Genomic DNA, 71,681 nt, shown 5'->3' on the forward strand with positions numbered 1-71,681 from the left:
CTAAATTAAGAGCCAGAATATGACCTACAAGCATCCCTCCTCTATACTCAGGGGTAACCATTACCTGAGTTTAGTATTTTTAATTCCAGTGTATTTTTAATGTTTACTATATATGTAAATAAACACAAACATTATATAGAATTACTGTGAATTTTTAAGATTTTATTTACATGATATCCTTCCAAAATTTGCTCTTCATCTCACCTGATGTGTTTGAGCTTTATCCGTGTTGATACACATAGGAATATTGCAATATATTTTATTGTGTAATTATACCATTAGTTATTCATTTCCCTGTTAACTTTTGTTAGTACAAACAGTACATCAATGCATATTTTCTGTCCATGTTTCTTCATGCACATTTGCCAGAACTTTTCTGTGGAAAGCACCGAAAAGTGCGACTACTGGGCCGAAGGGTGGGTGTGTTTTCTGTGTTGATTGCTGCGTGGTTCTCCAGTGTGGTGACGCCCACTTAAACTGCCACCAGCGGGAGATGAGAGTTCCCCATATCTTATATTCTCACCCACACTTGGGATTGGTAAAACTTTCCAACCTACTAGCGGTAAAATGGTAGCTCATTTTAACGTATAGTTTTCTGATTCTTAGAAGTGAATGTTAATCTTCAATTGAGCAGGCCTGTTTCTTCTTCTGTGGCTGTTTTGGTCTTGTTAGGTGTCCATTTTCATATTGAATTGTTTGTCTTTTTCTTATTGGCTTGGAACTCTGGATCCCAACCTTTAGGCGGTTACATGTGTTGAAAATATATTCATTCCTCCAGTGTATGACTTATCTTTTCGCCTTTTTAATGATGTCTTTAATGGTATAGAAATTTTAAATTTTGGAGTGCTTGGGAGACTCAGTCGGTTGAGTGTCCAACTCTTGATTTCAGCTCAGGTCATGATCTCACAGTTCCTGGGATCGAGCCCTGTGTCAGGCCCCGTGCTGACAGCAAGGAGCCTGCTTGGGATTCTCTCTCTCCCTCTCTCTCTCTGCCCCTCCCCCTGCTCTCTCTCTCTCTCTCTCTCAAAATAAATAAATCAACTTAAAAAATATTTTTTGAATCTCAATGTACTTAATTTGGTAAATTTTAAATATATTAATCTTTTTTTAGGATAGTAATAATAATTATTTCATTATTTTTTTCTTCAAATTTTTATTTAAATTCTAGTTAGTTAACATATAAGTGTGGGACGCCTGGGTGGTTCAGTCGGTTGAGCATCCGACTTCGGCTCAGGTCAGGATCTCACGGTCTGTGGGTTGGAGCCCGGCATTGGTCTCTGTGCTGACAGCTCAGAGCCTGGAGCCTGAATTCTGTGTCTCCCTCTCTCTCTGCCCCTCCCCTGCTCATGCTCTGTCTCTCTCTGTCTCAAAAATAAATAAACATTAAAAAATTTTTAAAACAAAAAACTTAGAAGTGGAACAGTGGTTTCAGGAGTAGAATTTAGTGATCCATCACTTACATATGATACCCCGTACTCATCCCAACAAGTGCCCTCCTCAAGGCCCACCACCATTTAGCCCACCCCCCCGCCTCTCTCCTTCAACCCTCAATTTGTTCTCTATCATTAAGAGCCTCTTATAGTTTGCTTCCCTCTCCTTTTTTTCCCCTTTCCCATATGTTCATCTGTTTTGTTTCTCAGATTCCACATAAATATATTAATATTTTACCTGAAAGACAATACATACATACAGCTTAAAATTCAAGAAGTACAAAGGGCCTATAGTTACAAGCCTCCTCTTGCTTTCTTAGTCACCCTGTTTCCCTTGGCATCCTTCCAAAATTATTTATGCACATAAAAACAAAGTATAAACATTTTCACCTTTGAACCCTAATATCAACATACTGTATACACTGTTGTATGTGGTGGTTTTAAGGTTTTTTCACCCTTTATCTATACCTTGAAGATTATTCTGTATCAGCACTAAAGAGTTTACACTTTACAGCTCCAGTATTCCATAGAAAGAATGTACTATAATTAACATTTAACCAGTTCCTGATGAATATTTGGTAGTTTGCCAACTTTTGTGAATACAAACAATGTTGCACTGAGTAACCTTGTTCTTTTATCACTATTCACATGTGTGTATATATGTCTAGGGAACAAATCCTTAGATATGGAAATGCATGGTCGAAGGGTATATGCAACTGTACTTTTGACAGATTATTGCCAAATTCCTTCTATAGGGTTGTAAAAATTTGCTCTCCACAGCCCTGTAAGAGGGTCTGTTTTCTAGACCACAGATGATATCATAAATCAGACTTCTGGATTTTTACCAACCTGATAGGTACAAAATAGGATCTCAGTGTAGTAATGAAAATGTTGCCATTTACATTTCCATTGCTATTAGTGAGGTTGACATTTAAAAGTGTAGATTTTTTAAAGACCACTTGTAAAAATTTTTCTGTGATCTGTTTGTTCATATCAAATTATTGGTACCGTATTGATTTGCAAGAAGGCTTATATTTCTTAGTGAAATTAGCTCTTTGTGATGTAAGCTGTAAATTTTTTTTCCAGAGGGTTCCTTAATTTTTTGACTATGGTCATGGTTTTTGTCAGTTTGTTTGCTTTTAAGTAATCTATACACCCAACATGGAGCTTGGGCTTGAATTTAAAACCCAGACATCAAGAGATCAAGAGTCACACACTCTGCTGACTGAGCCAGCCGGTGTGTGTATATATACACACGTATCACTTATTGAATAATCCTTTCTGTCCCAATAGATTAGAATGGCACTCTTGAAGATAATAAAATTTCCATGTATATGAGGATCTATTTTGAGGTCTTTCTAGTCTGCTTGTCTATTCCAGTGCTTCATAACCTTTTCACAACATGAATACATAAAAAAAGGTCATCTTTGATTTGCACATTGGTGGTCCCTCTCAGGGCTTCAGCAGCTCCAGGCCACCCCAGGCTTCCCCAGACCACCCCAAGAGTTGAGAGGATCAATATCCCAGGGCATTTTTAACACCATGGAAGAGAGTCAAGTCTATTTATCTCATAGTCAAGCTGCTTTATGTCTATAATTACAGTTGACTCTTAACACAGGTTTGAACGGTGCAAGTCCACTTATACATGGATTTTTTTTGATACAGTAGAGTATTGTAAATGTATTTTCTCTTCGTTATGATTTTCTTAATAACATTTTCTTTTCTGTAGATTTTTTCTTCAAAATTTCTTAAGTGACCCATTTCTGTCCCTTGCTTTTCTAAAAGAATTTTTAAAGGAGGTAATTTACAGATTGGAGATGTTGAAATTTTGGAGACTTGAAATGGAGACTCGAAATACAAATTTATGCCAGTCAGTCTCCCTATCCATGAACATGGTATACATCATTTATTCATTATGATCTGCCTTTCAATGAAGGTTTATAATTTTTATTCAAAAGGTTTAGCAAATCTTTTGTTAGATCTCTTCTTTGGTATATTATTGTTTTGTGGATATTGTGTGTAAATTGTGCCTTTTTTCTCTTGCTTAAAGTATGAGGAGAATATGATAATGATAACAATAATATTACTACTACTACTACTTATACAGTAGTATATACCTCCTATATAGACAAGCATTATTCTAAGGACTTTACATATTTTAACTTACTCGGTCTTCAGAAAAGCCCTATTAAGTACTTTTACTATTATTCCCATTTTATAAATGAAGGGGCCGAGGCATTGACAAATTATTTAACTTGCCCAAAGTCATCCAGTTGGTGGATGGCAGTCTTGCTTTGGGGGATGAATTTTTAAAGATTTGAAGACACCACACATTTACTTAAAACAAAGCCTCTGAGAGAGGTCAGGAGGGAAGGAGACATTTAAAAAACAAATGGTCTGAGACAGAGATTGGGGCACATGTTTTCCATCTCCCAGTAATCCTGTAAAATGCAGACACCAAGACCCAGATAGATGAATAATTCACCCCAGATCATCTCATCTTTCAGGTTGGACACAGAGCATAATGTAAGTGTGCATCTGCCCACCTCCAGACCCCCTGTTGTGTGGTTGCTGTTTTCACATACTAGAGAGCCAATAGTGTCATGAGCTTTCAAGAGTAGGAGGCTTCATAACCCCAAGTCAGTGCCGGCTCCCTAATGCCAAGTATGAATATAAACGAAGCATAAAGAAAGAAAATGCTTCATCTTTATGAGTGTTTTCAAAGTATCGTCAGACCTTCACTACTTGAAGCAGTTAATAAAAGTGGGGAGGTTATCAATAGATCTCCTTCCTGGTTATCAGAGGGACCTCTAAAGGGGGTCAAGATGCTCTGTCAATGAACAAACATATAATAAATGGGAATTCTGTGCAAGGCACTAGATCCTTCCTACACTCACTGAGATGGCTGATACCTGCTCTTTAGCTACTTAGGGGACATACCAACCACAAGAGCCTGATTCCATAGCAGGTAGCAGTCCTCAGAAAAGGAGTGTCACAGCCAGAATACCATCTGCCCTCAGCTATCTAGACTGATCAGTGAGAGAGACTAAATATATATTTTTTAATTTTTTTTAACGTTTATTTATTTTTGAGACAGAGAGAGACAGAGCATGAACGGGGAGGGGCAGAGAGAGAGGGAGACACAGAATCGGAAGCAGGCTCCAGGCTCTGAGCCATCAGCCCAGAGCCCGACGCGGGGCTCGAACTCACGGACCGTGAGATCGTGACCCTAGCTGAAGTTGGAGGCTTAACCGACTGAGCTACCCAGGCGCCCCTAGACTAAATATATTTTTAAAATCACAAGTCTCATCCTCTGGAAAGCAAATTCTATTAGAGTAATGAGATCTTATGTTTTTCTCCAAACAAAGCTCTGAGATTCTGGCTCTATTTTAATTTTTGTTTAAATATATATTTTTTGGACCAATTACAAAAGTAACATGTAAACTACAAAAAAAAATCTGGAGAATATGAGAAAGTACAAAAATCTCCATAATTTCCTTAGCTGAGGACTCCCATTGTTAATAGGGCTTATACTTCGAGGCTTTGGAGGTAGATCGATGACAGCTAGATTAGCAGTCAGTACCGCTTTGTAAACGTTTTTGACTTAATTCTTGTTTTCACTTAACAAGGCATTATTTTTCTTTACCATATTTTTAATAGCTGAATTGTATTACATTACATGGATATATTGTATTTGGCTTATCCAATGCTGCCATATGGGATATTTAGGTTATCTCTGATTTTTGGTTATTACAAAAATTCTGAGAAAAAAAGCCTTGTAGTCAAATCTGTAGTTTCCATACTAATTTACTTGGGGAAAAGTCACAGAAGTAGAATTGTTAGATCATTGAGTGTATACAGTTTAAAACTTGCTGTCTACATCTGTCTCTGTTCGGCATCTCAGGTTGGGGCTGGCATGACCACTCTGCTTAAGATGTTTGGATTTCCAGCAGGAGTCACAGCAACTCTAGCCTCCGGGGGTAAAGCTCCACTGGAGAGCTCAGCAGCTGGCTTCTCACTGCTGGCCTGCTGTACTGGGACCCTTGGTAACCACTCTTCCCCCTGTGGTTCTTGCCCTGAAGAATTAACATCAGAAGCACTCATGGTACCCTCTGAACTCTAGAGGTTCAGAACCTAAAACTTGGTAGAATCTAGAACTTCTAGAACTTGGAGTGAGAACTGTCAGCTCAAGGTTAGAAACAGCTCTGAAAATCTCTTGGGGATCTGGTCAGGGTTAGAAGGAAGATAAAACTGCCTTTTGACCTTGATTTTATTTTATTTTATTTTATTTTTTAAAATTTTTTTAACGTTTATTTATTTTTGAGACAGAGCATGAATGGGGGAGGGTCAGAGAGAGAGGGAGACACAGAATCTGAAACAGGCTCCAGGCTCCCAGTTGTCAGCACAGAGCCCGACGCGGGGCTCAAACTCACGGAGTGCGAGATCATGACCTGAGCCGAAGTCGGACACCCAACCGACTGAGCCACCCAGGCGCCCCTTGACCTTGATTTTAGATAAAGGAGTCAAGTGACTCTCCAACAAGCGCTGAAATTCTATAAAATAGAGTTCTGCTATAGTTTACTAAAGGCCCATGTGATATTTCAGTTCCAGTGGCTAAAACATACGGAGGCAAACGAAGCTCCAGCTTATATTAATTGAGTCATTTTTAACTTGTTTTTATTTTTCATTGCAATTGAATTAAACTTTGTTTCCACCCTTTTTTTTTTTTTAACGTTTTTTATTTATTTTGGGACAGAGAGAGACAGAGCATGAACGGGGGAGGGGCAGAGAGAGAGGGAGACACAGCCATCAGCCCAGAGCCTGACACGGGGCTCGAACTCACGGACCGCGAGATCGTGACCTGGCTGAAGTCAGACGCTTAACCGACTGCGCCACCCAGGCGCCCCTGTTTCCACTCTTTAAAAGAGAGTGTGTGGACTTTGAAGCCGGATGATCTGGGCTAAAATCCTGGCTTTTACATTTCTTAGAGATCTGCCTTGAGCAAGAGACCTAATTTCTTTTTGCCTCAGTTTTCACATTTGTAAAATGGGCATCAGAATAGCTACTTCATAGGCTATCGCAAGGATTAAATGAGAAGGCAAAGGTTGTGCGCATGAGTGCACTAGCATACAGAAAATACTTAGGAAACATGAATCCTATTTCCTTCTAAATTCCACAGGAGATCTGGTGTGGCATATACATTATAAATATGGAGTCCTTCCTTAGTGGTTTTATTTACAATTTCACATTCATTGACTATCACAAATCAGAAGGAGGTCTTATTTCAGTCAAGCATTCGCTTACAATAACCAAGAGGTAGAAACAGCCCAAATCTCCATTGGTGGAGGAAAGGGTAAGCAATTTGTGGTATGTACATACAGTGGAGGGTTATTCAGTCATAAGAAGGTAGTGGTACATATCACAATGTGGATGAACCTTGAAAACATGATACTAAGTGAAAAAAGTCAGCAACAAAAAGTCACATATTCCCCAAAGTTGTGGGAATGTTCCGGAACTAGATCGAGGCAGGTATTAAATGCCACTGAATTGTTCACTTTAAAATGGTTAATTTTATGTGATGGGAATTTCACCTGAATGAATTATTTTTAAAAAATCACGAGAAGACCAAAGCCATTCTTTAATGGACAAAGGAACAATCCAGCAGGAATAAAGAGCACACTCTCTAGAGGAGGTGGGCACCTCTTCTTGTTTGTAAGGTAAGGATGACAGTAGTCTCTAACTCACAGGGACTGGTGGGTAAGTAGATGAGGTAGTCCATGCAAAGAACTTAGAACAGGTCCATGCACACAGTGAATGCTCCATGTATGTTTTCCATCACCATTATTATTAATTCTTGCCCAAGAACCCACTAGAAAGCTTCCTCAAAAAGTCCTAACACAAGCCACTTTCTCCCTCATTCCTATTAAGATGACAAAAAATAAACTATGGACTCCACAGCTGAAGACACTCACAGGTCTTGATGCCCGACCCAGCTTCTTTCAAAATGCTGTTCATGAAATTCGCTGCAAGCTCAGCTTTGACAGTGATCATTCCACGCTCCCAAGTGCATACAGGGTGGTCAAAGTAAACACCAATTTTGATGCTGTGATGCTCCGAACATTGAAATGGCCGTCAAGACCAAAGGTATGGATGAGATCACCATTGTCAACATTTTGACCAGCTGCAGCAGTTAACAGAGATAGGATACTACCTTCACCTACCAGAGAAGGACCAAAAAGGAACTTGCATTTGCACTGAAGTCAGCCTTGTCTGGCCACCTGGAGACCATGATTTGAGGCCTATTGAAAACACCTGCTCAGTATGATGCTTCTGACTTGAAAGCCTCCACGTAGGGGCTGGGGACTGAGGAGGCCTCCTTTATTGAGATCATCTGCTCAAGGACCAACCAAGAGCTTCCAAAAATTAGCAAAGTCTACAAGGAAACCTACAAGACTGATCTGGAGAAGGACATCATTTCTGACACATCTGGTGACTTCCGCAAGCTGATGGTTGCCCTGCAAAAGGATGAAGAGCAGAGGATGGCTCTGTCATCGACTATGAACTGATTGACCAAGATGCCCAGGATCGCTATGATGCTGGAGTGAAGAGGAAAGGAACTGATGTGCCCAAGTGGATCAGTGTCATGATGGAGCAGAGTGTGTCCTCTCCAGAAAGTATTTGACAGGTACAGGAGCTACAGCCTTATGACACGTTGGAGAGCCTCAAGAAGGAGGTCAAAGGAGAAACCTGGAAACTGCTTTCCTGAATCTGGTCCAGCGTATTCAGAACAAGCCCCTCTATTTTGCTGACCGACTGTACGACTCCATGAAGGGCAAGGGAACTCGCGAGAGAGTCCTGACTGGAATCATGGTCTCTCGAAGTGAAGTGGACGGTGTTGAAAACCAGGTCCTGTTTCAAGAAGTATGGCAAGTCCCTGTACTACTGCAACCAGCAAGACACAAAAGGCAACTACCAGAAAGTGCTGCTGTCCCTGTGTGGTAGGGATGACTGAGCCCCAGGAGGGGTGCGACTTTGTTTCCAGCTAACAGTTCTAGAAAATAGCTTGTGACTAACAGTCCCCTTATGCCCATCCCTGAGAGGATGACGTTAGCATTGTCCCCTCCCATCCTTATTTCAGTTGCCAAACATTGCCTGCCTCTCGTGTCTAGTCTCTCCTTTTAGCCAAAGAAATGAACATTCCAAGGAGTTGGAAGTGAAATCTGTGATGTGAAACACTTTGCCTCTTATTCATACCCAGATGAGTAAACTGAATATTTGCTTTATAAACAAAAAATAAATAAATAAGCTGTGGCTCATTTGAAAAAAAAAAAAGTGAGACAGAATTAACTTGAGTGTAACAAGTATCAGTGGAATCTACCATCAGGTGCTTTGCAAACACTAACACATTTATCCTCGCATCTTCTGGATACGTCGACAGGGTCCCCACGTTGCAGCTGGGGAAACTGAGACTCAAAGAGGTTAAGTGACTTGACCAATACCTCATAGATGATCAGTGGTAAATCCAGAATTCAAACCCAGTCTAGCATTTCCCCCAAGCTCATAAGCTCCTAGTCTACTGCGTAGCTTTCCTTCTGCAAAGTCACTCTCTGGGCCAAGCTCTTGAGAGGGACAAGGGTGAGAGGTAAAAGTTGTTGGTCAGTTGGTGGGGGGAGGGAGAAGAAGAGCCTCAGGGCAGATAGAAAGTCCTTGGGGTGTGAAATCCCTGCCGACTATTATCCCCACCACCACTGACTTTCTAATTGGTCTCTGGCCACATTCTTGATTTCTTTCATGATACATTAATCCCAAGCACCAGTCTGGGACCAGCCTGATGTGGCCTCGCTGTGCTACATTAACCCGCTGATTTGAAAGGAGTTCTAAAATACTGGCCAGGAAAGATGCATGGGAAATCTGAGACCTCTCTCTGCCCTCTTCCTCCACCCCACTCCCACTCCATACCCACTCCATCATCCAGCACTGTAAGAGAAGCTTCTACTCATGCTGGATGTGAGGGTTTCATGTCAGAGGTGTCTGCCCCAATCACACCCTGGTAGGATAATGCCTTATCCCTGCCCTCTGCCACCCTCCCAAACCCCAGTATCCCACTCAGTGGATCCACGGTTGCCTGTGTAATCGGCCATCTATAGCTGCTCAGGACATGGAGAATGACCACAGCTCATCAGCACATATTTTAGTAGTTTAGGGCCAGGGCTAACCAAGAAGTGAAAGAGCAAAAGTGAAAGGCTAACCAAGAAGCTCCCTTGCTGGAAGCTTGAGCTGGGGGTGGGAAAAGTACAGATCCACATTTTAATCCTGAAAGGCTGTGTGTTAGCCAGCCTGTGTCGACTCAGCGTTGATGACAGATCTCTGCACTCAGAGGACAGACTCCCACGGACTCTATCCAAGAGGCCGATGACTAATACCAGGCCCATTTATTCATTTATAGAGTTTGGGTATCTTAGGCAGTCGTAGATTACAGAAGGGAGGTGGAGAGAGGGTTGTAATAATAATACCAAACCCTTATTGAATTTCTACCATGCGCCGTGCAGTACAGCAAAATGCTTCACTCAGTATCTCACGTAATCTCGGCTACAACCCCTTGAGGCAGATGTCTGAATGCGTTATCTCCGGAGGAGGAAATAAGGACTTAGTAAGAGTAAAGGATTTGCTTGGGACCCTGTAGATTACCTACATTTAAGAATCCAGGTGTGACCAGTGGGGAAACCCGTGCGACGCTCACTCCAGAGCCCTGAGGCCAGAGATGCAAACAGTTTGAACTGCAAGGACAGAGGGAGCCGAGAAGGGACGAGATTTGATCAGTATTGGAAAAGGGACACTGACAGGCCTGTCGCCCCTGGTTGTGGAGGGTGCATGGAGAAAGGGTTAATTGCAGACAGCTCCCGGTTTCCTGGCTTTCACCACCAGGTAAGTGAAGGACCACTGACAGCCATAGCTTTTCAGGACAGTAGAAGCTGATAGCGGAAACAAAGTGCTCATTTCTGCCGAAATAAACTAATAAATAGCTGCCATATGGGCTGCATTGTTTGAAAGCACCCATGAGTGAATGAAGGCATGGGAGGGTGAGAGGTATTTCTGCAGATTTATCAGGCAACCTTGGTGCACCCAGCCTGTGGAGGCCCCTGCGCTGAGCCACCCTGCACATTCTCGGAGATCTTCTTGGGCTGGAAATGGGAACGCATGATTTCTCAGCAAGTTTCCTTATAGCCATGAGGATCGAGTCCAAACTCCTCAGAGAGCATGCACGTCCTCCTATATCTTTATCTGAGCTGCCTTATCTATCTCTCCAGGCTCATCTTTTACAGCAGGCCAGCCGCAATTCCTTGAAGTTCTAAGGTCCCATTCTGATCCTGGCCTTTGTTCCCTTTTCCTGGAAAGCACCTCCCTTTCCCCCTCCCCCTTTCCTCAAGCCCTCTCTTGCTGTCCGTGTCCTGTGGCGGAGGGCTCAGCCTTTAGTGCTATTTCAGATATCACCCTGTTCTCTCCCCCACGCCCCACCTCCAAGACACGGGGTCCTCTCACCTCCTCAGGATCCACAGAATTGTGTGCGTTTAAGCCTTACTGCGCACCAAGCAACGTGCTAGGGGCTTTAATTATGAAGCTCAATATTGTCCTAAGTGTAGTATTTGTATCCCTGGGGGCACAGGAAATGTTTCTGACCCACAGGAACTTTAAAAATGTTAACAGCTGTGCATTTGCTTTTTTTGTTTTTACTTTTTTTTTTTTAATGTGAAATTTATTGTCCAATTGGTTTCCATACAACACCCAGTGCTCATCCCAACAGGTGCCCTCCTCGATACCCATCACCCACCCTCCCCGCCCTCCCACCCCCCATCAACCCTCAGTTTGTTCTCAGTTTTTAGGAGTCTCTTATGCTTTGGGTCCCTCCCTCTCTAACTTTTTTTTTCCTTCCCCTCCCCCATGGTCTTCTGTTAAATTTCTCAGGATCCACATAACAGTGAAAACATATGGTATCTGTCTTTCTCTGTATGGCTTATTTCACTTAGCATCACACTCTCCAGTTCCATCCATGTTGCTACAAACGGCCATATTTCATTCTTTCTCATTGCCACGTAGTATTCCCTTGTGTATATAAACCACAATTTCTTTATCCATTCATCAGTTGATGGACATGTAGGCTCTTTCCACAATTTGGCTATTGTTGAGAGTGCTGCTATAAACATTGGGGTACTAGTGCCCCTATGCATCAGCACTCCTGTATCCCTTGGGTCAATTCCTAGCAGTGCTACTGCTGGGTCCTAGGGTAGGTCTATTTTTAATTTTTTGAGGAACCTCCACACTGCTTTCCAGAGCGGCTGCACCAGTTTGCATTCCCACCAGCAGTGCAAGAGGGTTCCCCTTTCTCCACATCCTCACCAGCATCTGTAGTCTCCTGATTTGTTCATTTTGGCCACTCTGACTGGCATGAGGTGATATCTGAGTGTGGTTTTGGTTTGTATTTCCCTGATGAGGAGCGACGTAGAGCATCTTTTCATGTGCCTGTTGGTCATGTGCATTTGCTTTAGTGTCCATTAGGAAACCAAAAAATAGGACTCACACACCAAACCCGAGATTTCACAGATATTGCCACTTAGGAGGAAGCGAAAGTGGGTGGCGATGTGAATGAACTGATTGCCCACGTTGCGGGGAGATGAAGCAAACATTTTAAAGGGGAGATGCCAATACCTGAGGTTTGGGGAAATCTCATTTAATCCTTACAACAACCCTGTGAAAATGGCATCTTCCCATTTCTGAGATAGAAGGCCGTGGGTCACCAAGGTTAAATAACTTGCCTCTGGTCACAGAGCCCTGAAGGAGGGGACAGGGTTAGCTCTCAGTCTGGACTGGCTCCTGCCCTAGCAAAGCTTCCGCGCTGACTTCGTCTCCCTCTCTGGATGGTTGAAGCTTCTTGGAAGTAGGAACACAGTCTGTCGTCCGCGCATCGGGTGCCCAAGGCGCCTCCCGAAGCAGCAGAATTTCCTAAGGTTCTGTGCAAGGAAGAAATGACCGCCTGAACGACTGGCATGTGGTTTGCAAGATACAGCATTTTCATTCACTTCTCCCAACGTTCCTGTGAAGAAAGGTTTATTAGCCCCCTTTCCTGCTTCCCAGGTGAGGGCACCATGATCAGAGTCACGCCTTCAAGCTGGAGCATCGGAGAGGGACCACACTCACCAGGATGCCACAGAGGCCCCAGAGGCCCAGCGCGGCAAGAAGGTGGGAGGTGGAGAGGGAAAGAGGAAAAAAATGATCTAGGTCCTACCCTGCACATCCGAGGCAGGTGACCTCTCGCCTTGAGCACTTTTCCCCCTTTTCAAGCTCAGAGCTCAGCAGACCAGAGTCATAAGAACCTCCTGTCCTCAGTCAGCACTGAGAGTCACTTGGGACTTAGATAAGATATTAAGAGACGAAGCCTTGTGCTTAAGCAAGGGGACACTCCTGGGGCAAATTCAGTTTCCCAGTTGACACACTTCCTGGGGGTCATTTGAGGTTTCCTTTCGTTTATTGCATTTTCTTACTTGTGACCAAACAATGTAAATTTAAGGTCAAAAATTAGGTGGAAGGATAAATATACACGTATTTTATCATGTTAACAAATTCGTATATGTGACTATATAATTATAAATACATAATAGAAATAAATATATAGCATATATAATTGCATATAATTTTCTTATGCATATATATTTCTTTCCACCCAGAAATGACTAACATTGGTGTGTGTAGACAACGGAAGGAGGAGGAGGAAGAGGAGAGGAGGGAAGGGAGGGAGTGAAGGAAGGAAGATGAGAAGGTCTGGCAGGTTGTGTTTATTTTTGCACTTTGCTGGGGGCAGAGATCTTATAAACTTTTTTTTTAAGTTTACTTATTTATTTTGAGAGAGAGAGAGTACAAGCAGGGAAGAGGCAGAGAGAGAGAGAGAGAGGGAGGGAGGGAGAGAATCCCAAGCAAGCTCTGCACTGTCAGCACAGAGCCCGACGCGGGGCTTGAACGCAGACTGTGAGATCACGACCTGAGCCAAAATCAAGAGTCGGACTCTTAACTGACTGAGCCACCCAGGCCCCCCCGGCAGAGGTCTTATAAATATGATTTGAGGATCATCTGCATCAGAGTTACTTGGGGGATTTTCTAAACATGCAGACTCCAGGACTTCACCCCACTGAATTGTCATCACGGGGATGGGGTCTGACGCTATTCTTTGGACTGGTCCTGCAGAGTTGAAAACGTTCCTGCAGTAAGCAACCCACAGAAGTCATCCAAGAAATAGGTGACTGCAGGGGACCGCTTTCTGTGGAGAAGAACATTATGTTTATGCCAAGGCCTAGCCTGGACACTGCAATGTTGAAAAAAGAGCTGCACCATTCTGCCCAGCGAAGGTCGAGCGTGCCCGCCTTGGCTTGCTAAGGTGTTCATTGATTGGGGGCTTCCTCTATGGACACCGGGGGCAGAGGGAGTTGGAGGTCCCTGGGTTTAGGGGGAAGGAGAAATGAATGGAGACTGAGATCTGCGAGGAAGGAGCTGGCTGAGCCCCAGGGGGGTAAGCCAAGGAGAAAGCCGGACCAGAAGGCCCTCCAGGTGATCCCATGTGGTTCAGGGACGGACTTGAGATTAAAGTTTTTCTTCTTTCACTGTCCACCCAATGGCATTTTCACATTTTCAGGAAAGCCTGGGACCTTAAACAGCTGGTCTTGGTGCTTTGGAGACATAAATGAGAGGGTAAGGTGGCACCAAATAAGTAAGCAGCGATGCGCTGACCAGGAGCTTTGGATAGGAGACAGAAGGTGCAGTTCAGGGAAAGACAAGGACGAACCATCACGAGCAGAAGGTGCAAGCGCTCCAAGAGACCCTCAGAAGTTAACAGGACCGGGGCGCCTAGGTGGCTCAGTCAGTGAAGCGTCCTACTCTTGATTTCAGCTCAGGGCACGATCTCATAGTTCGTGAGTCCAAGCCCTGCATCGGGCTGTGCACTGAGAGTGCAGAGCCTGCTTGGGATTCTCTTTCTCCCTCTCTCTCTTTGCCCCTCCCCCACTTGCACTCTTTCTTTCTCTCTCTGAAAATAAATAAACATTAAAAAAAAAGAAAGAAGAAGAAGTTAACGGGAGTGAGCGAGAGTTCCTGTTACCCTAGACAGAGGGTGAATTTTATTTCATGGAAGTGAGACCCAAAATAACCTTCCATGCTGTTCCGCCATCTTGGCTCCTCCCCCCAAAAGAGGGTGAATTTTAAAGGAAATGTCTGGAAAATGTAGTGACTTTTTGTATACACTCACACGCAAACACGCACACACACACACACACACACACACACACACACACACAATCTCTTTTTCCCTGTCTCCAAATTGACACTAGGAAACCAGAAGTAAAAAATAAAGTTGGCCAGAAGAGACTCATTCTTGCCCTGGGCTGGGACCAGGTCTCACTGAGAAAAGCTGGGCCATGAGAAGGCTTAGGGCCCAGAAGCCCATCGTCATGCTTTCTGGGACTGAGGACTTCACCCAGTTGGGAAAATGTTATCACGCTGCATGCTGTCCTCTGCTTTTATAGCCGTCTAATTGCCAGCAGGTTTCAGCCTGACTCACTGAGGAATTTGATCTGCAATATACTGAGAGACAGTCACATTCATCTCTGGATGAACAGAGACATATTCCAGGAAGTAGGATTTCCTAAGAAGTCCTTGAAAGAGGAGGGTGTGCACCTTGGTTTCAAGTCATTCCTTTCCCAACATTCCCCTCCCGACACCACAAACTTCCCACAGTTCCTTCTCAGGCCCGTGCTCTCTCTCTCTCTAGGAACTTTTTATCTTTGTTGTTATTTACCTTTTCCTGATTGTAAAATTTAGCTGATGCTAAATCGAAAGTTTAAGAAACTATTTAAAAAGTTGCTCACTGTCTCTACTAAAATTTAGTAAAGATTATACGGTATATATAATTTTGATTCCTGGGGCACCTGGGTGGCTCAGCCGATTAGGTGACCAACTCCAGGTCAGGTCATGATCTCGCAGTGCATGGGTTCCAGCCTGCGTTGGGCTCTGTGCTGACAGCTCAGAGCCTGGAGCCTGCTTTGGATTCTGTGCCTCCCAATCTCTCTGTCCCTCCCCTGCTCAGGTGCGCTCTCTCTCTACCTCTCTCTCTCTCTCTCTCTCAAAAATAAATAAACATTAATTTTGATTCCTTCTCTTTTCACATTTCTTCCTAGGTTTATTCCTGGATAGCTAAGAACGTTGGTACTATTGTAAATGGGAATTTTTTCCTCTTGCATTATTTAGGAATGGCTAAAACTTCTGGAATAATGGTAAATAATTGTGGCGGTAACTTGAATCTGTCTTTCTCCTGATTTTAATGGGAGTGCCTTTACTGTGTCACTTTTAAGTATGATGTCGACTCTCGTTTATACCAGTCAGATGTTGGGTGTTGAGACAGAGTTTTTACCATGAAAAAGAAAGCATATTGTTTTAATTTATTTTTTTTTTTAATTTTCTGACCATTTTAGGTTTTCTTTTTCTTTTCTTTTTAACTTACATCCAAATTAGTTAGCATATAGTGCAATAATGATTTCAGGAGTAGATTCTTTAGTGCCCCTTACCCATTTAGCCCATCCCCCCTCCCACAACCCCTCCAGTAACCCTCAGTTTGTTCTCCATATTTATGAGTCTCCTCTGTTTTGCCCCCCGCCCTGTTTTTGTATTATTTTTGTTTCCCTTCCCTTATGTTCATCTGTTTTGTCTCTTCAAGTCCTCATATGAGTGAAGTCATATGATTTTTGTCTTTCTCTGACTGACCACTTTCACTTAGCATAATACCCTCCAGTTCCATCCACACAGTTGCAAATGGCCAGATTTCATTCTTTTTGATTGCCGAGTAATACTCCACTGAATATATATACCACATCATCTTTATCCATTCATCCATCGAGGGACATTTGGGCTCTTTCCATACTTTGGCTATTGTTGATAGTGCTGCTATAAACATGGGGGTGCATGTGTCCCTTGGAAACAGCACACCTGCATCCCTTGGATAAATGGCTAGTAGTGCAATTGCTGGGTTGTAGGGTAGTTCTATTTTTAGTTTTTTGAGGAACCTCCATACTGCTTTCCAGAGTGGCTGCACCAGCTTGCATTCCCAAGAAAGCATATTTTTTAAAATCAAAGTTCACTATTTGAAAATAAATCAGAAATGGACATTGAAATTTATCAAAGTTTTCAACAGTATCTTTCAAGAAGACAGTGATGTGAATTTTATGAGTAGATTTTTCATATAAAACCTTCCTTATATTTCTGATGTAACATCACTCGATACTTCATTTACTACTGGGCTTATTTACTGGAATTTTTGTTTAAAATTTTTGTTTTAATAGACATAAGTAAAAGGCATCTATACTTTTTTTTTTTAAACTTTGTTTCTGTAAGCCTTATAAACTGAATTGTGACACATATGCATAGTGGCCGGTCCCTTGTCCTAGAATAAGCTCTTTATCATGAGAATTATCTATTCCTTGAAAGTCTTTTTTTAGAAGAGTTTTCTCTTGTAATCACAGCCCAGCATTTTTGTGAAGGCAATCAACTTTTCCTTCATGTTATTGGATTGTTTAGATTATTATCCATTTCTTAAAAAAAATAAAAAAATTATTATCCATTTCTTGATTCAAGTTTGGTAATTTACATTTTACTGGAGAATCATACTTTTTGTAAGGATTTTCAAATGTGTTGCTGAGTTGCACACAGAATTTAAAAATTTTTGTATCTGTAATTTTCTCCACTACTCAGTACAAATGGAGAAATTTAAAATGGCAGGACCTAAGGTCCAGTGGACCTGGGTTCAAATCTCCATTTTCCCTATGAGGAGCTTCCTTAGATAAGTTGTTGGCTCCTGACATGGAGAAAATGAAAAATAGAGATAATAGAACTTTGTACCTCACAAGGAAACAGGGAGGTGAAGGAGGGCAGGTAAGGTGCTTAGCATAATAGCTAGAACATGGAAATATTCAGTAAATGTGGGCTGTTTTTTTATGTATCTAATACTGGATATTTGTGTTTTTTTCATATTTTTTCTTTATTATATTAGCAAAACATTATTTTATTGTTTTTTAAAAAGCTAAGACTGTTGGGGCACCTGGGTGGCTCAGTCGCTTGAGCGCCAACTTTGGCTCAGGTCATGATCTCACACTCCGTGAGTTCGAGCCCTGCGTCAGGCTCTGTGCTGATAGCTCAGAGCCTGGAGCCTGCTTCAGATCCTGTGTCTCCCTCTCTACCCCTTTCCCACTCGTGCTCTGTCTTTCTCTCTCTCTCTCAAAAATAAAAAATAATAATAATAATAAATAAAAATCTAAGACTGTTTACTTCTACTTTGCAATGAAAACATTTTTTTTTCTGTTATTTTCATAGGGCTGAGTCTTTTTGTTGATTATAGTTGTGTTATTAAATTAGAGAGTGCTCTGAATAATTTGTGCTTTGGGGAATTTATTGAAATTTTCTTTGTTGAACAATATAGAATCATTTTCAAAGTGACCTATAAGTCCTAGAAAAGTGTTATGTTTGTAGAAAAAGAGAATACAATATTAATCTATTAAATTGACTTTATTGATTATATCATTCAGACTTTCTATCCCAATGCTATTCAATAGAAATATACTGTAGAAAACATATGGGATTTAAAATTTTCTAGCAGCCGTGTTCAAAAGTAAAAAGAAATAGGTGAAATTAATTTTAATTAGCATATTTATGTAGCTCCCTATATCCAAAATATTATCATTTCAACATGTAGTCAATATAAAGTATCTTAATGAAATATTTTATATTTTTCTCGACTCAGTCTTCAAGTCAATGTACCTTTTATATTTACAGCACATCTCAATTCAGATGCTAAGCTGTCATCAGGAACACTTGATCTATATTTAGATTCCATAAAATTTACAGTTGAAAAAGTAGATTCACATACTTGTGTTGTTCTCAACATCCTTAAAAATTTGCCAATAGTGAATCAAGTATCATTTTTAAAAGTTACATTAAAATTAAGTAAAATTAAATCCAATTAAAAATTCAGTTTCCCAGTTCCACTAGCCACATTTCAAATACTCAGCAGCCACACACAGTTACATCTCTGCGATACTGGGCAATGCAGTTTTATATCTTCATTCATTTCTACCTGCTAGACCTGTCCAATAAAAATGTATTAAAATGTCCAACTACTTTTAAGGAATTCTTGTTAATTTTTTTTTTTTTTACATGTGATAATGGTATTTGGGTATGTTTTTTTTAATTTTATTGAGATATAACTAACATAACATTATATTAGCTTCAGGTATACAACATAATGATTTGCTAATGTATGTATTGTGAAACTATGATCACTATAAATCTGTTAACATTTGTCACCATGTGAGTATTTTTAAAATGGCGTTTTAATGTTTATTTTCGAGACAGAGAGAGACAGAGCATGAGCGGGGGAGGGGTAGAGAGACAGAGAGAGACACAGAATCCGAAGCAGGCTCCAGGCTCTGAGCTGTCAGCACAGAGCCCGATGTGGGGCTCAAACTCATGAGCCATGAGATCATGACGTGAGCTGAAGTCGGACGCTCAACCAACCGAGCCACGCAGGCACTCTTTCCATGTGACTGTTTTTTAAAGCATTCTTTTACAAAGACATGTTGAAATATTTATGAATAAAATGATGGGATCTTTGAGCCTGGTTTTCAAAGCAATATAGAGAAAGCAGAAGGTTTTGGTGTAAGTGGAAAACTACTGGCCCTGAGTTGATAACTGTCGAAACTTAGGTGCACAGGTACATGGGGAGTCGTTATGCTTTTCTGTTTACTTTTTTATATGTTTGAAATTTTTCATAATAAAAAGATAAAATTCTTTTAAAATTTGGATGACACCGTTTCCACTTATCAATTCCTTCTATCAAAATTTCCAGTATGTTGTTTTATGTATTTCAATCCTATTATTTTGTTATTCTTATAACTGAAAAATTGAATTTATATGACTAGTTATATATAAACAGTATGCAACTTGATATTTCTTTTCTCTCTGTTCTTCTTTTTTTTTTTTTAATGTTTATTTTTGAGAACAGAGGGAGACAGAGCATGAGCAGGGGAGGGGCAGAGAGAGAGAGGAAGGCACAGAATACGAAACAGGCCCCAGGCTCTGAGCTGTCAGCACAGAGCCGGATGCGGGGCTCAAACCCACAAACCGTGAGATCATGACCTGAGCCGAAGTTAGAAGCTTAACCGACTGAGCCGCCCAGGCGCCCCTTCTCTCTGGTCTATTAAAGTTTTTCAATGGGAAGTTCTTTGCTTCCTCATAAAAATTCAGAATTTTTCTAGTCACTCTCAGGTGAAAAAAAAAAAAGCCTTAGGGTCACTTTAAGTCACAAATTTAGTGTGGTGGTTAAAGATGGCTACAAATTCTCTGCCATTCTTCCTGTGGACTGGCGGAGTCTATTCGTCCCCCCTTAATTGGGACTGCCCTTGCTTTGACCAATGGAATGTGGCAAACGTGATGCTGTGTAACTTCTGAAGCTAAGCTTCAAGAGTCTCGCAGCCTCTTTCTCACTCTTGGTACACTCCCTTTTTTAATCCAGTCGCCATGCCCTGTGAAGCCTAAACTGCATGGAGCGGCCACATGAAAGAGAACCAAGGCGCCTGGTCGACAGCTCCAGCTGAGCTCCCAGCCGGCAGCTATGTGAAGGAGCCATCTTGGACATCATTCAACTGGCTGTCAGAGTGGAGTGGAGTTGTTTCTCAAATGCAGCCTTTTTCTCTGCTGCCACTGCCACTTTTTCTGAGACACAAGTCAGGTAGCACCTGATCAAGTCCCCAGTTGCAGAGTGCTCCCGTCTCACTCTCTGAGGGGCTCGTTGACGCTTCCTCACTAGACCTGAGTAAGAGAGGCAGCATGCCCATGTTGGATTGATGTTGAGACAGAAACAGGTGGAAGTGGCGGGGAGCAGGAGCCAACGGTCACGGCCAACATTCCAGAGCGTCAGCCTGGTCTGTCACCAACTAAGCCTGCTTCTGCCCAAACTTCCTGCTCTGTTTTGTTTGTTTGCGTGTTTTTAAAGAAAAGATGTCTTCCTTCCACCACACCTAGATTCTTAGTATCTTCCTTTTATCTTGGGGAGCAAAAGTGAGGGTGTTAGGAAGATCAAGGGAGGAACAAGCTTCCCTCTTTCCAGACAGAACGGCGGAGGCCACGGGTAAGATCATGGCAAGGGGCGCAAATGGTTCTCTGAGTAAAGCTTCCCTATTGGCTACTCGGGACTAAAACTTCAGAGGGAAGAAAAGTGAGGCTTTCTCCCCCCCACCAGTAAATCTCAAGGTTCTCACCTGGTTCTGAAGTGGCGTGTGGTGAGAACATGTTGCTCTTTTTCCCTCGGCCCTGGATGTTTGGGCAGTGACTTGTTGGCTTTGATTTGGGTTGTGTCCCACACATACTTCACTGGGTGGTGGGGAGCCAAACCCAGGGCACCTGTGAGGACGAGGGAGTTTGGCCTTGGGAGGTTGATACAGAAAGTGGCACATATTCAGCACATGTTTATCGCATTGGATAAGACTTGAGTCCCAGACCCTTTATTCCTTATTTCTAGACTGTCCCACCTCCTCTCTCTAAGCTTCTTCATTCCACAATGGCTTGATACTTCAACTCCAATATAACTATACCCTGTCCTATAATCTGGAGATCATTGAGTCACAAGGCAGCATGGTTCATCAGATGGGACACTGGGCTCTGTATTCAAACCTATCATCCTGAACCACCAGCTAAGTTCTCTGAATCTGCTTCACTAAATGTCCATAAATAACTCCTGTCTCTTAAGGCTCCAGTGACAGTCAATGAGGTGATGCATAGGAAAACACCTATCTAGGGGTCTCAAGCGCTGTTAGTTGTGGAAGGTGGCCTTCCAACTCCATCTATGGTGTTAGTGGGGGCCCTCAACTGCCCTGGAACCTCCATGGCAGTCACAATCTGGGCCTCCCAGTTATCTGATGGGTCAGTCTGGGAGAAGAAATGGACCATGCTCAGCTTTGGATCACACAGGGTCCCATTCAGTTTGGTCAGCTGTGGTAGTAATCTCAGGGCTCTCTTTGCCGCATTGGGGAGGCCTGCAGTATTCTGCCTGTGACTGGCTAAGCAATTGGTTTAATTCAATAGCGGAATGTTAAGAAGCTTTCTCCCACCCCTGAGGAGATAAAAGCCTCCCTAGTAATAAAATGGATATTTTCACCTCCATTAGTTAGTCTTCTGTGTCTTCTTTTTCAATTGATTCCAAATTTTTCAATTGATTCCAAATTCTGTAAGGAAATAAAAAAATGTTATTTTATTATTTACTGACTCCCTAAGACTTCAGTCAAGCCTTCTTTAGAATGTAAAACTACAACCTCAATATCACCAGCAGATCCCAGATCCCCTTTGGAGCTTATGTAATTAAATTGAGCCAAATGCAAAGGTGTAATTTTACTAGCTGACAGGTGTAATTTATACTCTATTCACAGGCCGTACATTAGCCAGTACCTGAGGATGATTTTTTCTGCTAATATGACACACCAGTGACATTAAGCTGAAACTAAAAATTAAATAATGCACCCTGGCGGACCTGTAGATCTGCTCCGACCACTCTAGGCAAGAGGAGATTTATTCTCTCAAGGAATTAAGCCAAAGAAGTGATGATCAGAAGGACAGGTGGTAGGAAATGTGGTGCAGGAGAAAACATTAGACTTAAGTAAAATGCTGTGCTTTGAACAGTTGGTTCTGTATCAGTTATCTAGTGCTGTGTAACAAACAACATCAAAACTTAGCGCCTTATAAATGACCACCATTTTATTTGCTCACACTATAGCCCAGTAATTTACGATGGGCTTTCTTGGGCTGTGAGGATAAAGTAAACTTCCACACATGCATGGACACAAAAATTTCATTTCCTTTGTACCCTTTCTCGGGTAATTCACGCAAACTAGAGAGTAAAATAATAAAATATGAACTTGAGAAAACAGGGTTTCCATCCAAGGAGCATGGCAAACTACAGATGACAGACAACTATTCAAAAAGCAGACAAAACACTCTTCTATACTAGATCAAGAGGATAAGGGTTAAAAAAAAAAAATGAAAAAAAAAAAAAAAGATAAAGAAAGAAACCAAAAGGTTGTCACACGCTTTGAAGCAATTGGGAAAAAAATATTTATAAGTATATGACATCACTGATGAAAGAAATTAAAGGAAGAAAATAATGTTCTGCATCATCATAATACTGTAAATCATATTAATCGTAATAATGTGAATATTGACTACTGATTTTGACAATAGGTGGTGGTGGGGGGAGTGTTAGATAAACCTCATTTACTAAAGAACAGGTGAATAGATGCATAAAGAAAACCCATTACAATCATCTGATGGTTATGGACCAAAATACCAGAAAAAAGCATCCAAGGAGTGGGAAAAGTTGTTTCTGGAAAACCAGACGGGAGGAGTATGGGGAGGGCTGGAGCCAATGACAAGGGCAACTTGTGAACTCTCTACACCTATTGGATATTTAACATTAGACAAAAATAACGTCAAAACCTTTTTAAAACGATGTTTGTCTCTGCATCCTAGGTTGGGACTAGGAAGGGAGCCTCTCCATAGAAAACAGCAAACGGTTTCCCAAATGCTAAGTGCTCTTTGCATCCTGTCTCCTGGCTGCAGACTCTTAGTGTAGTCTTCCAAGTGGCTCAGGTCCATTTGGAAGCGAGTCACATGACACCTGTCCACCTCATCCTGATAATGAATCCAAGGCCCGTTCTGGCCTCTGTGTCTTGGGTCGATAGCAGCTTTTGTGGCTTGGCATTTCACTGTGGAAATACTCAGAGGAGGAAAATGCACACAAGCATCAGAAGTGGATCTGGTACAGCTATCATGTTACGTCCCTTATAGTTGGAGGCATGACTGTATATACCAAACACAGTAACCAACCGTGGGCTAAATATTTACATACGTTACCTAGTTTTAATCATCTTAAGAAGCCATGCGTTACCGTCCCCATAGTCCAAGCGAGGACACTGACATTGAGGAATGTTAACAGTTTAGCTAGTAAATGACGTAGACAGGAGTGGGACCCAGCTCCCCAAGCAATCCCAACCCTGAATTTATTGTCACTCTCTAGCACCAACTCAGCTCTCTGCCCGTGCTCCAGCTGTCCTAGAGAGATGCTACCAATTTATAGTCCTTCTGCACACATTTCTTAATTTAAATCAACTTTTTCTGAACACCGTGACTGGCATGGGGTGGTGAGCATGGCCAGCTTTGCGAGCATGCAGTCACATGGCACCCCACACTGAGAAGGGAAATACTCTGCCATCAGGGTCCTGAAAATCTTAATCTTCATTTTGTAAGCGAAGTCCTATGGGGCAATGGAGCGCGGGAGTGGGCAGGATGGGCAGGACACGTGTCCACGGTCCCCCGCACCCCACTCACACAGAGTATTGGCCGTGCCCCAGGAAGACAGAATTCTGGTAGATCCACAACAAGCCTAAGGGCAGCAAGGCTCAATGTCAACTACAGGTGCGTGATATCTGCAACCGAGTACCCGGGGGTACTGACAGCCTCAGGAGGACCTGCCTCCCATTCAAACCAGAACTTTCTTCGAACACAGCAAAAGAAAGGACTGAGGAACCCTATCTCCACCTTTTTCACTCGTGTTACTTGCCTGTGTTAGCCGCCCACTTAGGCTGGAGTGATGAGATAGAAGGAAAGGGCAGCCCCTCATACCTCCCTTCTTTTCACTGCCTCCTTACTCATCAGTAAGGTACGGTATCGGCAGAATGTGCATCTGTCAAGAAGAGACAGGAAAAATGAGTTTTATGCATCGTTCTTGCTGTTGTGGCAAGACAAACAATACATGTATGCGCTACAAAATAGGAGTCGTGTAATTTTAGCAGTCTCACATGTGAGCTAGAAGCTCTTATGTTTACATTTAAACCTGACATTGCATAACGTAAGGATGAACCATAAAACTGATGCTAATAATTTAAATTTATTTAAACTCTAACTTAGCATAGCACTACACGAAGCAGAACAAACTGAGGGTTGATAGGGCGGGGGGCAGGGGAGAGGCAAAAACGGGTGATGGGCATTGAGGAGGGCACTTGTTGGGATGAGCCCTGGGTGTTGCATGTAAGTGATGAATCATGGGAATCTACCCCCAAGACCAAGAGCACGCTGTATACAATGTATGTTAGCCAACTTGACAATAAATTACATCAAAAAAAAAGGGGGGGGGGAAGGAAATTCTGACATACGCTACGACATGGATGAACTTGAGGGCATTATGCTAAGTGAAATAAAGCAATTGCAAAAAGAAAAAAAAATAGCACTACACAGCAACATTTTAAAAAGCCCTAAGTCAAGAGAGAGACCACTGAAGGAAAGCTTTATATTTAGTAACTTATAATGGCACTTTCCCTCTGCTTCCTGAACAAGGGACCCTACAAATTACCTGGTGATGGGGAGGTGGGTAGTGATGTTAACTGAGGAAAGAGACCCCACATTTTCAGGAACTAGATCCAGGAAGCCTCTGTTTCTCTGTAATTGAAAACAGCGCACTCCTTTGGGGTTTGATTGTCTCCTTTATTGCTCTCTTCCCACAACCAGTAAAAAAAAAAAAAAAAAAAAAAAATACAAATCAAGGCTGGTACAAGGATCCAATTAAAAAAAAAAAATCGGTGTGAAAGAGGGCCACAGCCCTGCCCAGGTTTAACTTACATATTTACAGGGGGTGTAGCATGTGCGCAGCTACAGAAACACGTTGAAAAGACGGCGGTACAAAATATACAAAGGTGTTCTTTCTTTATATTTCATAGTAGAACCCGGCCTCATTTCCCAATGAGAGCACTATAAAACACAAATCACACTACTACCTATATAACTTATGAAAAATGCTGTGCACCCGTGCGACTATAAATATAGAGTATAAATGGTTCTGTCTCGGAACCAGTATCTACATGGGTAAGGGTCAGGGGAGGGCTCAGTCTGGTATCCCAACCTGCTAAGAGAAGGATAAGCCAAGATGGGGGCAAACCGGGTCTTGGAGTGTGGTTGCACTGAATCCCCTTCCCCAGACTCCGTTGAAGCTCTCTCCCTCTCCGGGGTGGCCTGGGATTGTTCAGGGTGAGAAGCAGCGGAGGGTGGAGGTGTAAACACAAGAGGCCACTCTGGAAGGCACAGAGAAGGTATGTGCGGCAAGAGAGAGGACACCCCTTGGACCCACAGCCACGCACGGACCTCTACTTCTACTTGATGACCACTGTTCTGTGGGAAATCCAGCCACGCCCTGGTTTCTGCCCTCTGAGAAAAGTGGGGATCTCCACAGGCAGGGAGAGAGGGCAGAAAAGTCAAAGCTCACCTACCTATGGCAACGTGAGAGAAGTTTTGGAAAGTGTTTCTGGCTTGGATGGATGAATGGACTCAGGGACACAGAGGGGCTGCCTTATCTTCCTCCAGAAGACTCATCAGGGATGATTTTATCGGACCAAGAGAGCGGCGCTAGGCTTTGGCCGCAACTGTCAATTTGGCTTCCAAAGTAGCCAAATCAAGAAGAGCCCTAGGTCCTTTTAGCAGACAAACCGTCTCCCCACCCCAGCCCCTCCAGGTCTCGCCATTCCCTGGCTCATCCTCCAACTGCTCGGCTCAGGAACAGAACACTCTCTTCTCAGAAAGGTGGAGCCAACAGGTGGGCCAAAGTGCACCCCGAACCTCTCTCTCGGTAGCTCAGATGCGGCTCCCGCCCTGAAAACTCGGACAAGGACACAGCAGGGAAGCTCAGATCGGCCAGAACTGCCCAGGTGAGGTCCCCCTAACAAGGAGTTTGGGGAGCTCCGTGAAGGGGAAAGACCCACCCCTGTGGTCTTCCAAGTCTCCAAACAATGACACTATTTCCCCCTCCAAATGGGTCCGGTCTGGGCCAAGGACCCCCGGGGGCGGCTGATCTTGGTTGAAGCAAGTCTTTGGTAAAAGAGAGAGCTGTCTGAGCTTTACCGCAATAACATACACTTAACATAGGCATCTTTGAGAACCTTCCGTCATTCCCTTCCCTCGAGGCTCTTCCTTTGGAAGAAGATGGTTTGAGTCTGAAAGTAGGTCGTGTGGACCCACCCTGCTGTTGCAGGGGGTGGGCGAGTGTGACCGTCTCCAGCCATTGTCTTTCATCGTCTTTTGGGGTTGCTCTGCCAGTTTGCGCGAGCGGGAGCCCAGTTTGGGGGGAGGCGGGTGCGGTGGGGAGGGGGGAGGGGGGCGGGCTGAGATGAAGCCACTGTGCGGGCTGATACACCGGGACAAAGGGGGTCAGGGTGGGGGCTGATGTCAACTCCACTTCTCAGCAGGGAAGGCGTCCCGGCCGGGCAGAGAAGGGCCCGCGGAGCCATGGGGGAGGTGACCCCCTTCCCACCTCCGGGAAGCCCCTACAAGGCTGTGCTGCTGGAGGTGACCTCTGTGTCCGGGCCATCCACCTGAGACTTGGGGGCCCCGTCCTGGGCCTCTGTGCTCATGGCCATGTTATCAAAGGCCTTGGGGGCCTTGATGGGCGTATCCTGCTCCTCCTCCAGGATCCGGCAGCACCCGCTGCAGCGGCAGCAGGCCGGGCAGCCGCACAGCAGGCAGCAGGCGCGGCAGCAGACCCGGCAGCAGAAGCAGCAGCGCGTCTGGCAACAGCCAGTGAGCAGGAAGATCAGTTCGTCCCAGGGCTTCAGCGAGTGCATCCACAGCGGCAGGAAGTCCCAGCTCTGGAGCTTTCTGGGCAGGATGCGCGGGTAGCGGGACTGCAGGAACCTGAGGACCACCACCAGGAGGATCACGAGGATGATGGGCGCCCCCACGCCCACCAGCACCGGCCAGCCCGCCAGCGAGAGGCCAAACACGGCCAGCGGGGTCAGGAAGAAGAAGAAGATCAGGTAGAAGATGGCAAACCAGCGGTACTCGGCGGAGATGTTGCCCAGCCCCTTGGCCAGGCGGATGGGCAGGCGGGTGAATGGGATTGGGTACCACAGCAGGATGCCCGAGATGTTGAAGAAAAAGTGGCACAGGGCGATCTGAAACACAAGAGGTTGGACAGGTGCATGGGTGTTGTGCGCGGTGGAGTCGGGGTGGGGGGGAGGCAAGGGTCATCTAGCAGCCATCCTGAGTCAGGGGTCTTCCCTGTCCTCACAAGGCTATTCAGAAAGGGGCCAGCATTACCTGAGGACCGTGTGTGTGTGTGTGTGTGTGTGTGTGTGTGTGTGTGTGTGTGTCGGGGGAGCGCAAGGGAGGTGACCAAATGAATCAGTTTTCAGGACCTAAACTCCTGAAGGCCAAATTTAATAATGAACTTCATTAATATGCCTGCCGCTACCCAAGGTCTTGACCCTGCTGTTTCCAGCTGAGCAGTTAAGAGCTGGTGCGGCCAAAGGAGAGGCTTGCTGGAGAGCTGGCTTCCTTGGCTCAATGGCCCCATTCTATGGAGGGGAGAGAGATGATTACAGTTAATAAAAATAATAGCACCAGCAGCTGATTTTAGTGCCTCCTAAATGTAGGAGGCAACCGTTCTAAGCACTTGATGTGGATTACCACAATCCTCAAAAAACTAGCCTATGACATGGTAAATCATCATTATCTCTATTTGATGGAGGAGGCGATTGAGGAAGAGCTTTGACTCTTCCCAAAGTCACACGGGTAGGAGATGGTAGAGGTGGGATTCAAACCCAAGTAGCCTGGCTCCAGAGGCCACACACACTTGGCCACTTTCCTGTGTGCCCAGGCATCACGCGAGGGGCTTTGGACCTGCCTGTCCAATACGTTAGCCACCAGCCACGTGTGGCAAATGAGCACTTGAGATGTGGCTCGCCCACGTTGAGATGTGCTGTAAGTGTAAAATACAGAGTTGATTTCAAAATCTTAATCAAAAAATATAAAACATCACCAATTTTTAAATCAATTACATGTGAAATGATAAGGAGTTAAATCAAATATATTATTAAAATTGATGTCCCCGTTTTACTTTTTAAAAATGCGGCTCCTAAAAATTTCAAATTACGTGGGCGGCTCAAATTTATATTCTACACTCAGATTTCTGTTGGACAGCCTGGCTTTAGACAGAGCCTCATCAGATCCTTAGAATAATCCTAGTGAGATCTGGTTCACAGTTTTCAGATGAGGGAACTGATGTTCAAAGTTCAGGTCACCTGTCTAAGGTCATTTAGCATATAAAGGCGGGACAAGAATTCAAATGCCAAAGGTCTTCTTGCCCAAGATCACTTAGTCGATCTGGGCAAGGCAGGTCGTCCTGATTCTTCTCGATTCCAGGTCCAGAACAGTGGTCACCTCCTAATATCCAGGCAGAGTCCCCCAAGAGGGGGGCGAGGAGATGGGAAGTGGTGTCTCTATGCTCCTTGAATACTCTTTCCATCTCCATCAAAGTGGTTACCGCGCCTCTGTTTAACAAGCACCAGTGATGGGGGTCTCTCACTGCCTCTCTCAGGAACAGAGAGACACGTCTCAGATCTGTCTTCCTGTGGCTTCTCCTCACATCACAGTTTTGAACACAGAGAAAAACTTGGCTCTTGTTCACAAACCGTCTGCTTGCAAGACCACGAATGGGGCTGCATCTCACCAGAGCCCCTGCCCCACAGGACATTTCCTAACCTGCAGTGAGCTCCTGAGAGTATTGCCTGGGCTGGCTAAGGCGGCCAGAATGGCGGTGGTGGTGGTGCCGATGTTGGAGCCGAGCGTGAGTGGATACGCCCTCTCAATGGTGATCACACCAATACCTGGCAGGAAAATACAAAAACTATAGTATCAGCCTCAGGGGATGATGGGAGACGGTAATAGGGGAAAAGCCAAGGGAGAAACTCACCAATCAGTGGGGTCATAGCAGATGTGAACACAGAGCTGCTCTGCACGATGAAGGTCATACCTGCCCCCACAAGGATGGCCAGGTAGCCAGTCAGCCAGGCAAAAGGAAAGGGAAAATCTAGAAGACAGAAGGAAAAGAGATCTGTCACGGGCCTGCTAAAGAAGGCAGGGGCTGGAGGCCCAGCTGGCACCTCCACAGGACCTGGGGTGGGTGGGTGGGGGGGGGATGGTCTGAGCTAGAGGGTCAGGCTGTACGGAAGCCTCCTCACCCCACACCACGGTCGGAAATTACAAACTGGGTTTTTGGAATCCTTTCACCTTGCATATTCGGATGGTGGAACCAAGGATGTTGGCATGTGTCACAGAAACAAACAAACAAACACATATTCACTGAAGTCCAGAAGTAGAAATGCTGAACCCACATGTTATGGAGTGGATGTCTTGTTTCCCCAAAATTAATGTTGAAACCGAAACCCCCAGTGTGAGTGTATTAGGAAGGGGAGCCTTTGGGAGGTAATTAGATCATCAGGGTGGAGTCCTCGTGAATGACGCATTAGTGCCCTTACACAAGAAGAGGGAGCGTGTTTCCTCTGTACTCTTTCCGTGTGAGGGCACAGCGGCCACCTGAAAATCAGGGAGTGGGACGTCACCAAAGCCCAACTATGCTGGCATCCTAACACCGGACTTCCCAGCCCCCAGGACTGTGAGATATAAACGTCTCTTGTTTAAGCCACCCCAGTCTAGGATAATTTGTTAGAGCAGCAGAACTAAGACACCACCCAAACAACCACCTTCCTCCCACAAAGCATTTGAGCCTCTTCCTTCTCCCTGTCCTGGTCTCCCCAGGCTGCGGATCCTCCACCTTTGTGGCATTGCCTGGAGGCAGTGCCGCGGCTCAGAAGTCCTACACACCGGTCCCTCGGCACAGGATCAAGACCCGCACATCCAGCAGGCACCCAGAGTCACCCAGCTCAGCCGCATGACAACCTTGTGACAACCCTGGGAGGCAGACCATTCTCGGCCCCATTTCCCTGAGGTTTCATGGGGAGGCAACGTCCTCAGCTTTGCACCCTCCCGGGGGCCAGGATACCATCAGCAAGAGAACTGGCTGCCTCAAGATGCTGATGTATTATCCAGACCCACATTTTCTTCCCAAGTGTGGAGAGAAGTAGGGAGCAGGGAGGGCATCTGTTACGCTTTTCCTATGGGATCCTGACAAGACCCGAGAGTCCTGGGCATAGGAAACCTGCCAGGAAGGAAGGCCTATCTCGCAGATCACTGCATTCGAGCCGGCTCTTCCTCAGGACTTTGCAACTATATGATAGAAGCTTGTGCCCACTCCCCAGCCTCCACCCAAGACACCAAGGGAGATTTCAAGGGCAAAAGGCATCTTAACTTCTTCAGCTTGTCAGACCCAAGAGAGAAACTCCATGCAGGAGTTTATTTAACAAGAGGCCATTGCTAAATAAAAATATAAAGGAGCCCCCCCCCCACCCCGGGATGGCCACAGTGATGCCACACCCTAGAAAGCCCAGAATGAGGGGCAGTGTGCCTACCAGTGTTGAGGGTCTTCTTGATGACAACGGCTACCTGTCCCCGGAGCACGGAGCCCAGGAGCTTGACGATCATGATCAGGCAGCCACAGAGGACCAGCAGGGAGGCTAACAGCAGGATTATGCCAACAGCAACATCTGGGAGGCTGGAATTCACAAAGATGTGCTGGCCTGAAGAGACAATGGAAAGCCCTTGTTAGGAGGGAAATGGGTGCCCCCCCCACCCAAGGCCACAGACTGTTATTCATTCCCCAACATCTTTCTGTATCACAGTAACAGAATCTTGGTTGTTAGCTCGACGTACGGCAACCCGGAATAAAGACCACACTTCCCAGCTTCCCTTGCAGCTAAGTGTAAGCCTGAGGCTATGTTTTGGCCAGTGGGACCTCAGGAAGCTAGAACATGATGATGTGAAATCATTACAGTCACAGAGCTAGTCAGGGGCTTCCTTCTACCTCTAAATCCCAGGCTGTGTTTTACTCACAATATTGAGGATACTTACAACGAAGAGTTTGAGGAGCCAAGTGGCATAGGATGGGTAAGTCAGAGTAGGAACTATTGCTAATTATAAACCTCCTTGTTTTTTAGAAGTCCCTGTGTGGTCCCATGATTATATGGTTTTGTTGATGGATGAAAAGCACCTAGAACATGGGAGGTGGCAAACTCATTGATTCTGTGAGGTAAACCACACTTGACTATTTACTGCTCAGAATTAATGTGGGTGGTATGGAGAGGATGAAGAGAAGCAGAAATACACACATGGCTATATAAAGAATAGTTAGCAGAGTTAAGGATGTCTGGGCTGGAAGAGATTCCTGGGGCAACAGTCTAGCTTCTTAAAGACAGGGAGCATCATGTAGGCTCACTGCATTGTTTAGTGCTATAGCTCCAGGCCCTTGAATGGGGCCTGCCATATAGCAGGGACTCGTGGCTTCAGGGTGAATGCATTTGTTCTGTTCTGTGTGGGACCCGCATCTCCTGCAAATATGGCTGGCATCTCCCTGGAGCCCAAGGGATACCAAAGCATATGGAGGGAGGACTCTGGAATCTGTTGACGAGTTCTGATGCAGTATGGAACTGCCAGAGAAGCTGGGCTTCAAGTCCTCCTTCCTCCCCTTACCGGGGGACCTTGGGCATAGCACCTGTTCCTCTGCTGCGAAAGTTCATACTCATTACTGGGTATGACACCAGTGCTCTGTGAATCCTAGTGCCCTTCTTTCCCTCACTTACTGAGCCTCACACAGATAATGAATGCCAACTGCAACCCCCAGACAGCCCAACCTGGTGGGCTGATGTTCTTTCGAGTTCCACTCACACTTGGCAATGTTCTCCTTGTAGGTCACGTTCTTGATGGTCCAGGTGTAGGAACCGTCCGACCAACAAAGGGAAGGGGAGGTGCAGTTCTCAGGCGAGGGGACAGTGACATTCATCTGAGTCTGGATGACAAACATTGGGAAATGGGATGCATAGTCCATAATACTCACTTGTGGTGGCACTGGCAGGCAATGTGGCAAGTAGGAGGGAGACACGCATGAATGTGTGTGTCTGTAAGGGTAACGCAGTGTTTCCACGGGTCTCTCCATAAATGGGAACACAGGCAGCCAGAGGTGAGCCAAGAGGCATGAAAATAACGAGCCAGGAATAATGTATCCGTGGTGCGGAATGAAGCAAAATGGGGTCAGTCTGTCCTACTGCATTGTCTGTCCATCTGGCATTCAGAGACTTGCTTTCTTAATTTCTTAATTGGCTCACGGGCCAATTTTTCCTTCTCCGTACCTTTCATTTGCCCACATTGAATTAAAGGTTTTGCTTAAGGCACGGATGCTGGAGTCTGCCAACCCAGCAACATTCTTAGAAACTTACCACGTTGGTAAAAGTTTCACACCAAATCTTGATCAGACTCTTGTTTTTGGCTGCTTCATCATTCATTGCAATTTGGTTGATAACTTTCTTATCCAGCTGAGGAAAGCAACAGACAGGAGAGAGTCAGCACGTCCTCAGCACTGATGAGGGATGGACAGTAGGAGGTGCTGTTAAGGGGGCTTCGAGAACTTGAACCCAACTGGGAGCTCCTGCAGGAGTGAGTCAGGACTCACTCTATCTGTACTCCCAGGATGGAGCACAGCACCTGGATGTTACTTAGCAGGTGCTTGACAAATAAACAAATGATTGTATAAACAATGGGCTGGTAACTAGGAAGCATGCGGTAGATAGTCATTGAGTGATAGTAAAAACCAGAAGATAAAGGTAATAAAGGACAAGGTCCAAGTTGACCCATTCTACCTAAGGTAAGAACCCCAAAACCTTTTTTCATTTATTTCAATAATATGGACAGACCCTAGTGAGCAGAGGGCTGAGATGAAGGAAAGACAGTAACCTTCCTCTTTGGCTAGAGGCAGGATAATATTTTATTAGTGAGCCCAAGGATGCTGAGGTCAGTGGGGGGAATACAATGGCTCCACGCATCCAATGAAGTCCTTGAGTCTTGAGAAGCACCTGCCATTCCCTTGCTCCCACCCCAATAAAGAGGACACATGTTGAAGTCAAGGAAACAACAACAAAAAAAAGCCAATTGCTCTATCAGGTGTCCCTGAAGTCTTGCCTCCATTGGCCTTTTTCAAAGGCAACCAAAGAACAGTGTTTATAGACCATCATCCTTCACCATCTCTGCCCAGTTGGGTGGGGTGTGGGGGGAAAGGGGAAGGAATTAGTTCCTTCCTTTCCCTCTCTGAAAGAAGATGGATTACCTGGATAATGAGTTTCGTGAAGGGATCTGTGATAACTTTCAGAAGTGCCGGGGCGTCTTCTCCATTCTTGAAGTTAAAGGTCTCTACCACCAAGTTGGTCAGGATCTCCAGGTAATGGGTAGCTGCCTCCAGGGGCAAGAGCACCAACACAGAGAGCCAGTTGAAGAAGTCATGGACAGTAGCCCCCGCAAAAGCCCTATAAGAAGGTAATCCCACCCCAAGCCAACAGTAAGATTGGTCAACAAGCAAGTGGGCACCAGTCTAGGCTGGTCATTGATTGCATTGGCTGCAAGGGAGTCACCTATCTATGATCTCATTTACATGCTCACAGCAATGCCCAAGTGGGTGGGATTAATATCCCCATTTGATAGCTGAGGAAATTGGGGGCCACCAAACAGAGGGGAATTGACTGAAGACCACTGCATGGGTGTTGGGTCCAGGACCCTTGTCTCCCACTGCCCAGCAGAGCCTTTCCCACCAAGCCAGACAGCACTCAGTTCTTCCTGCTGAGCAAAAGGGAGGTAGACAGGTTATGGCTACAATAATTAGCTCAAGGACCACTGTTTGGAAGAATTGAATCAAGGCTACTTTTGAATCATGCACATTGAAGACAACCTTCCTTTGGAAAGGTGGAGGCCAGTTGTCTGATGGTAATCAAACCCCAGAACTGAATTCTTAACTTTTTGTGTTAAGATCTCGGGACTCTGATAAAACATCTGAACAACCTGCACAGAAAACAAGGCCAATATATACCACAGTTTATATCTGATAAGGTTTGCAGGTTCTCCTGAATTCCATCCTGTCTCCACACTATGACACTTGAGATCTTTTTTTGCTCAATGAAAAACATTTTTCTTCAAAACACATCTGCATGGGGTACTTGGGTGGCTCAGTCGGTTAAGCGTCAGACTCTTAGTTTCGGCTCATGGCTTGTGAGTTCAAGCCCCAAGTCGGGCTCTGAGCTGACAGTGTGGAACCTGCTTGGGATTCTCTCTCTCTCCCTCTCTCTCTCTCTCTCTCTCTGACCCTCCCTTGCTGGAGCACTTGCACACTCTCTCTCTCTCTCTCTCAAAATAAATAAACTTTAAAAAAGTTCCCAGGTGATCCTAAAAAAATTAAAAATAATTTAAAAAAACATCTGCATGTCAAAAAACACCTAAAACCCAAAGGGACATGGATAGAAGCTAATATACTTGTGGAGAAAATGCTTAACTTCACTTCACTACAGTTAAGGAAACATTTATAATTTATTTACTTGCAAGTACAAATTTTCACCTATCATATTAGCCAATGTTTTTCAAAGTAACTTATTCTTCCTAAAGAGAGTAATTTAAGACATCTTCATATACTTCTGATGTAAAGTGATGTAAATGTTTCTTAGTAGTTTGGCAAAATGTTTTAGGAGCCTTATAGGGGCTGGATACAGTCATTATTTTCCTAGAAATCTAAGGAGGTATTCCAAACCACCAGGAAAGAATGATACACATCTCCAAAGATGTGACTGAAAGCAATCTATTTAAATAATCTGAACAAGGGGTGAGCCATATACTGCTATGTGCAGGCACTTTCATAGGTCATGTTTATATTTCATAGGTAGCAGTGAAAAGAACCCAGAAACTGGAAGAAACCTAGATTGAGTCCGAGCTATGCCCCTCGGTGAAGTTACTTAACCTCTTTGTGCTTCTACATTAATAAAACGAGGCAAAGAAAGTCTACTCAGCTTCTTGAGAAGATCAAATTAACAACCTTCCCCCTGGATCATGTGTATTATTATTGCAAACCTCAGGACATTTCATCAGGGACCAAGGAAGGTTAGCCATGTCTGAGTGGAAATGAGCAGCTCTGAGGCCCTCTGCCACCTGCCAGTTCACCCACAGAAGAGGGATGACATTTGCTGACTCCCCAGCCAGCCTGTTTAATGCTGTCTGCCTGACCCACATGGTGATTACATCATGCAGACAAACTGCCTTCTCTATTTTATGAACTTCTGGGAAAAGCCCATCAGTTACAAGACAGGCCAGAGAACGTGGTTAATTTTCACATTAACCTTTGCCTGTTTTAACCTGTCCCGTTTTCAGATCTTATGCATCCACAAAAGCTACAGTTTGCCTTTTACCGGCAAGTGAAGAACAAAGGAAAGGTAACTGGGGTTGAGCTCACCCAAAGAGGAAGCTTTAGGAGGTTATAATTATTTCTGACTAAGCGGGATGGTAAATCCTATCCTAACTGGCCTTGTTTTAACTACGCCACACAGCAAGTAAGCTTCTAGCTAGGGCTTGCATTTAGGGAGCTCTGGTTATGTGCCAGGTACCTTGCTAAGCATTTACCTGTTTGGCTGGGTTTACTCCTTTGGACAACAGTGGTGATAGATGACACAATTATCCTGGCTTTGCATACCAGGGAGCTGAGTTAAATCAACCGGTAAGTATGTGATTCCAACCCCCAGCTGTACTCCACAATGGCTAGTTCAAACTGCTCTAGGAATGACCAGAAGGTTCTCATTGGCTAGTTGAAGGCAGTTATGACAACCTGGCCGAAACCGATGAGCCTCATGGCAGCAAAGGCTGATTCTGGGCCTCCTACCTTCTGAACTCACTCCGGTCTCCTGCCTGCATGAGCGCCACAATGGTGTTGGTGACTGAGGTCCCAATGTTGGCCCCCATGATGATGGGGATGGCGGCACGCACAGTCAGCACTGGGGGGGTGGAAAAGAGAAAGTTGGTGAGAGTTAGCAAGTTTAGGAAGGCAGCCTGGCCATGTTCCCGATGTGGCCCAAGGCAGGCAGACCTCATTCAAGCTGGTGTAACAAAGCAGCATTTCCTAACCCATTTTGGGGTCTGCACCAGGCTATGAATCTGATTCAAGCTAGGATAGCCCACCACAGAAATATGCACATGTACCAAGCAAAAAGTCCCGGCACATAATTTCAGGGAATCCACACGCTCCATGAAGAAGCCCTTCTGTGGATTCCAGTTTCAAAGTGCCTTTCTAAATTTCTCTGTCCTCCATATTACAGATGCAAGGCCAGCTTACAGGAGAACAGGAAACAATGTGTAAGGACTTGTGTATTTATTATGGCAAATTCCCAGCAGTATAATTTCTCTAACAAAATTAGTATGCTGCCACAGTGTTCTAACATGTGAAAGTAATTTTAAAGAATATCTTTTTCTAATTTAGTCCAAGAAAGTTCTAGTTAACTTTGCTAACATGCTGGTTTGTACTAAAAATTAATCTGTTCAATTTGGTCGCCCTCAGAGTATCTGTCCTGATTCAGCCAGAGCAAATATCAGCAGGTTCATGTTTGGAATGCCAGCTTCCCAAGCTTGGTTGTCCCCAAGCCAATGTGTGGATTTATTTATAATTTATTCTTAGCACTGAGCAGTGACGGAAATGTTCTTGAAAGGACCATGTAGATACATGGTCCAATATGGCAGCCACAGGCCACGTGTGACTATTGATCCCCTGAAATACAGTCAGTGCAACCAAGCAACTAATTTTTATATGTTAAGTGAAAATAAATTAAGGTTAAGTAAAATTAAATAGCCACATGTGGCTAGTGCCTGATGGACTGGGCAACACAGTTCTAGAGAATTCAGAGCTGGGTCTTCAAGCATCGGGGACGATTTTCAGACTCAGCCATGGCAATGGACACAGGAGACTGCCTGGGATAAAGCAGAGCACATCACAGCTGCACAAGATAGGAAGACAATGGTGACAAGCCTGGACATATTCAGAGTAAATCCTGGGTTCCTCAGCCGGGCGGGGAAATGCCTGGAATGTCTGGGCCCACGGGTGCCTGGACTCACACGAGGAGGCCACCATGCTGACGATGATGGACGAGGAGGTGCTGGAACTCTGCACAAGGACAGTCACCAGCACTCCGATCACCAGCCCAGCCACGGGGTTGGACATAATAGAGTTGTTGCTGAAAAACTGCCCGGCCACCTTTCCTGAAAAACAAGCCCACAGCCGCCAGATGGAAAGTTAGGTGGGCAACTGAATACACAGACATCTCATCTCCAGCCACGACCAGCTGGCTGTGGGTCAGGGAGGCCAGCCTCCAGCCCAGCTGGTACCCCTGGGATCTTCCCAGTGCATCTGCCACGTGCTTCTTCCCAGTGCTGCCCGGGGGCCATGTCTCCACTTCTGTGACCTCGCTCCCCACTCATGCCGCACCCCTTGTTCCTCTTGTCCCTTCACCCTACAGCCTCCATACTTCCACTACTCCTTCATCAGCAAGCCCTCCCCCAGCCTTCTCTGACCGCCAACCTGGCCTCAATTCCGCACTTGGCCCAATAGGTGTTGGTGAGTCTCCAGATGCGCTAATTCCTGTCTCTGGGGATATATTCCCGACTCAGAAAATTTCCCCCCCCACGAATGGATATTCTCATTCTTCTCTATCAATCCTACCCAACCCCCATTCTCTAGCTCCAGCCTAGCCTCAGATGCCTGAGACGATCAATCCATTCCCCAGTCCATTCACTGAAGATGACCAAGGCCCAAGAAGGTAGAAGCAATTCATCTGAGACACTTGGAGAGCAAAATCCCTTGCTTACGCTGGGATTCCTGGGGGTGGCTTCCAGGAAGTCAGTCTGCCCTTCATACACCCTCACAAGTGCCCCCTCTCCCAATTCTCCCAGGTCACAACGATGAGTTCCCAAGAAGGCACCCAGGGAAATAGAAATCCATGGTCTTCTGTCCCTCTGGGATCCGAGTTTGGATCCCACCATGCCAACTCAAGGCTGTGAAACTAAGTGCTGACCTCTTTCAACTTTGAGTGCTCTCCATAAATGGGAAGGGTTTGGGGAAGAAACGTTTAGGACTTCAGGAGGCATTCAATGTGCTGGCTATCACTGTTGTCACCCATCAGAGGAGCACAGGTGGCCAAGCACGTGGTGATTTAACTTCTGGGACCCCCTCACACTGCTTAGCTACTCTCAGTCCTGCAAGACGTGTAGGCAACTGCTAAGGATAAGGATCCACCAGCTCTGGGAACCTTGTCCTTCTCCAACAAAGGCCCAGCCCTGATTTTCTATAGTTGCTTTAGCTTGAGAGCATTCCTATCTAATAATCTCTGCAGGTCGGGAGGCCCAAAGACAGCAGGGATCCCTTAGATAAGTCCTTATATCAAACAGCTTCCTGCCTAGGGTCGGTGGACAAACACAGGAAGCTGACCGCTTGGAAATGGCCCCAGCCTGGGCTGCCGGCCTAAGCCATCTCAGCCAGTCATAGCTCCTTTAGAGACCTCAGTTTTCTCTTCTGTAAAACGGGGGCATGACTTCACGAGAAGGTGTGCGGTGGCCTTCTGTCCTAAAACACGCCGGGAGGCTGCCGCTGGAGAGGGCTTGCTGACTTGTGACCATCTGAACCAAACTGCGTGAAAATACCCCACCCCAGATCTCTGTCCCTTTCATCCATACCTCCAACCAGCTGGAAGGCACTGCTGAGGACATCCAGAGAGCACACGAAGAAGTAGAGAAATGCCAGAAGCAAAATAAATTTCCCAATTCCTTGGAAGACACAGAGAATCTTCCCTTTGGTGTCTCTCTCTGGGGTAAGGGAGAAAGGACACAGGCTTTTAGTGCCCGAAACTCTGAGAAGTTTGGCAATGAGCTCAGAGCGCTCATCTCCCCTCCCCCACCAACACTCCCCCCCTCCCCCCCCATCACCAGGTGGCCGTAAGCTCTTGTGTATGGCAAGGCTTAGAGATGGGATGCATCCGTGACTAGAGTTTTCAAAGCAATTACCACTCTAGTCCATTTAGTTGAAATCTGTGGTGAAGCGTCTCTAAAGGACTGGCTTCAGGGAGGAGGGGTTTGGTGTGGTCTGGGGCACTGACAGGCAAACCAGACTCCATGCTCAGCTGAAGCAGTGTCACTGAGGGAGGCAGTTAAGGGCACTTGACACCTGCTAAGTGCGGGGTCAGAGATAATGGCTCTCCTAAGCACCTTCAAAACAGCACAGACTATTTTCTAAAATGTGGCCACAAGGTAGCAATCACAGCCTCCATTTGGGGAGGGCTTGGGCGCTCATACATCCTGGAATGTTATGTCCTTGGATGCTATTTTCTCTGCTCGATTTTATAGTGGTTCTCACCTCCTCCCTCCCAGCTGTCTGATCTGCAGACAGACCTTACACCCTGCACCCGGAAAAGAAATGCAGCATTTGTTTGCACGCCAGCCATCCTGGCTGTATATTCTGTCTTCTGGAAGCTTTCCTCGATGCCCACATTTAGGTGAGGAGAGCCCTCCATCCAGGGGCTCTCAGAGCAGGGGTCTCATCTGTTCAATGCTGTACCCACAGCACAGTTCCTGGGACCAGTCAGCACACAGTGGGTTATAAGGAGCAGCATGGCGCCCGGCCTGGTTACTACCCCCATACTGGCACATTTGTTGAGTGCATGACAGAACAAAAGATCCCCCAATTATCTCATTACGCTTTGACTCCAAGCCTCCAAGACTGCAGGCGGTATCCCTAGCCAGGACCTTTTTATGAGAGGCATCAGAGGGGTGCTGGGTGGCTCAGGCGGTTGAGCCTCCGACTTCGGCTCAGACCATGATCTTGGGGTTTGTGAGTTTGAGCCCCGCTTCAGGCTCTGTGCTGACAGCTCAGAGCCTGGAGCCTGCTTGGGATTCTGTGTCTCCCCCTCTCTCTACCCCTCTCCCACTCGTGCTCGCTCTCTCTCTTTCTCTCTCCCTCTCAAAAATAAACATTTAAAAATTAATAAAAAGAAAGAAAGACCTCAGAGCGATGGAATGGAAGAGGGCAACACAAAGGAGATGATCCTGTGGAGGCAGTGAACCCAATCCCTCACGCATGGGAAGTCCCTCTTGCTTGCTTTCACCTGACCACTTGATCCCCGTGTCCCGGAGCTCGGGCAGGTCCCAGGGGTCTTCCACTGCTGTGGGTTCCTCTATCAGTGCCACGGTGGAATAGGACGGCAGAAGCTCGATCTTGGTGACTGGGGTCCCGCTGTCATCTACTCAAACAAGCAACAGAGGCCATGAGGAATGAGGGTCAGACCCGAGCCACAGGAGGCCAGTCTGGGGCGGGATGATCGGCACTTACTTTGGCTAGTGTCCTTGTCTTTCCCGGGTGTGGTGGACTGCTGGCTGGTGTCCCCTTCCATGTATTTATTGGGGTCGGGCTGGGCATTTTCCAGCTCAGGCCAGGGAGCCATGATCTGCAGACGGAAAACAGAGCTTAACGAAGCAGCCACTGAAGGGAGGCCCACTCAGGTGCTATGACGGGAAGAACTAGGTTGCAGAGATTCGGGAGAGAATCTACCTTCCAAGGCGGGGCTCTTCCGTGCCATATTTCTCTTCTGGGTCTCCCTCAACCGCTCACCCAGGCTGTCACTAAATCAAACCACTTCTTACAGTGTTTCTTTCCATTCTAGCCTCAAGTCTGTCCACTGAACTTCCTTTGATGTCTCCAACTTCCTTCTGGCTCAGCCTCTGTCTTGACTCTCTCCTTTAGTCAGAAAGGGGGTGCAAAGCCACCCCTCTTCATCAACTCATGGCACGCCACGTCCTCTCAGTCCTCCAATGGTTCCCTCCTGCTTTTATTCTACACTGCACATCCACACCAAACCTCACACAGCGGACTTAACGTATACGTAAATGCTAACACACATTCTGCCTGCTTTACCTACCACCCAGTCTTCTGTGGGCAGCATGACACAATGAAGCTAGTTCGAATCCCAGTAGTGCCACTTATCAGCGGCTGTGTGCTTAGGCAAGTCCTTTTATACCTCTGAGCATAAAGGCATCAATGTTTCCCCATCTATAAAATGTGGACAAGTCCAGGTTATGTGTGCAGGGTTATGAGATTGACAGTGACCCCTAGAAAGTTCCTGGAACCAAGCAGCCATCCACCAAATGGTAGCTATTATTCCTATGCCATGCCGCCTGGCTTAATGACCCTTTGTCAGAACCACGTGCTTTCTAACCTTTGGTAGACACTTCCTCATAAGCCATTGTTTCAACAAAGCCTTTCTTGGTTACACAGAGAGAAAGTGTGGCTCTTGACACACTTGGAAGTCCCCTCCTTGTGGTGCTTGTCCTCTGACACACGTTAGTGCCGTACAAACAATTCACAGAAGAGGAAAATACAAGTGGCTAAAATACTGCAAAGAATTGGGCCTCATTAACAACCCAAGATATGCAAATTAGAACAGTGAGACAAATTTCAACTATCAAATCAGCAGAAAAAAATACTTGTAAGTATAATATGCTGTGCTGGAGAGACTGAAGTGAGATGAGTACTGGTGGAAAACCATTGGCAACAGGTCTAAAGTCCTTTACGTTTTCAATACATCTCTGACCCAGTCATTTCACTTCTAGGAATCCAGTATCTAGGAATGTTTTCTCTCAGAAAATCCAAAGTACCTCCCTGTTCTGATCACTTCTTTGAAGAGGTTTTCCCAGAATCTGTGTCAATCTAACTCCTTTCCTATTTTTCTTCTTTCCCCTTTTCCTAATTTTCTTAAATGGATCTACTTCCTGCCTACTGAAATGCAAGCTCTACCCAAAAAAGAGGCTTTGCCTGGTTCAACATGGCATCCTTAGGGTCTACAGCTATGCCTGGCACACTGACAATGCCCAATACGTGGTGGTTGATGGAATGAATGGGATGCAAACCAAAGAAGATGTTGCCACTCTGTCGCTTAAAGAGTTGAATAGTAAAAACAGGAAAATTGTTGTACTAGCCATGGTACATCCATGCAATGCAATAGCACGCCATTAAAAAAGCTTATAAAGAATTAGAAAAGGGGCACCAGGGTGGCTCGGTCGGTTAAGTGGCTGACTCTTGATCTCCACGCGGGTCATGATCTCACGGTTCGTGAGTTCAAGCCCTGCGTCAGCTCCACACTGACAGCACAGAGCCTGCTTGGGATTCCGTCTCTGTCCCTCCCCAACTCACTCTCTCTCTGTCTCTCTCAAAATAAATAAACCTTAAAAGAATCAGAAGCAATGCCTTAGATAAATTGTGAATAAAAGGCACTATTTTTTGCCCTACTCACAGCACGTTCTCACAGGATCTGGAAATGTCCCATGGGATTCACAGTGGGTGATGGGATTGTGGGTGACTTATTTTTCCACTCTATGAAATTTCCAAAATTCTTTTAAGAGCTGTAGCCCCACCCCAGACCCACAACGTAAGATGGTTCAGGGATACCCAGTGTTGTGACTGTTAGGCGTACCTGTAAAGCTAGGACTTAAGCTGATTCTGTGTGTCCCCATCACGAAGGGCTTTGTTTAGCCTAAGGAATTTCTTGACTTTGCCCAGGCAACTGCAGAACCCATGATCACAGGGGACATCCTGCAGTCATTGGCTTCCATGAAAGTACAAGCCATGCCTTTCATTTCAACTTAACAAGCATCCAGCACAGGGCCTGGCACACAACAGGCCTCACGTGCTTTCTGAGCAGGATGCCGGGGCCTGCCTGGCCAGCGAGAGCCAGTATTTAGTAAGCCAGGCTGTGCTCCAACCTTGCGGTGGGGGGGTGTTGTTGTTATTCTCCCATTATACAGATGAAAACACTGAGGCATAAGGAGGCTAAGTAACTTGCCCAAGGCCCCAAGTGGTAGAGCCTTGAGCCCAGGTCAGCCTTTTCTGGCAGCTGCTCTAGGGCTGTGTGTTCTCTGTAAGCCATTCCGTTGGCTTCTGGGGGCTGCTTCTAGGGTCTGGCCTCCTGGAGTTGCTATGCCTGTCACAGGCTGGACTCCTCCCTTGGGCTCAATGAAAAGCCTTCTTATAGCTGACAGTCAAAGGCGGGGCAAAGCCTGCTGCTCAAGGTGTGTTGGATTTGGGGGGGGCCCCTTCCCAGGGTGTGCTGGGAGGCAGCTACAAGGTTGGGGCCCAGGCAGGGGAGGTGGGGCAGAGCTGAGCGGTTGGGGAGGAGACGGAGGCTGGCCTGGGACAGCCCCAAGTTCAACTCAAGGCCACCATGCAGGTGAACAGGCTCGGCTTGGAAACAGCACGGAGGTTAAAAAGAAAAGACAAGGCCAGGCCTATGGGTTTGGGGGAGTAAGCTCAAACGTCTACCTGGTGACTCTTCCAATTCAGGGATCCGTAGCCACAGTGTGTTGGGGGAAAGAAACGAACAATCTTGGAGCTCTTAATTTCAGTCAGGCACGAGGCTGGGTACCTTACATAGCACAGAGGCTCAGAACCAAACTCCATCTCTGCCCCAGATACACTGAGACCTGAACAAATCACGCGACTGCTTTGTGCCTCAGTTTCCCGTATGTAGAATCGAGTTTATAACAGTCTATATAGCCCATTGGGTTGTTAGACAGCTTCAATGAGTTAATTTCTGCAAAGTGCTTGGAACAGTAACCTGTCCAATTGGTTCGTGTTCCTCCTCTGAGCAACCCTGAGGGGTTAGTGTTCTTCCCATTTTACAGATGAGAAAACCAAAGCATTTCAGAGGGGTAAAGCCACTTGGCCCAAGGCCGCAGTGCGACTTGAGAGTCTCTGAGTCCAGAATCTGTGTTTGCCTCAACTACAACATGACTGGAACGCTCCTAGAAGGGATGAGTCATGTAATAATAGCATCAGAAGTGCAACATATCTGATTAAAGGCCCATTGCCAGGCAAATGGAGAAGATGCCTTAAGACCCGAGTGGCAGAAGCCAGCGCCTCACCTCCGCATGCAGCGTCCTGGGAGGAAGCGAGGGCTCCATGAACTGGGTCTTGGAAGCACCTGCTGCCCAGGTATTGGCACAAAAGCACTCCCCCTGCCTTGGAACATCAACCTTCCGTCGTCACTGCCACAGGCCGCTTAACGGCAGTCCGTGCTTCGACCTCACCCCGACTGAAGTCCAACTTACTTCCCCATCACCCCGGACGCTCCCCTCCGTGGAAGTTTGCTGTTTGTCATTCCTGCTACCATCCGCCAAGAACCGCAAGGTCATCTCCCACAGCCCCCCAACCCAGCACCTCTGCTCTTGCCTAGGTAGCACACCCCCCCCCCCAGAAGACCCACTTCTCATCTGTGGGCCCCCCGGGTCCTCTCTCCTCCCCTGCCACAGTTCCCCAGGCCTCTCTGATCCGCCCTTGCCCACGCGCCCGACATACAGCACATATGCACCCGGCACTCCACCACATACGGTGTAATTGACTCTAACAACAACAAGTACCATTTAATGAGCACCAGCGAGGTGCCAGGTGCTGTGCTGGGCCCTGACACATATTATCTGATTCAATCTTTATGCAGGAAAGGGGTCATGCTCATCCCCACTGGCAGATAGAAAAACCTGGAGTGCCAAGAGACGAAGCAACTTGTGCAAACTCACCCAGCAGGGGAGGGACAGAGACGGTTTTTAAACACAGCTCAACTCATCAGTGAGGTTGGGACCCTTATTTACAACATCCTTGGTCAGGACATAAACTTATTTTCCTGGAGCACTGATTTCACTCACCTAACTGGGGAGAGGGGACGTTAAATAGAGCGACTGGTAGATGATTTACGCTGGAGAGGTGATATTTACACGGAGCACATTGTTTCTCAGCCTTGGCACTGTTGACATTTGGGGCCAGATAATGCTTTGTTGGGTGAGTTGTCCCGCACATTGTAGGATATTTAGCAAGATCCCTGGTCTCTACTCACTACGTGCCAGGAGCACCCCCGCCCCCTTAGTTTTGACAACCAAAAACGTCTCCAGACGTTGACAGATATCCTTCGGGAACTGAGAACCACCAGTCTACAGGTTAAGAGACCAGACCTTCGATCCCACCTGCCTGGGTTCAAGTCTCAGCCAAGCCATCTGCTGTGTGACTTTGGGCTAATTCCTTTGCTCCTCTGTTTCCCCTACATGTCAAACTGAGATAATATCACGGACGAAGAATTCTTATGATGAAGCGCATTATGTTTTAAAAGTTCTCAGAATAGCATTTGACACATCGTAAACCCTGTGCGGTTTTCAGCTATCACACTAAAACAAGCAGGGACGTGTAGCACAGAGTGCAAGACTTACATGAATTTTGAGCTCGCAGTGGGCTGCTCTGGGCTAGTCACGGACAACTGGAATTTAAGTTTTAGAGGGCAAGACCTGTATATTATGCGTTTCCTCCCAACGCTCAGTAGACTATACCTAGTAGGCCCTTCGTATTTGTGAAGGGAAGAGTCAACATACGGGGTTTGCTGAAGGAATGAACTGGACCCACGCCTAGGAAACAAATCAAGCCCGAATCTTACTAATGAGCGGCTGCCCCTCCTCGTGATAAGCAGGTTGGGTTGGACAAGATCTGTTAGATGGGGCAAGTGTACCAAGAAACTGCGCCCTCAATGTCACAACAGCCCCACTTGGGCTCTCATCAGCAGTAAGGTGTAAGAAGGGTGATTGTTTGCCTATTCAAATTATGTTTTCGGTGACTGGATTTCTCTGGCTGATCGGGATAATTGCCTGGAGTGAACACAAAGTATGTAGCAAGTACAGAAACAGACGCTTCCGTGGGCCGATGCGCAGGTGGCTTAGGACACTGCCGGCAATAGAACAGAAGGACGCTCGTTTGCACTGACCCGAGCGGAAAGGAATAGCATATCGTGGTGGGGGGCCCAATGCGCTAAACTGTCTTGAATACTTACTCTCTGTGAGGCCAGTGCTGGCTTCACTCACCTGCAGGCCCTCATTGCACTGTCAGTACCACCGAAAGCAAAAGAAAATTTCTATGGAATGTCTCCACTCCTCCTTCTTGGAAGTCCTTTCTTCCCTATTCCATGTGGGCAAGCCCATGCCCTCTTTACAAACACTTCCCTGATGAAGCAATTACTTCCCCTCATGCAACACTTCATTTTCTGGTACATGCATGTGCTCCACCATCGTTGGGGGAAGGTCACTGTGCTAGACCCCTGGCAGGTAAGAAAAGCAGGCTCAGGTACTGAGCGAGCCCCGGGGCAGGCAGCCAGGAGAGCCATCTGGTCAAGCCCGGAGCACTCTGCAACTGCCGGCCACTCCCCTCCTGGCCCTCTCCACCCCCACAGCTCCGGCTGCTCCTCTCAGGACCTGGGAAGTGGGGAAATGCAGGGCACCTGGGACACAGTCACTGTCCTCAGCAGCGTGGGTACACAGGCCCCGCTCGCCTGGCCTTCCCAGGCAGCAGAGCCCCAGCTCTTGTGCAGGTGGACCCCACGGATCTGGAGTAAAGGGATGACTCGGAGCTAAACCCCCCCATGATCGGCCCCGGGCAGATGCTCAGGGGCTCCTCGAGGCCCCTGGATCTTCCAAGGCTGCTGACATCATAGCCCCTGGCACACAGCGCCGAGAGAGAACCACACAGCGCGTGCCCCCGAACCTCAGTTTCAACATCTCAAAAGTGGGGATAATACCATCTCCCTCACTCATCTGTGGTAGGGCTGACTGACTGATGAGCAAAGGTGAGGCCCCGCGCAGAGTGCCCAGCAGAGTAAGCACACAGAATTTTGTGGAATGAATTGCATCGCAAACAATGCACAGCCCAAACTCCACTGTGCCCTAGACCACCAGCTCCTTATCTCAGTGCTCAGCACAGCCAGGGATTCTCTGTAAATATTTGTGCGCTAAAGGAACCCAAAGCACAGGAGAGAAAGGCACTAACGTGTGTGCATGTGTGTGTGTATGTGTGTCTCGAGGGGAGTGCCCTACAGGATCCATGACCTCATTAAATTTTACAGCAGCGAAGTTCTTTCCAGTTTACAGAAGTTCTTTCCGGTTTCCAAAGAAACTGAGACCCAGAGAAATTAACGAAGTCCCACAGCTACCTGTAGACGGAGTCAGGATTTGAACCCAGAAATGCTAGTTCCAAAGCTGGGGGCCCTTCCATAGACCTTTCGGCCAGACGCCTGAGACAGAGGGAGGAGGAATCCTCTGGGCCCCATCAAAGCAGCATGGAAACCAAGGGGCCAAGGGGCCCCACCCGGTCCAGGCTCAGTGGGAACTCCAGCGGCTTCTGGGAGAGCTGGCCGGGCTTGTCCCTCTGCAGGGGTCTGCAGACTCACTCAAGCAGCTAGAAGAGCCAGCCAAGAACACCGTGATGACAGGCTACCCGGTTCCCACAAAGGCTCTGGCATACCAGAGATTTGGATTTGGCATATGTCAGGCCTTTTTAGGAGTCTCAGCTAAGCAGGAGAGGCAGACACTGAATGAGCCGGACAGAGGCCCCAACCCGAATCTGACACCACTTTCCCAGTGGCAGGCACACACTGGCCTGTCTGGAACTCGCTTCTCCAGAAAGGGGCTTTGGGGATCAGCAGAGGCCTTCAGGGCCTTTGAGCCCCTCCATGGGCATTCTCCCCAGAGCATCCTTTGACATACTGTTCCCTCTCCCCACCTTCCCAAGGGTACACTCCGGCACACTCTTGCCACCTGCCAGAAAAAAGCAGAGAAGAAAGGATAAAGTCATCCATTTTGACTGTTTGGTACTAATACCCACAAAGATTTTTTTTTTTTTTTTTTTTTTAATGCCTAGGTATGAGGTTCGTGGCTATGATCACACATTTGCTTCCTTGCTCCCCTCCACTCATCCCTACAACTGACCTGGCTATGTCAATAACCCTTTTGGCTCGACTTCCTGCATCCATATGTGTATCCCATGCCAGCAGGAACTCTTATAGGCCAACGAGAGGAGACTTCTCAGCTCTTCTCAGACCCGGGAACAGGAAAATGTAGGGCACCTGGCGGTCGCCCAACCCTTAGGCTCTGCATTGTTTGAGCTTCTCCAACCAGGACCTGTGCCGGGGCCACCTGTACTCAGAACAGCAGCAGCCATCTGACGACAGGGGCAGAGGAGGCGGGGGACAGGCACACGTTCTGGCCTCCTGGGCCCAGGGAGGATGACCTGTGCGGCCCCAGCACGCACGACAGTGTTTGGCACACAGGCGCCACCCAAATGGCTCTTGAGCATTTCGAATCAGGTACTGAGCGAGCCCCGGACACAAATTAACCCGTTTAACCTCACAAGCACTTTATTTCTGTGAATTTACTTTTCAGTATTCATGCCTCAGTACTAATCCTACCGCGGAGGAAACCAAGGCACAAAGAAATTCATGGCCTCAAGTTATAAAGACACTGCACCTTCAGCAACAATTTGTAACTCAGGTAGTCTGATGTCGAAGTTCAAGACACGTAAGAAATCTTTTCCTACTCTGAAAGAATGCCCAAGACTTCAAAAATTCCCAAGAGGGGAATAAACCCCAAGAGGGCTCCTTAATTTTCCACCTTCCTTCAACCACCACAAGGCAAACTAATCCCCCCAAGGACATGGCAATGGCAGGAAGGGGGCGCGCGGGGCAGGACACAAAAGCAGTCGGCCTGGGTTTTGCATTGATGAGTGGCTTCAGTTTAGACTTTTGACTACATGTACTGACAGTCTTTTAAAAAGACATTTTACTCTCTTTTTAAACTAGGGCCATACTACCAGACCACGCCCTCGTAATTTACACTTACGATATTTTAAAATTAAATCCTGCAGTTAACTTTTATCTATATCAACTATTTTGCATTGTGTTGGGTGGTTAAAAGAGCCAATTCACAAAAACACTTTGGACACATTGCAGTCTGTTTGCAGCCCTCTTTTTACACTCTTGTGTATTTTTAAGTTCAGTGGGATATCCTGACTACTTCCTGCTGATGTTGCCATTCTGTCTCTAGAGTGGTGGTTGGGTGGGCAGGAGAAGGTGGGGAGAAGGAGGGAAGGCCGGGAGGAAGGTGGCTAAAAATGGTATTAAAAGTTTATTCCAAATCACTGATCCCAAGAAGCTGTTTTCTTCATGAAACTGAATTCAGGCTATTTATATGTCAGCTTTGTGCCTAACAGCTCTAATCCAGACATCCGTCCTCCCACCAAGGGGGACTTGTTTCAATGAGACAGTTGAGTGATTTGGGGGTGGACTTTGGAGGGGGCAATTTGTTAAACATCCAAACCTTGTACAAGCACGATCTTCTTACCACCAGTCCCCAAAGTTACAAAAACAGAGATCCTTATCAGCTGGTTGGCTGGGCAGGAGCAGAGAGATTCAAACACTCATACCAACCAGAAACAATCGTTGTTCCTATGAGGCACAACTTTTTCAAGAACACCGGGCCCAGAACAACTTAAAAAAACTCCGGCTCGGGAGAGGGGGAAGCAAGACAAACAGGACTGTGGCAAGCAGGGCGAACACAGAAATCACTTGTGAATAGAAACAGGGAGGGAGAGGGGATTCTAAGTGCAGAAATCCACAAGCTGCCTCCAGGAAATCGACACGGTTCAGACAGCTGCCATCTCCTTATGGAAAATGAGTGCTTCTAACTCTCTCCAGCTCCGTGCCAGCTACCCACCGCAGGCAACTGCCTCTGGGGATCTGAGGACTGAATGTAAGCCCATTCCATGTGCCACCCCCTCTCTGGCCTGGAGATGTGGGGTGCTCCCACCCTGCCCCCACCTGAGCACATTTCCTTGCAAGCCATTTCCCCCCCTCCCCGACTGCTCACCTGGTACCCTCTGACTCTGTTTCCCCCGGGGGCAAGCTGAAAGACCAGCCCTGTGCGGACCCCCACCAGCAACCTAGACTGTACCCTGCAGTCACTGTAGATAAATAACTTGGCAAACAAGAATGGCAGCACGTGGAAGTCACACTCGTGGGCACTGCGTTACTGGACAGCCACGCACACCTAGAATTTTCAGCGCAGGAAAGCCTGTGGGAGGGTTCCCTTGCCCCTCTTACACAGAGGGGTAAACTGAGGCCCAGGGGCTCACAGCAACCTGCGTTAGGTCACACAGCTAATTCGTGACCAAAAAAGAGCCCAGTCGTCCCAGTCCCTATGTGGCACCTCTTATTCCCCCATTTTTCCTCCCTGACCTACCAATGCCAGAACATCCACAGTCTCAGAACCCCCAACAGTGGCTCATTAATAACATGGCCAGGGGTAAACAGTGTAGTCATGGGAATTGTAATAACAGCCACGGCAGCAGCATCGAAAAAAATATAATCTGAAAGTTTAGAGAAGGTTTATTTTTTTGTCTTCCGCAGTCCAAAGCCAGCCAAGCTCCTTGAGGTCAACATCGAGGGATGTCTAAAAGAATTAAGTGAATTAAAAGTAAATGAAGCTTCTTTGGAGAGCGAGAGGGGAGAAGGAAGAGCCCTCGCCCCGGCGGCGGTACTCACCAGCGCTCCCAGCGCAGGTAATGGACCCAAGGAGGAAACAGGTAGAGTTCAGCCGCTGGGGTATATATAGCGAAGGTGTTGCGCAAAGACCCGGCGGCAGCTGCTGTCATCACGCCCCTCGCACATTCCAGGACCGCCTGCCGCCGCCGCCGCCGGGGCACTGCCTACCTGCCGACTTAATGAGCCCATCGTGACCTCGCCGGCTGCAGAGGGAAGACAGGCGGCCCGGCTGCTGCGGGAGATCCCCACACGGTCCCCGAGCCCCAAAAGCCACCGCCCGTCCCGCGCCCTGCGCGCCCTGCGCGCCCTCCCACGCGACACCGGGCCAAGTGGGGGACTAGCCCGGCTCCCCCCCCCCCCACCCCCGTCCCCATTCTCTCCTCCCCAAGACAGTTTAGCGCCTGTGAGGCTGAAGAGGTCAGAGACGCTGAGACACAGATAAAAGCCAACTGGAAACTCAGGGACAAATCCTTCCAAAACAAAGCCGGGATTGTTTGGCCTTATCAGGCGTTGGGGTGCTTTCTGCCCCAGAAGCCTGGACTCTGCAGTTAAAACAGCTGCGGCTGGAGCCCTGGGTGGGTCAAGGGATGGGGCTGGATTAGCCGGGCTGAGCATGGGGAGAGGGGCTGCTCTTCCCTCCAGAAGGGCACCCCTGCCAGCTCGTCCAGCTCTAGCAGACCGTGTCCCTTATTTCACCGGCTGCCCTGCCCCGTGTGTTCCTTGTGAAACCACCACACATCTTTCTCCATCCACACCTGTCCCAGGGAGAGCCCATGGTCACGCTTATCTTTAAGAGCTGCGGGGTTATGGGCGGGCAGTCATTCTCCAAAGCCCCCACACACACCTTCTCACGGGTACAGCGGCTTCCATTTTAGCTGAGACTTCTAGAAGGGTTAGGGGGCATGGCATAGGATTACTCGGGATTTGCTGAGCAGGGATCAAACTTCGATCTTATTCCAAATCCCAGGCCCTTCCCTCCACCGCATGGTCCTGTTTTATAGTGGAGGAAAAGTTTTACTGCGCACGACGGGAGAGTAGAAGGACCCATAGGAACGAGGCTGGTTTCATCCCCAAGCCAAGAGCTCTCTCCTCCATCAGGAGGAAGATGTCAGGAGTGCTGCTTCCTAGAAGCTACTGAGCAGGGCTCTCCCCGGGGCTGAGAAGTCAGTGGCTACACACGCTAACTCTGGGCCAAACCACCTAAACTCAGTTCCCTGTTTTAACCCTTGCTCTGCCTGCCTTCATTTGCTCCTGTATAAAATGGGAATAATGGTCCCTATCAGAGTAAGTGAGCTCAACTATTTACAGCACACAGCATGGTACCTGATGTGCACATGAGTACTCAGTCCATATCAACCATTGTAGTTTTCACTGGGAACATCCGGTGTTGGGACAAGATTGAGTGGGAAGATTTGATTAGTCTCATCTGGAGCCTTGGGGCCCTGAGGTCACTGCTCCACAGCTCAGATGCTGGGCACATCAGTCCAAGGGTCAGGACATATTGCTTGGAGAGTGGACATGGAAATCAAATCAGCCCAGGCTGTTTTTATTAGAGGGACAATGGTTTTGCTAAGTGCGTCCCAGACTTCAAAGCCAGCCCTTGGAGATAGTGATCAGCCAGCACCTTTCCTTGGAGTGACCTCCAAAGCAGAACACCTGGTCTTGGGAACCGTTGGCACCTATTCATTGAGCTCAGCCACACCTCCGTCCCTGGGCATGTGGGCTGCAGACAGGAACAGCCTCATTTGGACATTCATCCTGACAAGCCTCCCCCCAGTAACTGTGGGCTTTGATGTGGGGCACAGAGCAAACCCCTCGCACTTCCTATCGTTCCCAACAAGGAGTTAATAGATCAAAATTTCAAAAACATTGGAAAGGGAAAGTTCACTGCTGAGAACTTAACACATAATTTAAATAGCCTATGTTTAGGGGCGCATGGGTGGCGCAGTCGGTTAAGCGTCCGACTTCAGCCAGGTCACGATCTCGCGGTCCGTGAGTTCGAGCCCCGCGTCAGGCTCTGGGCTGATGGCTCGGAGCCTGGAGCCTGTTTCTGATTCTGTGTCTCCCTCTCTCTCTGCCCTTCCCCCGTTCATGGTCTGTCTCTCTCTGTCCCAAAAATAAATAAAAACGTTGAAAAAAAAATTAAAAAAAAAATAAACAGCCTATGTTTACACACAAACATCGAGAAAGTACTTTCAGCTCACTTGTTGGGTGCCTACAGTTGGCCTGTAAGTTAAAACCAATTGGATTCATGGCGTCATTAATGCAAATTCATGGCCCACGTAGAGTCTGGCCCAAGGCTACAAAACTTTGAGCTAATATCAGCCCACAACGGTTACCGAGCCTCTGGGGCCAGATGTGTTTCAGAATGTAGAACTTTCCAGTTTTAGAAAATAAGAGGTGAGACACTCTAGTGGGACCTAGACAGCACCCTATAATCAGACCTACGGATATTGTTTGCTGTAAAAATGTACGAATATTATACCAAATGGCACAACTTTTGATTTTATATATCAATTCAGTTTAGGGTTTGGCTCTAAGGGAGTTTTTAAATTGCAGATTAAGGATCATGACTGCTATTTATTGAGTGCTTCACGTGTACTAACCATTTTACATATATCAAGTCATTAATCCTGGTAGTACTAAGAGCTAGGTATAAAATCCAGGAAACGAGGCCCCAGAGAAGTTAAACAGCTTATCCCAATGTCGCAGGACTAGTTGGTGGCAGAGTTAAAATCTTAGCCCAGTTACCGAGTTCACCCACATAATCACCAAGAAATTTTCGCTGATTTCTTCCCTCCTTTTCCTTATAGGGATGTTTGGTTACCCAAAGAATGTGTCTGAGTAGAGAGAAGAATAGAGAGCTCAGAAACATATATGGACACTTGATTTGTGGCCAAATGATGGCCGAGCAGCAGGGTAAACACAAACAGCAATAAATGGATATCCGAATGACAAGTGAAACTTGACCATCTACCTAATACGCTGCATAAAAGAATGTACCTAAATGTAGAAGTCAAAATAATGATTGCTAGAAAACAATATAGACAAATATTCATGAACTCCAGGTGGGGACAGACTTCTTCAATAGCATACAAGATGCATTAACCATAAAGGAAACAGAATTTGCCTGAGAGGTGGAGGCCGGGGGGAGGAAGAGGGTTGGAACACTCAGAACTGACCAAGAACGGACTTCCGAATACATAAAGAATGTTCATATATCAAGAAAAAAAATCCAATTAAAAAATGGTCAAGGGACTAGAACAGGCACTTCACAAAGAGGATAATTAATAAACACATTAAAAGATGCTCTATATCACAACTGAAGGAAATGCAAATTAGAGCACAGTTAGATTTAAACCCGGTGTATACATCTCGCGGCGTAAGCCCAAGAGAAATGTACCCTCTGTTCAACAAAAGACATACACAAAGTTGCCCATGGCAACACAGCCCACACAATCGCTCAAATGTCCATTTCCATAGAATGAAACATTAACCACAAAGCCCGCAGACCAGGAAACACTATTATGAAATCCCCGTTTGGGGAGTCAAAAGTGGCCAGATAACATGTGACGACAAGGAACAATTTATTGTTACGTGGAACAAACTGGATAGGTGTTATCTCACAAACAATGCTAAGTTAAAGAAGCGTTCATACTCTTTGATTTCCCTTGTATAAAATTCCCGATCCAGCCCAAACTAAATCTTGGTGTTCAGGAATGCACGCTTAAGTGGTAAAACTATGAAGAAAAGAAGCAAGGACTTCCCAGAGAAGTCATGTGGAGGTCCCTGTGTTGGGAAACAAGTGGGTAAGACTGAGGGAACATGCAGGGATTCCTGAGGGGTTGATAGTGTCCTCCTTTTGGGTTGTGGTCATTTGCTGTGTGATAAATCCTTGAGCTGTACTAATCCCACATATTTTGTTTTTCCTATGAATTATCTCACAATTAAAAAGTTAAACTAAACAAACCTAGTGGTCCTGGAGAAGGGTACAGGGAAGAGAGGAGGCACTGGGTTATATCACTGGTTTTGAAATCCTTTGAAGCCAGTAGGTTTGAGCCATTTACTGGCTGAGTCACCTAATGTTTACCATAATCTTTGGCATAGCTAGCACTTGTATACATGGCTTGCTGTGTCCCAGATGTTTAACCAATTATGTGACACACTTTTAAAATAGAACACACAGAGGGGCGCCTGGGTGGCTCAGTCGGTTGAATGTGTGATTTCAGCACAGGTCATGATCTCGTGGTTCATGAGTTCGAGCCCCGTGTTGGGCTCTGTGCTGACAGCTCAGAGCCTGGAGCCTGCTTCGGATTCTGTGTCTCCCTCTTTCTCTCTCTCTGCCCCTCCCCGGCTCGTGCTTTGTCTCTCTCTCTCTTTCAAAAATAAACATTAAACACACACACACACACACACACACACACACACACACACACACAAACCGCAGACTTTTCCTGCCAGGAGCAAACTGAATCTTAACAACTTCCGATGACTTATGATCATTTTACAGACTCCAGTGACAATCTCATAATTTCTTAAGCATCTCAGAGCTGTTTTTCTACCATAAATAGGCCCAGACAGCTAAGTATTAAGTTTTTTTCTGTGTGTGCACACGTGTGTATTATGTGTGCCTGTGCATGTATGAATGTGTGCGTCTATGTTTGGGGAGGTTTTTGGTGATTTTTCTGCTTCTTTCCTTGCTGCATAGTATTAGCAGTCAGGCCATTACAGGCTCTTTCTGACGTGTCACTATAAGTATATGTAGCAATAACCTCCCTGCTTTATCATCAGCAGCCATCATTATATTGCTATTTCTAACCTGTTGTGGATTAAGCAAATAGCTCACCTCATTCATTTTAATTAACAGTCTCATTAAACTTGTGTGTAAAACAGGACTAAGGAACCCTGAAAGGCCTAATGGTTCTATTCACGTGCATCTTTACCGCCCAGACTTAACGTTTACTTTAGATCATCAGCAATCATTTTCTTACTACGCAGTACTGAGCTAGATCCTAAACAGTTGAGGCCACCAACACTAAAATCCCGTTTTAAAAGGACATACCATAAAGGAATAAGAGTAACAAGTCAGTGCCATACAGAGGGCCTGGGGCAACCAGTGCAGATCGGGTCCTCGGGCCCCACAGCCTGGATGGTGGCCAGGAGTTCAGTGCAGAGAAAGAGTTTCCCTGCCCTTCTGGTGTTCTTTTTGCTTCTATCACTCATTCCCATCCCAGGGCTGATGCTCTGGCCATCCCCGCTGCCCAGAACATTTTTCTAGATTTTCGCAGGGACATTCCTCCTTATCATTCATGTCTCAGAGATTTTCACTGAGCATTTCCTTTGTCCATAGCCATTGTCACCCTCATTTTTTCCTTCGTTCACAGATTGTGATATGGCCTCTTTTCCCCAACAATAGAGCTCCAAAGAAATGGTCTGGGTTGAGGGACTGGAATTTGAGGTTCAAACTGCATCCCAAACATTTTACTTGGCTTAAATTTTTAAAGGGGACCTAAAGTTATGAGGATGTATAACTTTTGATTGAATTATTTAAAATTAACTTTTGATTAATTACAATAAAAAAAGATAAAATAACAAAGTTAAGGAGGAACTCACAGCTCTGAACTTAAGGCTGAATGCCACCCTGGAGGCTTGAATCTCCCTTTTGTTCTCTGTTGAGTCTGGATCCCACAGGCCTGGTTGGAGATGCCCGAGGAAGAGAAGTAAATGATTCCTGAGCACCCGCTCACACAGAAAGATCTCCCACAGGCTGTTAGGGCATCTCATAGTCCCACTATGTGCATCTACCAAAAAAAAGTGAAAGTTATAGAACCCAGTGTGGGTGGAGCTATAGGAAAAAAAGGGACGTGTGTATTATCTTAGGAGATGATGCTAACAATGACAGTGGGTTTTAAAATGGTCTTGGGGCACCTGGGTGGCTCAGTCTGTTAGGTGTCTGACTCTTGATTTCGGCTCAAGTCATGATCTTACCATTCACGAGTTCGAGCCCCACACTGGGGACTGACAGTGTGGAGCCTGCTTGGTATTTTCTCTCTCTCTGTCCACTCCCTGCCCCCACAGTGCTCTCTCTCTCAGAATAAGTAAATAAACTTTAAAAAATAAGAAGAAATGGTCTTTATGCTGCAATACTCCTAGATTGTCTAATGACCCTCCCCCGGAAGTATTTTGTTTTTAGGTGTCCCTAAAGGTAATGCTTATGGGGGCAAAACAATTGCAAACCACATAAATGAATGTATCGCATTTTTTTCACATTGACACATTATCATGATGCAATGTAGGCAAAAAATATATTTATTGCTACGGCTTAATGCAGAAGTAACAGAACTCCCTGTTAAGCCAGCCATGAACCAATGGGGTACCGCTGAAAAATAGCTATGGAAAGAAAAAGATTGAAAGCTATATGCCAACCTTAACAGGGATAATCTGAGGGTACGATCAAGTAATTTCCTGTCATGGATAAAACTATCCATACATCCTAATTTAAAAACTAGAAAAAAAATTAAATTTTGTATCCATCCATCCATCCATCCATCCATCAGGAGAAGTCACCTAATCTGGGCCACCGTTTTCTTACCCTTTAAATGTGAGATATATTTAAACCTACCCTCCCTAACTCAGAATGAACTTTTAGTAAGATTACGTAAGGAAAGGGCTTTAGAGTGGTAAAGAGTTACACAGATATATGATAGCTGGGCTATTGTTGACATACTATGCGTACACACACATCGTCATGTTACACATGTGGAAAACAAGATGGTCCATCCATGTCCCCACTACCTTCTACCAAACTGTATGTGTGCATTGGCGAAGATTAGAATTGCATGTAAACATCTTTATCAGTTACATATATGCCCATTCACTTTGCCTGAAAAGCTGCCAAAATGCAGACTAAATTTAAAATAACGCAAACTCTAGCTCTTTGGCTACCTATTGTCGCACAAATAACAATCTAGAAGGAATATGCTTGAGGTGAGGCTCAGGGGAGGCCGGGCCTCTACCAGGATGACTGTCCTCTCTCTTTCTCCCCAAGTGCTTCCTGCATGAACCCACCCAATTACCCACCCCACCCACACTCTGAGACTTCTTGCCCATAAAAATGTCCTCTCACTTTTTCCTTCGTGAAAGATCTATTTCCTGGATATCCAGCAGCCTGAGAGAGCCTTCCCTAGGGTCCCCGCCTTCTTACCACCTCCGGCCCCACGTTGCTGCCTTTGGAGTGATAAGACACACTATGGCGGGGGGAGGAAAACATCTTCTCTTTACACAGGGCTGTTGCTTCTAGAGCCCGTCAGTCCTGCTTAGCAGATGAGGAAACAGATAAAGTGCCTGAAGAGCGGGGCAGGAGTCACTCGTCAAGGGCAGGTTGCAAGCAGGAAGTGCACACACGGGGAAGCCAGGCAAGTAGAAGACAGGTGCATTCTGAGTTGGTCCGGAGGACGCGCCCTGTCCAGGGCTCTGCTTCGGGTATTGCAAGAGAAGACCTGAGCGATGCTGCCAGATCTTTGGACTTTTCTGGAGAAGCCTGATAACCGGTTTTGTGAAAGTTACCACTAAAAACAAAACAAACAAAAAAACCCCCAAAATTGGACAGGCCAAACAAAGCAGGACGGTGCACTGCTGATTTTCATCCTGACACCAGAATACATTCTCAGGTGTGCAGGCCGTGGCCCAGTGCCCTTTGACCAGCACACATAGCTTGTCCTCTGGACCCCCTGGTGCTTCCTTCCACCAGTCTCCTAATGCACTCGGTGGGGCTAGCACTCTTTGCAAAGCAGAAGAGACAGAGAGACGCCAGAGGGAAGGATGGCACTTGTCCCCGGGAGATGGCTGTGTGGGGAGAGAAGGGCATTCAGGAGCCTGGCTCTCATTACTCCTCCTCAGCTCAGTGCTCTGCCCAGAGTCACCAGGCCTGGGAAAACCAAGGTACCCAGACTGATGGGAAAAGCCCCAGCCTTGCCCCAGCCATTCCAAACTCTTCAGCAGAGTGAACTCTTGCTTCAGTGACTGGAGCAAGAAAAGGGGAGAGCCTGCTGGACTCTGAGCTGTCCAGGCAGGGCCTGGAGAGGCGGCAGGTGTTCAGGTCCCCCTCCCCCCCGGGGCCAGCGGGCAGCAGCTTGGCGCTCTCCTGAAGGCAGCCGCTACTGAGGTGGCTTGTACCGTAAAAGCCTGAAAAAGTGGCTCCAAGAATAACACCTGCACAAAACCACTTTGAACTTTCGCATTCATTAGGAGCTTCTTCGAGGGCCCTCTGACAGTGCTGATAATTTTAGAATTGTTCAGTCAGGCCCGCTGACAGGGAGTCTATCCCCGTGGAGGCTGCCAGAATTCGGGAAATGTCAAATAATGTGTTACATGGCTGTGAGAAAGCACTAGACTTCAAAGGATCAGATTTAAGTGGAAAACTGCTAACGGAACACGGGCTGGCATAATTACAGGCTGTTTTCAGCCTTGCTTTAACATGCACACAAATGTGCAGAGAAAAACCTCTGGAAACTGACACACAAAAATCTTCCTAGCGGTTATCTCTGATGGTGGGGATAGGTGACTTTATTTTCTATTTAAGATTTTTTTTTAAATTTTTTTAATGTTTTATTTATTTTTGACAGAGAGAGAGAGAGACAGGGCATGAGCGGGGGAGGGGCAGAGAGAGAGAGGGAGACACAGAATCGGAAGCAGGCTCCAGGCTCCGAGCGGTCAGCCCAGAGCCCGACGCGGGGCTCGAACTCACAGACCACGAGATCATGACCTGAGCCAAAGTCGGATGCTCAACCGACTGAGCCACCCAGGAGCCCCTCTATTTAAGGTTTAAGGCAGCTTATGAACAGACCAAGGAAGCTTGTTTCAAAATAAGTGAAAAGAGAGGCAGCAGCTACATAGGAAGTTGAACTGTATGAAATTGCCGTTTTGTAGGCCAGTGTCTTGTGGCTGAACTTCATACGCAATGCAGATCGACACTTGCTGGAGCTAAGACTACTTCTCTGTTGTCTGGGCACCAACTGGAAGAAGGAAAAAGCTCCAGGTAAAAACCTTCAGTGTCCGTGAGGTGAAAACTGGCTGCTCACGCCTTTCCTTCTGTGTTTCCTAAGACCATAGTCTTCCTTTGTAACCAGAGATTGTTTAAATAAATACTTTTTAAAGAAGTTGTGAGCCCCCTACCCCCGAGTCCTCAGATTTGGGGCAATTTCACCCCATTTCTCAAACAAGAAGAAAATCTCTGCTCAACCCACCTCCAAATGTGGCTTTGAATACTCAAATTAGACGATGGTTTGTGAAATTAACTAGACTTACAACGGCACCATTTACAAAGTGTGTACAATAGTCAAACAGTGTGCTGGTGTCCGGTAACAAAGAAGCCACAGAAGGTCACAGTCACAGATATAACAAACTCACGTATGAAACCGGTAAGTCTGAACGTTGTAGGTCAAGTGCCTTTCGTGATATCTGACACCTAAGAGATCAATCACAGTAATGCTCGTTAATACCAGAGTAAGAGACATGAATGCTTTGCCCAAGTCAAAATTACTAGATTCTAGGGGCGCCTGGGTGACTCAGTCGGTTAAGCGTCCGACTTTGGCTCAGGTGGTGATCTCGCGGTTTGTGGTTTTGAGCCCCGTGTCGGGCTTGCTGCTGACAGCCTATCAGCACGGAACCTGCTTCGGATCCTCTGTCCTCCTCTCTCTCTGACCCTCCCCTGCTCACACTCTCTCTCAAAATAAATAGATAAAAACATTTTAAAAAAATTAAAAAACTAATGGATCCTAATTAAGTTTGCAAAACTTTGTAAATATCATCAGTAATTTACTAAGTCGACGAATATAAAGTATTATAGTGCCTGGTATACAGTAGGGACTCAGTAAATAGCTATAATGCCATCTATTCCTTTTGTTATGGACTTGTTATAATTAGAGGCACAGCCAGGATCTCAAACCCTGGCTTCTCTGGCTCTCAAACCTTTCCCACCACACTACAGACATATTTTGAACACATAGTAGGGATAATATGTAATTATCAATTTAATGAATCAGGCCTCAGAACCCTGAACTTTTTTTTTTTTACCTCAAATTTGTTTGTTTTTTTTTTTAAGTTTAAAGTTTCTCTTAAAATTCCCTGCTATCTTCTTTCGTTGCACCGCCACTGGCTTCATTTATCCTCACAAACTCCTCCTCCCACTTCTGCTGGAGCAAAACGTCATTCCGGTTTATTGTCCCCTGGACGCTGTGGTCTCCCCTGTTCCTTCTCCCTGAACGCCAGCAGCGGCATCCTCGTTCTGGAGATAGGGACCTTCCACAGCCGTCGGTCAAGAAGCCTCATGGAGTATCTGCTGAGGGTCCGGCTATATGTGAAGGCCTGGTCCCTGCCCTCATAGCGCTGCAGTAGTAGATGGCTGTCAGAGCAATTTAACTGATGTTCGCACGGTGCGAGATATAAGGCTCGACACATAGTAGGTACCCAGTTGTGGATCTGACCACTAGTTCCGGGTCAGGATCCTCTCTGCTCCCGGCACTAACTCTTAGCTCCTCAGGCATTACCTCACTTCATCCTCCATGACTCGTGAAAATGACTCGATTATTGTTTACGTTCCAGACACAAGAAATCCAGACCACAGAGGTCACGACTTCCCCAGCCCGTTGGGACTCACTCAAGCCTGCCTGACTCCAAAGCTTATGCTTCTGTTCAGATCCAGGCATAGGCTCGGGCAAGAGGCACCCAAAGTGCAAAACTCAAAATGTTCACGCTCCATTTCCTACAGGACCCCCAAAATTGGCTGATACTGCATCATTTCCCACCTGGCAAAGATTCTAGCTCGGAGGTTTTCTGTTAAACATATCCTTTCCCCCGCCTGTATACTCATATTCATATTTTTTCCTGCCCCAACCCAGCTCGGAGCTCCAAAACCATAGCAGGGTGGTCCCTCCATTCCTGGCTTCCTGGGGGCACAAATCTCCGGGCCAGTGACCCCCAAGGAGAGAGTATGCTCTGTGTGCTGGCATAATTTGCCAGGTAACCTGAACTGAAATCATGGCCGAGCGGTCTAGCAGGACTGGACCAGCTCAAATGGCCAAGGATGTTTTGTACTTGCCCAGGCACTTGTCCAGCCGGCCAAGCCAAGCCAGGAGCTGAGAGGGAAAGCCAGAGAACAGCTCTTCGTCCTCTAAATAGCAGCTCCTAGTGTGGTTCCCAGACCAGTAGCACCAGTAACACTCGCCCAGGACATTGTTGGCAACACAGCTTCCTTGCCCACCCCACCTACCCCCGATCTTCTGAATGGAAAGTCTAGACATGTGGCCCAGCAAACCATGCAGGGGATGCTGGTGTGCACTTAACTTTGAGACCTGCTGACCTGTGTAACGTAGAATCCCAGCTCTGCTCTAGCAGAGCTTCCGTGGCCTCTGTCCACGCCTCCAGCCTCGTCTCTCCCCTCTCCCCTCTCCCTGCATCACCTCCTCCAGGAAGCCCTCCCCAGGGCCTTATTAATCTTGTCCCGGGTCCTCAGGAGCTGCTCAGTCAATGTTTGTTGAATCGCAATGAAACCAAGCAGGACATTTGAAAGTGGGGCTCGGGACGTGGTTACCATGGAGAAGGGCAACCCCCACCGGAACCAGAACTCTGGCTGATAGCCTCCGGCCAGCCGCAGTCACAAGTCTTTGAGTGACAAAGGGCCAGGTGCCACAGAAGGTCTCGGAATAGTGAACCGACCCACTTACCTCCCCCTAAAAGGGGCAGTCACTACTCGGTTTCAGCCGGCTCTTACTGTGGGGTGGGCAGCAAGGTTGCTTTTTTCACTCACATTTCAGAAGCCAAGATCAGGACCTTCAGGCAAAATGTCAGGACCTTTAGATGTTGGCTCAAAGCAAACAAATAAAAAACAAACAAAACAGAATTCCTGAAACCCAGCTCTAGGAGCCAAACAAAGCACATTTCGAACGACACGCAGCATACTCTCTGTTTGCAACCTTGCTACCTCTGCCTGGCACCAATTTCACTCTTCCTAGAACTCGAGTTCTTGGCCACAATAGAGCACGTGCCGCTCGAAGGCCCGGGGTCTGTCTCGTACTCGATACTGTGCTCCCCAGACCTAGGAGGGTGCCGGGCTCAGAGCAGAGCCCATTGGCATTTGAGGCATGACTTAATGACAGAGGATAGCCTTCCACCATCAACATCACGGCCCCTCTTTGTACCAGATCCCCCCTTATCCGAACTCGGCTCATCTAAGGAAGGAAGGCCCCCCAGGAGCCCACCTGCTGTCACTCTCCAGAACACCCCGTGCTGTCCCACTGCTAACGACAATGCGGTGGCCTCTTTGGCTCTCTCCACTGAGCAGGTATCCAGAGGGCTGTACAGTGGGAACCACAGATGGTTACCAGGAACGCTACAAGCTCTTTGTCCTCACAGGAACCCATTAGAATTAAGACATTTTCCCCCTCCATGGCTAGAGGCTTTATAATCCCTGAGAAAGGGCAAGGAGGTTTGTCATTCTTCACTGCTACCCATAACTTCTTTCATTCTTTCTGATCTGCAGGGGGTAGAAGCCCTGAATGTGACTCAGAAAGCAGTGAACAGCCCCAGTGGGGCAATCCCAACCTGGGTTCATCTTATTTCAGGAAGTGGGCCTTTCCCAACCCAGGGTCACTGCACAAGTCACATCGTGTCTCTCCTTTATGGTACGTCTGGCCAAATTTCGCTGCTTTCCCAGAAGCTTCCAGAGTAACCTTCTGATCCAGGCACTGTGGTATCCACTGACCCCCTCTCACCTGTCAGAACACGCTCCCCTTTTCCCGAAATTGAAGGGACCGTCCTGTGTATAATTCCTTGGAAAACTCTGCTCAGATAAAATCACATTGTTGCTATCACCTGAACTTACAAGGAAGAGAAGCACAGAATGTTTAAGTTGGAATAAACCTTAGAAAGCATCTCAGCCCAGTGATGTTTCAGGGCAAACAGATAAGACAGATAACAGGATTGATTGTTTGATCTGATCCTCTCCCCACCCTGCCCCCCCCCCCCCAGTCCCCCGTGTTGTGTCCTCTTTCCCATCTCCTTCCAGTCTCAGGATAACCCCGGGGGCAGGGTGTGCACTAAGGGGGAGCTCACGTAGTCCCGAGTTGCAGTTTGAAAACCTGACCCCCCAGGGGGGAAAGAAGAAAAATTTACCAAAGATCTCTGTTGTAAAAAGAATCTACAGTTACTGTGGAAATCGTGAAATTTCCAAAAAGAGGGGTGAGGGGCAAGTTACTATTGATGAATAGCCACCATGGCAATTTGGGTCCCTTCGTTTCCTTCCACTTCTTTATTTTTCTACACATAGGAGTTTGTCTTGCTTTTGGTTTTCACCTAGGGCTTGCGTCCAGCCAGAGAGGGCACCTTTCCCCGATTCATACAAAAGTGTGGACCGGGCAGGGGACTTCGGCTCATACCAGGCTGACTCCACGGACCTGACTTTGTTCTGTTCAGAACCACAGTTGCCCTTTCTGGTGACCTCACTCTTCAGCATAGATGAGCACAGTGGCAGATGCAGGGCCTTTGGGAGATATTTTGACAGGCAAGTGGGTAGACTTAGCCCCAAGTGAGGCCGGAGTTCAGCCACCACGTGGTCACCCAAGCATTCTGCAGCAGGTCAGAGGGAGGAAGGAGGGCAGGCAGGAGTGCTCCAGGGTCAGGCTGCACACCGCTGGAGGTCTTACGGATTAACGTTGAGCAGTAAGCAGGGGTCACTACCTCCCCGTTCCCCGCCCTCAGCGGATGAACTGTTTCTAATCTTGCCCAGAGAACAGAAGTCCTTAGAAGACACTGTCTCCCCTCCCTCCCCCAAATTAACTGAACTTCCTGACTTTGTACTCATAGCCTCTGCATTCCTTCTTAGTACCTGGGTCCTCTCAAAAACATTCCTTCCTGGGGCGCCTGAGTGGCTCAGTCGGTTAAGCTAAGCGTCCGACTTCGGCTCAGGTCATGATCTCATGGTTCGTGAGTTCCAGCCCCGCGTTGGGCTCTGGGCTGACAGCTTGGAGCCTGGAGCCCGTTTCGGGTTCTGTGTCTCCCTCTCTCTGCCCCTCCGCCGCTTGCACTCTGTCTCTTGCGTTGTCTCAAAAATAAAGAAACGTTTAAAAAAATTAAAAAAAGAAGAACACTCCTTCCTGGATCCTCTTCCCTCTCACCTGCTCCAGGACAACTTCCCTTACCTTCTCTCTCTTGCATCATTTAGTTCTCCCTTCAGTGGGAATTTTTCCCACTGGCTTACAAATGCCAGGTTTCCACCGTCTTTAGAAACCACTCCTCGTCCTTGACCTCACAGCCCCCTCTTAGCTACTTTGTCTTTATAGCAATACTCCTTGAAAGAATCACCCACACTCCCCCTCCCCCTCTTTCCTCCATTTCATTCTCTCTTGAACCTGTTCTTACCAGGGTTTTGCCCCGAATATGCCGCCACTAAGAGTTCTTATCAAGGTCACTGATGCCCTCCATGTTGCTAACCCAAAGTCAGTACTCAGTTATCTTTTCTCAACCTCGTGCATGCTCGCTCTCCTGACCTGAAATGGTTTCATCACTCAGCTTCTCTCTTGATATTCCTCCTACATCATGAGCCAGCCACTCCTCGCCTCGCTTGTTGGAGTCCCTTCCTGACTTCTAGACACCCCAGTGTCTCATACCAGCACTCAGTCCATAGCTGTCTTCCACTCACTCCTTAGGTCAGTGACATTCAAACTCTGATTATGACCCACAGTAAGAAACACATTTTACATCCTATCTCAGGATGTCTATGCCCATACACAAACACAGCTGAAATAAAATGTTTTCTCAGAACAATGACCAACCTTACTATGCACAACACACTAAAGTTTTCTATTTTCTTTTTTTTTTTTTTTTTTACATGCTGCTCAGGACCACCATTGGGTCATGACCTAGTCTTTTTTTTTAATTTTTTTTTTTTTTAACGTTTATTCATTTCTGAGACAGAGAGAGACAGAGCATGAACAGGGGAGGGGCAGAGAGAGAGGGAGACACAGAATCTGAAACAGGCTCCAGGCTCTGAGCTGTCAGCACAGAGCCCGACGCAGGGCTCGAACTCACGGACCGTGAGATCATGACCTGAGCCGAAGTCGGACGCTTAACCGACCAGGCCACCCAGGCGCCCCCATGACCTAGTCTTTAAATGCCATCTATATGCTGAAAATTCCCAAGTGTATCATCTTCAGCTGAACCTGACCTTCAGACATGAATTTCCAGCTGCCTACACAACAGTCCCTTCATAGGTACGTCCCACCAGCCTTTCAAACTTGACATGCCCCAAACTCCTGACTCCCCAGCCTTCCCCAGCTGAGGAATGACTTACCCAGTTGCTTAGATCGAAAACTTTAGAGCCTGCATTTGTGCCCTTTTGACTTCTTCCTTTCTCACCCTACATCCAATATATCAGAAAATCCTTCTAAATGGATCTGCCTCCAAAATACATCCCAGTGCAATCGCTTCTCACAAACTGTTGCCATGCTAGTCTAGCTACTACCTCTTGCCTGGATTATTTTTAGTGTCTTAACTGTTCTGTCCACTTCCACTCCGACCCCTCTACAGTCTATTCTTCAAAATATCAGCCAAGGGGATCGTCAGTATAAACTAACTCGTGTTCTTTACTCAAGCCTTCCCACAGGTCCCCATCCCACTTACAACATGATCTCTAAAGTCTTTCCAGACCCTCAACAGATGGCTGGTCTAACCTTATTTCATTCCACTCCAGCCACATCAGCCTTCCTGCTATTGTTCAAACTTGACAAGTATATTCCTAACCCAGGGTCATTGGCTTCATTGGTCCCTCCTGGATGGCACAGGTATTAAACAACTTGCTTCCTTCCTTCACTCAAAAAAGAACTCTGAAAGGTCTATTTAGCCTCTTACTGTGTCTTGTTTTCCTGTTCCTGACACTCATCATCACATAACATTGTTACATATTTTTTACTTTTTCCATTGTCTGTAGACCTTAAGTTCCATGAGGGAGGGTTTATTTTGTTCGCTGGACCTAGTAGGTGCCTGATACACAATGGGTATTCAGTAAATATTTGTTGAATTAATAAATGCTATTCAAATGTCTTCATTTCAAGCAGGTCAATGCAAGAATAACCAGACAGAGATAAGGGGCAGTGGGGCTTGAGGCAAAAACGGATAGAGCATGACCTACCCTAAAGCATTCAGATTCACATGCAAAACAAAACTAATCTAAACGTGACGAGGAGACTTTGACTTTAAAAATTCAGAACACTAGAATTGGAATCTTCAAGTTATTTGAGACCTTCCTTATTAAACAAGTTGCCAACGTGAGCTTCAAAGCTTTAGTGACTTCCCAGGGGTAACTCTACAACTTGGAGCAAAGCCAAGGCAGGTCAAGGGTCTTCTGAATGCAGTATAGGGGTCATCTTTCTACCTGAAATGGGAATTCTCTATGAGGCATTACAGAGGCCACAGGGACTAGCTGAATTGTTGAAACACAGAAAAGTAGTTGGCAGTCCATCCTGTCAAGGAGTACTTGCCAGTCGGGGGACTATGCAGAAGATCAGATCTAGAGGAAACTTCAGTCGTGAATGACAAGGTTATGGAACTTGGCTTACCTACCCCACCCCAACCAGATGGCACGCTAGTATAAATTCTCTACTTTGAGCCAAACTGGCTTTTGCTAATATTTATGTACTCAAAGGCAAGTCGATTTTATAACTCCAGATTCAAGGAGGCTTCCTGTTCTCAGGCTGCCCTCTGTAAACCGGGAGAATCTGAGCTGGTAAATAACTTAAGGCACTGGACTAGGAGACCTCGCAAACAAAGGTTACTTGGGCACCACTGGCACGGAAATGAGATAGCTTAAGGAGGCGTTGATAGAATTGTTATTCTATATGTAAGGTTTGATTTCCTTATTTCCCCCCTATTGTCTTGTGACCATTTTTATTTGTCATTAAATTTTCTTGAAGTTACTGAGTCCACAAATTGCAAACATCTCTTCCCAATTCTAGTGAGAGCTATTCCAAGAAAAATGGGCGGGCAACTTCGCCCTCGGCCTTCTCTGCCTGTCCTACATATTGCAAAGATAGCTGTTTATAGGGACTCTTGAACTAGGTGGTTCCCTCCTGCATTCATAAGGTCCTGTGGGTACTTGCCTAAGGAGGAGGTGGCCCCATCCACCCTCAGGGGTACTACCCTCCCCTCTCACCCTAAATTGAGAGGAAAGTAAGTCCACATAATTTAGCCTGAAAGCAATACCAGGGGTATTCTCAAGGCCCCAACTCCTCCTCCCCAGTTTTCCCAGGTAGGCGGTGGAGCAGGAACCTCTGGTGAGTAAGTAATGGATTACTGCCGGGGCTCTAGAAGTCGTCATATGTCATATTTGCAGTTCGTTGCCCGGAGTGGAGTGACATGACAGTCCATGGCTAAACCTTTATGGGTTTGGGTTTATCTCATTTAATCCTCATCATCGCTTCATAAGCTTGATCCCACCATTATCCACATTCCGCAGATTACCCAATATCTCACAGCTAGTAAGTGGCAAACCATGGCGAACCTACTGTACCAAAAGCTATTGCTTTTCACTTCTAAACTTGTGCTGCGAACCACGAGACTCATTGCTTAATTCTCACAAGAAACCTAAGCCAACTGCTCATTTAATCTCCATGTTACAGATGAAGAGCTTAGGCTCAGAGAAGTTCCCATATTTTGCCCAAAGGCACCAAGTTAGTTTCTGATCCAATCAGGACTCAAACCCAGATTAACTACCACTCCACACAACCCCTTACACGCCTATGCATGAATCTGTGAACCCAAACTCTCCAACAGGGGTCCCCCAGTGGGGAGCTCAGTGACACACAAGAACACCACTGTTACTCAGGCACAGCCACTCACCCCCACCCCCACTCCCAACACCGAACCTGTTGCAACTGGAAAATGGAGACCTCTTGATGGATCACTCAGACTTCTGTTGTCACTCCCTGCCAATCAGGAGCATGTGACACCCCACATTCCACCACCTTCCCAGAGACCAGCTCTGTTCACCCAGAGGAAAACGAATATAATGTGGCAAAGGCTCCAGGTCCTTCACACCCCAATCTTCATACCTGGGAAGGATTCAGCCAGGAAGAGCTGGAAACCACTGCTGCTGAAAGAGGAAGACACCAGACTTTATCCAGGGCAAGCCAAGATACAGCCTTTCACTCTCGAGATATAGCCTACTGCCTCCCTTAATCTCATCTACCCAGTTTAGGGTGGAACAGCCCCATCCCTGCCAGCTCCCTCCCTAAACCCATTCATTGCTGCTTCCTCTCTAGGATTGGTTTCATCCTCTCTTGTTCAGCTTAGAGACCCAGTTTTGGGGCTGGCTCCTTGGTTCTGCTCATACTCACCACAGGCCTCTTGTTCTGATGACCTGTCTGGGCAGCCTAGTCTGGTTGTGCTATGGGAGCATTAGAAACACAGGACACTTGGGCCAACCCATGCTGACATCCCCGCTGGGAAAAAAGGTATAAACATTGGCAAGAGAATCCTAAAACTCATCTGGAAGAACAGAAAAGGAAAGAATATGGAAGAACATTCAGAAGAAAGTAAAGAAATGACATGAAAATGCCTTATAAGATACCAAAACATGCTAAAAGACTACAGTTATCAAACAGACTGGTAATAGCCTAGACAATGGATTAAATTGAATAGGGCCTAGAAACAAATCCCTGCCAAGATCTGATAAAGGAGACATTTCAAATTAACTTAAAAGTCAAGGCATATTAGTAAATTTTCTACAGTAACTATTAGTAAATTGAAAAAAAAAAAGTTAACTCAGGCACACCCATATCAAAATTTATTCCAGAGAGACCATAAAACTCAGACCACAGAAAAATGATGAATGAGACAGACAAAAAGAGTTATAGATTTAACTGAATAGATGAAAAGTGCAGTGAGAAAAAATATCCCTGCTCAATAATAAGCATTGAATTCATACCTTTTGTATTGTTCAAGCTCATTCATATTAGTAAACCAAACACTGAGACTTCCATAAATAAATAAAAGTAAGCAGAATATCTACCACAAAAAATATAGATCTACTAATCCAAAAAAAGTGCTAGTAATCTTTTGAAGTATATATTAAGACTAAAAAGCAAAAAAAAGGGAAAGAAAAAGAAAGAAAAAAGGAAAAAAAAGACGAAAGAGCCCTTTTCCCTACTTGCACAATTTGTTTGAAACATTAATTCTGTCATGGTGAACAATGGCATAGATATTCTCTTGTTTGACTCGTAATTCAAGTTGATATAGCCTCTAGGGGAAAGTTGGAAACATGTGTTAAGAAACATAACATGATTACCCTTTGACCTAGTAATTATACTCAGAGAAACCCACATTAGGAAAAGATCCAAAACATGTAAACTTATGTATCATAGTGTAAGGAGAAAGAAGGAACCACACCACATGTCCAAAATGGGAATATGATAAATAAATTATAATGCTTCCACTGGGTAAATGAGACTATTTGCACTTTTAAAAATAGCATCAGTGAGTCAAAGCAATCTTAAGAAAGAACAAATCCCAGATTCCAAAACATCCCACAAAGCAACAGTAATCAAAACAGTATGGTACATGCACAAAAATAGACACGTTGATCAATGGGACAGAATAAAGAGCCCAGAAATAAACTCACACTTCTATAGTAATTAATTTATAATAAAAGAGGCAAAAATATACAATGGCAGGAAAGACAGTCTCTTTAATAAATCGTGCTGGGAAAACTGGTAGCTACATGCAAAAGAATGAAATTGGATCACTTTCTTACACCGTACACAAAACAAATTCAAAATGGACTAAAGACCTAAATTTGAGACCTGAAACCATAAAACTCCCCAAAGTAAACAAGAAGTATTCTCTTAGACATTAACCTTAGCAATATTTTTCTGGATTTATCTCCTCAGGCAAGGGAAAGAAAAGCAAAAATAAACAATGGGGTCTACATCAACCTAAAAAGCACAGTGAAGGAAATGATCAACAAAATAAAAAGTTAACCTGTTGAATGGGAGAAGATATTTATAAATGATACACCCAATAAACAGGTTAATATCTAAAATATGTAAAGAACTCATAAAACTCAACATCAAACAACAAATAATCCAATTAAAGAAATGGGCAGAGGACCCAAACACATGTTTCTCCAAAGAAGACATACAGATGATCAACAGACACATGGAAAGATGCTCAACATCGCTAGTCATCAGGAAAATGCAAATCAAAACCACAATGAGATATCACCTCACATGTGCCATAATGGCTAGTAACAAAAGACAAAAAATAGCATGTATTGGTGAGGATGTGGAGAAAAGGAAGCCCTTGTTCACTCTTGGTGGGAATGTAAATTGGGGCAGCCACTATGAAGGTGGCTCAAAAATTAGAAATATTATACAACCCAGAAATTCCACTTGTGGGTACTTTCTTCAGATATATGCACACCTATGTTCATTTACAATGAATACCCCTACGTTCATTATAAATAATAGCCAAGATATGGAAGCAACTACTGTGTCCATCGACAGATGAATGGATAAAGAAGTGGTGTGTGTGTGTGTGTGTGTGTGTGTGTGTGTGTGTGTGTATAATGGTATATTACTCAACCATGAAAAAAGAAGTCTTGTGATTCACAACAACATGAATGGGCTTAGAGGGTATTATGCTCAGTGATATATGTCAGATAGGGAAAAACAAATACCATATGATTTCACGTATATGTGGAATCTAAAAAACAAAAGAAAGAGACAAACAATAGAAACAGACTCATAAATACAAAAAAAAAACTCTTGATTGCCAGAGGGTACAGGGATGGGGAGGTGAGTAAAATAGGTGAATGGGATTAAGAGGCACGAATTTGCAATTATAAAATCAGTCACAGGGATGAAAAATATGGCATAGGGAATATAGTCAATAATATTGTAATAAT

At 46.1% G+C, this 71,681-nt stretch overlaps 1 protein-coding gene and 1 pseudogene across 3 annotated transcripts; one reads left to right on the forward strand and one right to left on the reverse strand.

The window, feature by feature from the left end:
• Window positions 1-4,799: 4,799 nt before the first annotated feature.
• Window positions 4,800-8,735, forward strand: LOC128314577 (putative annexin A2-like protein; annotated as a pseudogene).
• Window positions 8,736-23,790: 15,055 nt separating this feature from the next.
• SLC34A2 (solute carrier family 34 member 2) lies at window positions 23,791-56,365 on the reverse strand. Of its 3 annotated transcripts, XR_003417112.2 has the most exons (14): window positions 56,342-56,365; window positions 40,666-40,780; window positions 40,442-40,576; window positions 39,018-39,146; window positions 37,404-37,547; window positions 36,181-36,292; window positions 33,598-33,793; window positions 32,714-32,809; window positions 32,166-32,286; window positions 30,854-31,021; window positions 29,299-29,415; window positions 29,088-29,212; window positions 26,464-27,499; window positions 23,791-24,246 (listed from the first exon to the last, which is right to left on the reverse strand). XR_003417112.2 is itself a non-coding variant. In XM_027049351.2 (13 exons), the coding sequence occupies exons 2-13, from the start codon at window positions 40,775-40,777 to the stop codon at window positions 26,873-26,875; spliced, it is 2,082 nt and encodes a 693-aa protein (XP_026905152.1). In that variant the 5' UTR covers window positions 40,778-40,780; window positions 56,342-56,365; the 3' UTR covers window positions 24,432-26,872. The 3 variants fall into 3 exon arrangements, 2 of the variants coding, with proteins under 2 accessions (XP_026905152.1, XP_026905318.1); XM_027049351.2 differs by lacking the exon at window positions 23,791-24,246 and having other exon boundaries at window positions 24,432-27,499; XM_027049517.2 differs by lacking the exons at window positions 23,791-24,246; window positions 56,342-56,365 and adding an exon at window positions 50,729-50,888 and having other exon boundaries at window positions 24,432-27,499.
• Between the last annotated feature and the right edge of the window lie 15,316 nt (window positions 56,366-71,681).

Source organism: Acinonyx jubatus, chromosome B1 (assembly GCF_027475565.1).
Source record: "Acinonyx jubatus isolate Ajub_Pintada_27869175 chromosome B1, VMU_Ajub_asm_v1.0, whole genome shotgun sequence".
NCBI lineage: Eukaryota > Metazoa > Chordata > Mammalia > Carnivora > Felidae > Acinonyx > Acinonyx jubatus.

Excerpts from the sequence above, each read along its gene's own strand:
- SLC34A2 (XM_027049351.2), bottom strand. The coding sequence starts at position 40,777 with ATGGCTCCCTGGCCTGAGCTGGAAAATGCCCAGCCCGACCCCAATAAA. Across the intron at positions 29,416-30,853 it reads CAAGAAGACCCTCAACACTG|ATTTTCCCTTTCCTTTTGCC; the intron begins GTAGGCACACTG and ends TCTGTCTTCTAG. Across the intron at positions 27,500-29,087 it reads CTCTCAGGAGCTCACTGCAG|ATCGCCCTGTGCCACTTTTT; the intron begins GTTAGGAAATGT and ends CTTGTGTTTCAG.